General features: G+C 42.0%; 3 protein-coding genes across 10 annotated transcripts; 2 read left to right on the top strand and 1 right to left on the bottom strand.

The window, feature by feature from the left end:
* Positions 1-23,893: 23,893 nt before the first annotated feature.
* arel1 (apoptosis resistant E3 ubiquitin protein ligase 1) lies at positions 23,894-54,240 on the bottom strand. Of its 7 annotated transcripts, XM_070445190.1 has the most exons (24): positions 54,160-54,240; positions 50,261-50,320; positions 47,879-48,092; positions 47,178-47,346; positions 41,566-41,644; positions 40,462-40,682; positions 37,445-37,516; positions 33,697-33,923; positions 32,474-32,711; positions 31,645-31,814; positions 31,350-31,530; positions 30,846-31,099; positions 30,651-30,728; positions 30,394-30,535; positions 30,162-30,283; positions 29,977-30,052; positions 29,778-29,887; positions 29,486-29,665; positions 28,253-28,375; positions 27,926-28,055; positions 27,743-27,801; positions 27,515-27,604; positions 27,208-27,383; positions 23,894-27,003 (listed from the first exon to the last, which is right to left on the bottom strand). In XM_070445190.1, exons 6-24 carry the CDS (start codon positions 40,661-40,663, stop codon positions 26,901-26,903), a joined length of 2,733 nt encoding a protein of 910 aa, XP_070301291.1. In that variant the 5' UTR covers positions 40,664-40,682; positions 41,566-41,644; positions 47,178-47,346; positions 47,879-48,092; positions 50,261-50,320; positions 54,160-54,240; the 3' UTR covers positions 23,894-26,900. The 7 variants fall into 7 exon arrangements, with proteins under 7 accessions (XP_070301291.1, XP_023850351.1, XP_023850354.1 ...); XM_023994583.2 differs by lacking the exon at positions 41,566-41,644; XM_023994586.2 differs by lacking the exons at positions 41,566-41,644; positions 50,261-50,320 and having other exon boundaries at positions 54,160-54,221.
* fcf1 (FCF1 rRNA-processing protein) lies at positions 54,206-57,547 on the top strand. The gene is made up of 8 exons (XM_023994592.2): positions 54,206-54,314; positions 54,556-54,620; positions 54,876-54,947; positions 56,348-56,496; positions 56,593-56,665; positions 56,796-56,883; positions 57,004-57,098; positions 57,242-57,547. Exons 1-8 carry the CDS (start codon positions 54,312-54,314, stop codon positions 57,288-57,290), a joined length of 594 nt encoding a protein of 197 aa, XP_023850360.1. The 5' UTR covers positions 54,206-54,311; the 3' UTR covers positions 57,291-57,547.
* Positions 57,548-58,176: 629 nt separating this feature from the next.
* Positions 58,177-65,127, top strand: LOC111968742 (tubulinyl-Tyr carboxypeptidase 1). Of its 2 annotated transcripts, XM_023994582.2 has the most exons (8): positions 58,177-58,254; positions 58,874-59,123; positions 59,775-59,863; positions 61,563-61,619; positions 62,247-62,321; positions 62,820-63,201; positions 64,179-64,288; positions 64,546-65,127. In XM_023994582.2, exons 2-8 carry the CDS (start codon positions 58,905-58,907, stop codon positions 64,616-64,618), a joined length of 1,005 nt encoding a protein of 334 aa, XP_023850350.1. In that variant the 5' UTR covers positions 58,177-58,254; positions 58,874-58,904; the 3' UTR covers positions 64,619-65,127. The 2 variants fall into 2 exon arrangements, with proteins under 2 accessions (XP_023850350.1, XP_023850349.1); XM_023994581.2 differs by lacking the exon at positions 58,177-58,254 and having other exon boundaries at positions 58,702-59,123.
* Positions 65,128-72,089: the final 6,962 nt, after the last annotated feature.

The following is a 72,089-nucleotide window of genomic DNA, read 5'->3' as shown; positions in this document are numbered from 1 at the left end:
AGCATCAACCTCATCACCTTGCACTTTCACCACCCTGTGAAGTTCATCATAACTTATTTCATCTGTAGTCTAATAAATTACATGTTTTCCCAAATCGTAGTTGGAGGACCACACAATATCACCGCGTGACTCCAAGTCTACTATCAATATTTGTGAATAAAGATGTTTGCACCTCAATTTCTCACGTAATTCATTCTACCGACGAAAAAAGATCCCACCTAGTCTATCGTCTTTTGTTTAGTCAACATTTGGAAAGTTTACAGACAAATGTGCTGTTTCCATTAGGTCTGTCGTGGTATTTCTTATCCAACATTGTAACGGCTGTCGTCCTCCTCTTCTGACGAGGAGAAGCGAGAAGGATCGGAGGACCAATATGCAGCGTGGTAAGTGTCCATAATGTTTATTTTAAGACATAAACCGAACACTCCAAAATACAAAACAATAAACGTGAAACGAACGAAACCGAAACAGTACCGTGAGGCAACAAACACTCACACGGAAACAAACACCCACAAACCAAAAGTGAAACCCAGGCTACCTAAATATGATTCTCAATCAGGGACAACGATTGACAGCTGCCTCTGATTGAGAACCATACCAGGCCGAACTCAAAACCCCAACATAGAAAAACACACCCACCCCAACTCACGCCCTGACCATACTAAATAAAGACAAAACAAAGGAAATAAAGGTCAGAACGTGACAAACATGTACTTTACCTGGTTATTTAGAGAAATTACACCTGCTGTTAAAGGAGTGAATGTAGATGTCAAACGTGTAAACATTCCCCTAAAATCTCCACATATTTACAACATTGCAACTAGGTTTCCATCCAATTGGCGACAGATTTTCATGCAAATAATAAAAAATATACGCATTTTCTCACACGAGTTGCATTTCCTGGCATGGTTTAGGTCCACTTGTAGAATCTATGCCAAGACAATTTATGTTGGTGTTTCCTTAATTTTTTGATATCTGTATGTGTTTCTGATGAAGTATTGATCCTCTGTGGCTAAATTATGCACTCTGGTTTATTTTGAGCATTGAGAGCGGGCATCTGTGGTTGGATACAAAATTATAATAATATATAAAATAACATAATATATATATTTTTTGCCTGTTTGCCTTTGGACTTGGTCCCAGCCCCTGAATCACACAATTGACCAGTCACATGTATTTATTACGCAGTTTGGTTGTTGCATTAATCAGTTACCCAATCAAGTAAGCCCCTGAATTAATCAGGCCCTGTATATAAAATAGGCTATATCTCAATCAATAAAATAAATCTTTATTTCTGGTGCTCCTAATTTTTATGTTGTGCTACTAAACAGTTTTAAGTTGGGAGCACCAGTGCTAACAATCAAACATTTTAATTTAGAGCCCTGCACACAAACACAAATTACAGTTTACTGTTCCAGCGACCTGTCCTGACAGTAATTGTAATCTACTGAAGCTGAAACGTGTTTAGTAATCAATCATAGTCTGTTGGTTCTTCACTGTTCTTTTCTTTCCCAATCCCACCACACAACAGCCAAAAGCCTGATACTTTAAGTCAGAGAGAGACAGAGCTGGGTAGGACAGGGGGAATGCAGCAAATGCAGGAAAGGATTTGCGAAACAAGTCAAAATGTCAATTTTGATACTACTAGGCATTGCAGTCAGTTGACTAATGAACATAAATGTGTGTTTACCTTTACTTACCTTTACATGAGGCATACACAATGTTTGGTGGTTGACTCATTGATGACAAGTACCTATTTTACAAGCAGAGGCAGGAAATCAACTGAGTATTTTAGGATATGGTTACTGGAAGCAACACGTATACACTCATATGCTGTTGCTACTCAGTTCTTTATTTTACTCTTATTATTATTATCTTTCCTGATGCCTAGTCACACCCTGCCTTCATGTACATTTCTACCTCAAATACTTCATACCCCTGCACATTGATCTGGTACTGGTACTCCCTGTATATAGCTCCACATTGATCTAGTACTGGTACTCCCTGTATATAGCTCCACATTGATCTGGTACTCCCTGTATCATAGGTCCACATTGATCTGTACTGGTAATCCTGTATATAGTCCACTTGATTTGGTACTGGTAACTTCCTGGTAATTATAGCTCCACATTGATCTGGTACTGGTAATCCTGTATATAGCTCCACATTGATCTAGTACTGGGTACTCCCTGTATATAGCTCCACATTGATCTGGACTGGTACTCCCTGTATATAGCTCCACATTGATCTGGTACTGGTACTCCTTATATAGCTCACATTGATCTGGTATGTACTCCCTGTATATAGCTCCACATTGATCTGGTATTGGTACTCCCTGTATTTAGCTCCACATTGATCTGGTACTGGTACTCCCTGTATATAGCTCCACTTGATCTGGTACTGTACTCCCTGTATATAGCTCCACATTGATTGGTACTGGTACTCCCTGTATATAGCTCCACATTGAATCTGGTACTCCCTGTATATAGCTCCACATTGATCTGGTACTGGTAATCCCTGTATATAGTTCCACATGATTTGGTACTGGTACTCCCTGTATATAGCTCCACATTGATCTGGTACTGGTAATCCCTGTATATAGTTCCACATTGATCTATACTGGTACTCCCTGTATATATAGCTCCACATTGATCTGGTACTGGTACTCCCTGTATATAGCTCCACATTGATCTGGTACTGGTACTCCCTGTATATAGTCCACATTGATCTGGTACTGGTACTCCCTGTATATAGCTCCACATTGATCTGGTATTGGTATCCCTGTATTTAGCTCCACATTGATTGGTACTGGTACTCCCTGTATATAGCTCCACATTGATCTGGTATGGTACTCCCTGTATTAGCTCACATTGATCTGGTACTGGTACTCCTGTATATAGCCCAATTGATCTGTATGGTATCCCTGTATATAGCTCCACATTGATCTGGTACTGGTACTCCCTGTATATAGCTCCACATTGATCTGGTACTGGTACTCCCTGTATATAGCTCCACATTGATCTGGTACTCCCTGTATATAGCTCCACATTGATTTGGTACTGGTAATCCCTGTATATAGTTCCACATTGATTTGGTACTGTACTCCCTGTATATAGCTCCACATTGATCTGGTACTGGTAACCCTGTATATAGTCCACATTGATCTAGTACTGGTACTCCCTGTATATAGCTCCACATTGATCTTGGTACTGGTACTCCCTGTATATAGCTCCACATTGATCTGTATGGTACTCCCTGTATTTAGCTCCACATTGATCTGGACTCGTACTCCTGTATATAGCTCCACATTGATCTGGTACTGGTACTCCCTGTATATAGCTCCACATTGATCTGGTACTGGTACTCCCTGTATATAAAGCTCTACATTGATCTGGTACTCCCTGTATATAGCTCCACATTGATCTGGTACTGGTAATCCCTGTATATAGTTCCACATTGATTTGGTACTGGTACTTCCTGTATATAGCTCCACATTGATCTGGTACTGGTACTCCCTGTATATAGCTCCATTCTTGTGTATTTTTGTTCCTCGTGTTATTATTTTAGTCTACACCCGTTGCATTTGGCGCATGTGACAAATACAATTTTATTTTATTTGACATAATCCATTTAACATACTATGGTAGATGTTTATATTATGTAACATTCGACAACAACAAAAATATAATTTTGGTTCCATATGGATTTATCAACCATTCCCACAATGTTATTTTGTTCTGGAAAGAACCCATGCTTGATTAACTGTGAGCTGAGGTTCATCATGTGCTCTCTTCAGTGCCCATTGGAGGACATCTCAACAAAGTATAAGCCTCAATTGAACCCAATTAACAATGAGGTTTAAGTGTCAGAACGTTATGATGAGATTTAACCCACAACATGAGGCAAATTTGACCTTAATAGGTTCCCATTAAGCATCATAAATGAATTATTTTTCAAACCATTAAACCTTAACACATCCCACTTAGGCTTACTCAGCACAATCAGCTGACGAGGTATACTTGAGCTCTGTTCACAGGACGAACTCCTTAGTCTTCCATTGACATCAACGCATGACAAAGTGAATTGACTTAAGTGAAAGTTAGGATTTGCCCTCTGAGAACTTGCTTACATTAACAAGGGATGACACCACAAATAAGAGATCAACAGTGATTTCTGTCACTAAACATAACTAATCATTAGACTCCAGAAGAGCAGGAGGTAAGGTTCCCTTCAGGTCAGAGCTCAGAAGGCTAACACTGATAGCTAGCGACACCACTGAGAGTGAAGCGCTGTCTCCGCAGCAACACTAAGAGTGAAGCTCTCTGTCTCTGTGTATGAAAATCAATTAAACCTTGTTAGTGTCATGTGATCCTGGGTGACAGTCTGAGAGGAATGGGAGTGGAGAAGTGTCATGGGGAAGGCAGTGTTTCTGAGGCTGGGGAACAGGCCCCTCTCCCTGGCCTATCTGGTGTGCTGCAGAGGCCTCCAGGCAGGAAGACACTCTAGGCCCTTCCCTTCACAGTGCTTCAGACAGATGTTAGGAAAAAGGGCTCCATTCGTCATGCCACTTTAATGGCAGCTCTTTGAACTTCCTTTTATTCTGTGTCAACCTGTATCAGTCAGTGCAGAGGCAGCTTTATCAACTCAGGCTGTGGAGCTGTGGATCAGACCTTTATCTGCAAGATGCTACAGGCTATGTCCCACCGTCAAAACCAAAGTGTTCTGTAAAGCGGTAAATACAACTCACAGCCTTTTTCACAACTTCATTACCCAATCTGGGATTTCCACACACTGCATTAAAACCTCTTCAGGATCGGTGTTCCTCCACCTGGACGGTTGAGCTAATGTGGGCTAATGTGATTAGCATGACGTTGTAAGTAACAAGAACATTTCCCAGGACATAGACATGTCTCATATGGGCAGGAAGCTTAAATTCTTGTTTATCTAACTGCACTATCCAAATTACAGTAGCTATTACAGTGAAAAAATACCATGCTTTTATCACAGCAACTGGCTTGATACATTTACCTCTGAAGGTAAATAATCTACTTACATTTAGTAACCTTGCTCTGATTTGTCATCCTGAGGGTCCAGGAGATAAAATGTAGCATAGTTTTGTTTGATAAAATACATTTTTATATTCAAATGTAGGAACGCTTCTAAAGTTTGAACCACCCCTCCCCGTCAATCTAGATGTGTGAAGGTTAGTGTCTTTTCTGTTTGGAAGCTAATTTTCCATCATGTAGACCTACCTGGGAGTGTGTAAACTTAAATTTGTTATTACCATATCATTTTTGTATATTCTCTATAGTTATGTACTTGAAAATGTATCAATTGACCAATTCGGCACATTTGGGCAGACTTGATATAACATTTTCTGACGTATTGCAATGGTTCACGTTGCACTTACACTGCTGCCATCTAGTGGCCAAAATCTAAATCGCGCCTAAACTGCAATAGTATATTATGGCCTTTCTTTTGCATTTCAAAGATGATAAAAAATGTTTAAAAAAAACATGTAACAGATCTAATGTGTTGTATTCTCCTACATTAATTTCACATTTCCACAAACTTCAAAGTGCTTCCTTTCAAATGGTATCAAGAATATGCATATCCTTGCTTCAGGTCCTGAGCTACAGGCATTTAGATTTGGGTATGTCATTTTAGGCGAAAATTGAAAAAAGGGTCCGATCCTTATTTAAACACATTCTCCCTGGTGTGCCTCATCACTGCCAAGCAAGTAAATCACAGTCTGTAGGGAGTACGGGGGCAGCCATGTTATTATTGTGTAATGTTGTCCACACACACACACACACACACACACACACACACACACGACACAGCCTAGTGTGATGCACATGAAAGCTATGATCCCTTAAAGCTTTGACTGATGTCACTTGTTAAATACACTTCAATCGGCGTAGATGAAGGGGAGGAGACAGGTTAAAGAATTTTCAAGTCCTGTTATAATCTCCACCCGGCACAGCCAGAAGAGGACTGGCCACCCCTCATAGCCTGGTTCCTCTCTAGGTTTCTTCCTAGGTTTTGGCCTTTCTAGGGAGTTTTTCCTGCTTCTACACCTGCATTGCTTGCTGTTTGGGGTTTTAGGCTGGGTTTCTGTACAGCACTTTGAGATATCAGCTGTTGTACGAAGGGCTATATAAATACATTTGATTTGAAAGAAGGATTTTTAAGTCTTGGGGGGGGGTGCAACTCTATATTAGGAAGGTGTTCTTAATGTTTTGTACACTCAGTGTACACAAACACACATGCACGCACACACACACCAGGGGCACTGTCCGCAGGCTTAAGTCATGGCGTCAGCGGGAGTCAACTAGGGGCAAGCCTATGTGGCCCAATCCTTCCCATGTCACCCTTGCCCCCATCTAACACAAACTCACACCAGCTCTTGGCATTCTCTCAACCAGCTTCATGAGGTAGTCACCTGGAATGCATTTTAATTAACAAGTGTGCATTGTTAAAAGTTAATTTGTGCAATGTCTTTCCTTCTTAATGAGTTTGAGCCAATCAGTTGTGTTGTGACAAGGTAGGGTTGGTATACAGAAGATAGCCCTATTTGGTAAAAGACCAAGTCCATATTATGGCAATAACAGCTCAGATAAGCAAATAGAAATGACAGTCCATCATTACTTTTAGACATGAAGGTCAGCCAATCCAGAAAATTTCAAGAACTTTGAAAGTTTCTTCATGTGCAGTTGCAAAAACCATTGAGCGCTATAATGAAACTGTCTCTCATGAGGACCGCCACAGGGAACGAAGACCCAGAGTTACCTGCTGCAGAGGATAAGTTCATTAAAGTTTCCAGTCTCAGAAATTGCAGCCTAAATAAATGCTTCACGGAGTTCAAGTAACAGACACATCTCAACATCAACTGTTCAGAGGAGACTGCGTGAATCAGGCCTTCAAGGTCGAATTGCTGCATAGAAACTTCTAAAGGACACCAAAAAGAAGGGACTTGGTTGGACCAAGAAACACGAGCAATGGACATTAGACCGGTGGAAATCTGTCCTTTGGTCTGATGAGTCCAAATGTTTGATTTTTGGTTCTAACTGCCGTGTCTTTGTGAGACGCAGAGTAGATGAACGGATGATCTCCGCATGTGTGGTTCCCAGTATGGAGGAGGTGGTGTGATGGTGTGGGGGTGCTTTGCTGGTGACACTGTCAGTGATTTATTTAGAATTCAAGGAACACTTAACCAGCATGGCTACCACAGCATTCTGCCGCGATATGTCATCCCATCTGGTGTGCACTTAGTGGGACCATCATTTGTTTTTCAACAGGACAATAACCCAACACACCTCCAGGCTGTGTAAGGGCTATTTGACCAAGAAGGAGAGTGATGGAGTGCTTCATCAGATGACCTGGCCTTCTCAATCACCCGACCTCAACCTAATGGAGATGGTTTGGGATACACCAGTATTTCTACTTGCACATCATCATCTGCACATCTATCACTCCAGTGTTAATTTGCTAAATTGTAATTACTTCGCTACTATGGCCTATTGCCATTTGCACACACTGTATATAGACTTTCTTTTTTACATTTTGTGTTATTGACTGTACGTTTGTTTATTCCATGTGTAACTCTGTGTTGTTGTTTGTGTCGCACTGTTTTGCTTTATATTGGCCAGGTCGCAGTTGTAAATGAGAACTTGTTCTCAACTAGCCTACCTGGTTAAATAAAGGTGAAATAAAATCAAATAAAAATGAGTTGGACCGCAGAGTGAAGGAAAAGCAGCCAACAAGTGCTCACCATATGTGGGAACTCCTTCAAAACTGTTGGAAAAGCATTCCAGGTGAAGCTGGTTGAGAGAATGCCAAGATTGTGCATAGCTGTCATCAAGGCAAAAGGGTGGCTACTTTGAAGAATTTAAAATCTAAGATATATTTTTATTTGTTTAACACTTTTTTGGTTACTACAAGAGTCCATATGTGTTATTTCATAGTTGTGATGTCTTCACTATTATTGTACAATGTAGAATATAGTAAAAAATAAAGAAAAACCCTTGAATGAGTCAATGTGTCCAAACTTTTGACTGGTACTGTATCTGCATAACATGTTGACGAAACAACCACCGTGTGTTACCATACTGTACAGTTTTTGTATTTATGTTAGAAGAACTTGATATCAAGATCACTATCATAATTCCCCCATGCAGCCTATGGTGGCTACATAGAGTTGAGCAGTCAGGAGAGAGCAGGAAGAGAGGCCCTGTGCTCCATGGTTCCAGAGTGCTGCTGAGCACCCAGCAGGCTTCAAGGGTGAACGGTCATTAAGGAGCCAAGTTTTAATAAGCCTGCAGACAGACATGCTACTACACAGCCCAAGTGCCAGGAAAGGGTGCTTTTCTTTTGTGCACTCACTTCTTTCTCCCTCATGACACCAGATATCGTGAATGACCTGCAGCCAAACACCGCTCAGTCTCCAACATTCACCCGTAACACAGGATGATCAGTAGCTTTTCAGATACTTTGTCAATAGCCGTTGTCTTACATGGATGGGTTGACCCAGTAGTCATAAGATTGTTAGTGCCTTCCTGATAAATTGAGGAAGGCAGGGTTGGGGGGTGGTGGGAACATGGACACATCAGTAGGGTGTCAGGCTGCCTCCTTGCTCAAAGGCCTCTCCGATTCATCCCCACTCCCTCACAAATGTACACTAGATGTACTGTACACCATAACCTTCACCCCGCAGGAATACTTTGAATAGCTCTAAATTCAGATAAAACTTAAAATACACACACTATAAAACCTATGGTCCAGGGGCAAATGCCAGAACCAGGAGTGTAATATAACTGTACTAGAGAAGTAGTACTATAACAGTCATCTGTTACACTGTATGCACTGATGGTGGATGGACAGTAGGAGAGGATGACAGTGGGGAAAGATAGAGAGAGGTTGTGTCAACAGGTGGTAGGTTGGATCAAACGGGAGTAGGCAAGGAGGCTGTGGCATTACCACTAGACCATCCAGGATGGTCCAGGATGGTCTCACGTTGACAATCTCCTGTCAACGTGAGTCCCCCAGTTTCAGTCCTTTCACTGTCCTTTTCAAATTTGGCCCATGCTGGGAACTGTTCTATTGAGACTGTAGGGAAGAGGTTGATTAAAAAGGTACAGAATGACAGCTTTGGAGACAGGCACCTGATGACAGACAGACAAAAAATATCAGAACCTGTGAACGAACAAAATAATATTTCACAATTATCTTTCAGCATTTTGTACTTAACTGGGCTGACTCCTGGAATGTGGGCAGAAAGCAGCCACACAGGTAAACCCTGAGAAATGAAACAAGCATTTTACCTTGTTACATTGATTTACATAATTTTTTCTCAAATATTAATATTTTATATTGATCCTCAGATAGTGTAGCTATACTTCCTACTTCGAATGAGAAGAGTTACAGATACATGGTGACACACTTTACAAATATACTGTAGATTACAAGTTTTAATTTACTGTCTGGGAGGTGTTGGGTTAATGCTCTTCAGCTGCCCTATGGCTGTTGGGAATCATATCTTTCATTCAGAAAAGAGTGTTTAAATTAAGTGTGTGTCTGTGGAATTAGGACCATAAGGCTGTCAATGTTTCAGAAAATATAGTGTGTTTTGAGTGAGCTGATGAAAGCCAGTCAGTGTTCACAAATTAGGACTGGCCTGTGGTACTAATATACAGCTCTGTTTACCATGGATGTATTCAGAGCATTTTCCTGATCCATTTGAAAATAAACACAGACTCAGTCGTATTTGGCACCATGACTATGCACATTCTAACAAGACAGAATGTCCTCACTCATGAAATGGACAGCAGAGGAGAGTTCGCAGAAAAAAAAACAGTGATTTCCGTAAGGGTTGGATTACGCTAAGGGCTGTAGTAGTGGCCATGTTTGTGTTTGTCCTACTGTTTCCTTCAACCACATTTGTGGTTTCATCCCCCTTATGGATAGCCTGTGACTGTGATGAGAAGCTGAATAAATGCTGGCTGTGATCACTTGGTGAGGGGTCAGATCATCTGTCCAGCAGTCTGCTGAGGAGTGACATGTTTGCTGGTTGGAAACTGGTCTGCTTATCAGATCACTGCATCATGTTTAATGATGATGGATGGTGTCAGCTAAAACATATCTTTTAAATTGGAAATCATTTCAAAGTATTATTCATTATATTCAGAAAGGCATGCAGGACCAAATCTGGATTCAACCTGTGGTGTGGACTGATAAAGGCCTAACTTAACAGAGAATACTCAATAGCTTTGGCAAAGGCGCAAAAGTACTACATTAAGTCAACTTTTAAAGTATCTCTATTGTTATGACATCTTTGTTCTTGAGTGAAGGGGGAATGAAAAAAGTATGAAAATGTATTATGAAAATTAGAACTGCAATAAATGCTGTACAGGTTAACCAATTAATTTGGGAATGTATAGTATGTTGTACATATATCATAACATACATATGGGGTGGCAGGGTAGCCTAGTGGTTAGAGCATTGGGCTAGTTACCCAAAGGTTGCAAGTTCGAATTCCCAAGGTACAAATCTGTCGTTCTGCCCATGAACAAGGCAGTTAACCCACTGTTCCTAGGCCGCCATTGAAAATAAGAATATGTTCTGAAATGACTTGCCTAGTTAAATAAAGGTAAAAATAAATATAGCATCCTGCCATATCCAAATATGTAGACCAAATATACACTGAGTACAACAAACATTAGGAACACCTTCCTAATATTGAGTTGCACCATCTTTTGCCCCCAGAGCAGCCTCAATTCATCAGGGCATAGACTCTACAATGTGTCGAAAGCATGTTGGCCCATGATGACTCCAATGCTTCCCACGGTTGTGTCAAATTGGCTGGATGTCCTTTGGGTGGTGGACCATACTTGATACAGAAGGGAAATTGTTCAGCGTGCGCCTGGCACCTACTACCATACCCTGTCTTGCCCATTCACCCTCTGAATGGCACATATACAGTTGAAGTCATAATTCCTGACATTTAATCCTAGTAAAAATTCCCTGTCTTAGGTCAGTTAGGATCACCACTTTATTTTAAGAATGTGAAATGTCAGAATAATAGTAGAGATAATTATTTATTTCAGCTTTTATTTCTATCATCACATTCCCAGTGGATCAGAAGTTTACATACACTCAATTAGTATTTGGTAGCATTGCCTTTAAATTGTTTAACTTGAGTCAAATGTTTTGGGTAGCCTTCCACAAGCTTCCCACAATAAGTTGGGTGAATTTTGGCCCATTCCTTTTGACAGAGCTGGTGTAACTGAGTCAGGTTTTGGAGGCCTCGTTGCTCGCACACACGTTTTCAGTTCTACCCACGCATTTTCTATAGGATTGAGGTCAGGGCTTTGTGATGGCCACCTTTCATTTGTTGTCCTTAAGCCATTTTGCCACAACTTTGGAAATATGCTTGGGGTCATTGTCCATTTGGAAGACCCATTTGCGACCAAGCTTTAACTTCCTGACTGATGTCTTGAGATGTTTCTTCAATATATCCCCATAAATTTCCTCCCTCATGATGCCATCTATTTTGTGAAGTGCCACAGTCCCTCCTGCAGAAAAGCAGCCCCACAACATGATGCTGCCACCCCCGTGCTTCACGATTGGGATGGTGTTCTTCGGCTTGCCCGCCTCCCCATTTTTCCTCCAAACATAACGATGGTCATTATGGCCAAACAGTTCTATTTTTGTTTCATCAGATCAGAGGACATTTCTCCAAAAAGTACGCTCTTTGTCCCCATGTGCAGTTGTAAACCGTAGTCTGGCTTTTTTATGGTGGTTTTGGAGCAGTGGCTTCATCCTTGCTGAGCGGCCTTTCAGGTTATGTCGATATAGGACTAGTTTTACTGTGGATATAGATACTTTTGTACCTGTTTCCTCCAGCATCTTCACAAGGTCCTTTGCTGTTGTTCTGGGATTGATTTGCACTTTTCGCACCAAAGTACGTTCATCTCTAGGAGACAGAACGCGTCTCCTTCCTGAGCGGTATGGCGGCTGTGTGGTCCCATGGTGTTTATACTTGCGTACTATTGTTTGTACAGATGAAAGTGGTACCTTCAGGCGTTTGGAAATTGCTCCCAAGGATGAACCAGACTACCAGGTCTTGGCAGATTCCTTTTGATTTTCCCATGATTTCAAGCAAAAAGGCACTGTGTTTGAAGGTAAGCCTTGAAATACATCCACAGGTACACCTCCAATTGACTCAAATAGTCAATTAGCCTATCAGAAGCTTCTAAAGCCATGACATTTTCTGGAATTTTCTAAGCTGTTTCAATCAACTTAGTGTATGTAAACTTCTGACCCACTGGAATTGTGATACAGTGAACTATAAGTGAAATAATCTGCCTGTAAACAGTTGTTGGAAAAATGACTTGTGTCATGCACAGAGTAGATGTCCTAACCTACTTTCCAAAACTATAGTTTGTTAACAAGAAATTTGTGGAGTGGTTGAAAAACGAGTTTTATTGACTCTAACCTAAGTGTATGTAAACTTCCGACTTCAACTGTATAGTGTAGCTAACTGGTAATGCGTGTATCCTAACAATAGCTTATACAATACAACCACACACAGGACCATAACCTTGGACTAAATGAATGCCATTATGTAATAGTGTCACGTGTGCTCCCTCTCCTAGCTCTAGGTCACCAGGTTGCTTGTGATGGCGCACACCTGTCACCATCGTTACACTCACCTGGACTGTCACTTCCCTGATTACCTTCCCTATATATGTCACTCCATTTGGTTCCTTACCCAAGCGTCATTGTTTCTGTTTCCTGTCTGTGCGTTGTTCGTGTTTGTTGTTTTGTTCATTTTTTTATTAAATTATGCACTCCATGAACTTGCTTCCCGACTCCCAGCGCACACGTTACAAATAAACTCATTAATTCGAGTTAATGTCCATGCCAAACCTCAATGCAGAAGTCTTTATAGTCAAAGTCAGCGCTGACATGTTTTTTTCCCACAGAAATCTTAGTGTAGCCAGAGTTCTCTAAAGAAGCAACACACGGCTCAAAGATTGATTCGTCGGACGGAAAAGGATATGTTCAAACCATGGTGTGTTTGCACAGTGTGGCATATCTGACAAAATTAGAATCTTCGTCCAGGCTGGGCTGACCCATGCTGAGAGCCCGGCTAGGAGGTTGAGCCCCCTCTGTGACAGCAGCAGTGTGGAATGGGCTGCTTCAAAAGGTAACTTTAATGACTTATCGCTGCTAACTAGCTTTGTGGAGAATGACACTGGGGAAAAAGCAGAGAGAGAAGGGTCTTTGATGTCAGAATGGCTCCATCCTGCATGAGTGTGTGCACGTGTGTGAGAGAGAATGAGACAAAGAAAGATAGGGAAAGGTAGTATAAAGTAATAAAGGATAAAGTAATCCTTCTAACCCCCCTTAAAAGAGTTAGATGCACTATTGTAAAGTGGTTGTTCCACTGGATATCATAAGGTGAATGCACCAATTTGTAAGTCGCTCTGGATAAGAGCGTCTGCTAAATGACTTAAATGTAAATGTAAATGTAGTAAGAATTTGCATTATACTCCATCTATTCCTGCCACAAATCATAAATAAATCCTAACTTACCTACTGTCCTCTGTTAGGGCTTCCAGCAGCTGTTACTATTTCCTTTCCACCTGCCTCCACCCCACAATAACCTAACGTCCCTCTGACCAGGTTCTGCATCTCTGCAGCCTGGAGAAGAAACACCAGCGGGCCTCTCTGAACTACAGCCCTGTCCAAAGGAAGCAAACAAATCAGAAGCCTGTCAGACTCCTGTCAATCAACACAGAAGGGCAATATACTGTATGTATTTTCAATTGAATTTACGTGCATACTGACATGCCCAGGTGTAACAGTATAACTTTAGTACGTCCCCTCGCCCCGACACGGGCGCGAACCAGGGACCCTCTGCACACATCAACAACTGACACCCACGAAGCGTCGTTACCCATCGCTCCACAAAAGCCGCGGCCCTTGCAGAGCAAGGGGCAACACTACATCTAGGTTTCAGAGCAAGTGACGTGACTGATTGAAACACTACCCGCTAACTAGCTAGCCATTTCACATCCGTTACACTCATCCCCCTTTCAACCTCCTCCTTTTCCGCAGCAACCAGTGATCCGGGTCAACAGCATCAATGTAACAGTATAACTTTAAACCGTCCCCTCGCCCCAACACGGGCACGAACCAGGGACCCTCTGCACACATCAACAACTGACACCCACGAAGCGTCGTTACCCATCGCTCCACAAAAGCCGCGGCCCTTGCAGAGCAAGGGGCAACAATACATCTAGGTTTGAGCAGAGCAAGTAACGTAACTGATTGAAACGCTACTAGCGCGTACCCGCTAACTAGCTAGTCATTTCACATCCGTTACACAGGCAACATGTCTTCCTCTTTTAGACATCAAGATAATTCCATTGCATTCTATTCATCTGACTTTGATGTTGTCACTGGTAATTATTAGAGTAATACATTTTAAAGTTTAGTCATCTCCAGATGTTTCTCATCTTTGATGTCTGATTCAAGGACCATTCTACCACTCAAATCAGTCAAAATGCCTGAGAAATTACAACTGCTTTAATATATAAGCTAATAACAATGCCGTCTGTCAACTTTACTCAACCTTGTTACACATTTTAATTTAGCTTACTAAAAAGTCTGAAATGGGTCCAAGAAACTTTTCTTGGTAAAGAAAAAAGCTTTGAAATAGGCACGGATCATCTTACTGAAAGAGTAAAGGCAGTTATTATAAAGACAGATCTTTTTACACGTTTCTCCCTGATATTCCTGTTCGAACAGTGTGACGACTCTCTGAGGACCTCCGCTGCTGAGGCTTCTCTTCCAATCACCATAAAATAAATATACAGCCAGCTCCTTTCACGGCTCCCACTCCAAACAAAGTCAACAGTCTGCCATGGCTGTGGGCCTTCTCATGTATCTCACATGTATCTGGCCTTTAATATCCTCCCCAGAGGGCATTGGATGTTATCCTCATCACCACATTGGGTGGCTGACACTTTTAAACAGGAAGAGGCTCTTGCACTGACCCACAACACTAACACAGTTAGTAGAGGAGGGTGTGAGTATTATATCACATCCTGCTGGCACCTGGTAATAACTAAGGGACCAACAGTGTCATAATGTGTTGAGAGATGGAGAGAAGCATGGAAATTGTCCACCTTTGCCCTCCTACAATAATCAGGAATTAGCTCAGCACTGGGAGGACAGTGGAAATCAAGGACATTCATGAACCCGTTAATTTTCTAGTGAAATAAATACTTCCAAACAGTGAGATAATACACATGCTAATTTACCTTGCATGTCTGTCACGGTCGTGTGGAAAGACAGACCAACGCGCAGGGTGATTTGAGTTCCACATATTTATTTAACGTGAAACTTCTAAATAAACCACCAACCGTGAACAAACGTAGTGCTACATTCACTCACTCAAAACAATATCCCACAAAGCAGGTGGGAGAAAAGGCTTCCTAAATATGATCCCCAATTAGAGGCAACGATTACCAGTTGCCTCTAATTGAGAACCATACAAAATTACCAACTTAGAAAACCAATGACTAGAACACGCTCTGACCTAAACACCATAGAGAACCAAGGGCTCTCTATGGTCAGGGCGTGACAATGTCACAGCCTGATCTGTTTCACCTGTCTTGTGCTTGTCTCCACCCCCCACCAGGTGTCTCCCATTTTTCACATTATCTCCTGTGTATTTATACCTGCGTTTTCTGTTTGTCTGTTGCCAGTTCATCTTGTCTTGTCAGGGTTTACAAGCGTGTTTCCCGTTTTTCCTGTTCTCAAGTTTTTGTTTTTTAGTCTTCCTGGGTCTGACCTTTCTGCCTGTCCTGAGCGTGCCTGCCGTCCCGTACCTGCCTGACTGACCTGGTTTACGAACCTCTATCTGCCCTCGACCTGCCTTTTGCATGCCCTCCTTGTTATAATAAATATTCTGAGAATTGTACTATCCGCCTCCTGTGTCTGCATCTGGGTCATTTTGGGTCTTCACCCTCAAAATGCATTACATAATCTGTCAAGCAGAAACACTTCTGAACTAACCTATGGCAGACACAAATGGCTGAACTCAAATCAGCCTTACCACACATAATAGCTTTATATAGTTTGAGTGGTGGTGGGCATGGAGACAGTATAGTTACCTAATAGTATTCAGTCAATCTTCCAGTCGTGTTGAACAGAGCCTCGCCCTGTTCTCTGTTACCGCACCACCAGGGTGGTCCCATGGATCTGTAGGCTGTTGAGAAGGCTTGGCAGAGGATATCACCCACGCCAGGGCCAGACAGACAGGAACACACTTCACTGACTCAGCAGTTTCCAGCAGGTGTATTCCCCCTGGTCCCTCTGTCCAGCCCAACCCACCCTTTCCCTCCACCCCACCCATCCTCCAATCAGCCCTCCTCTGAAGAGGCACGTCCCTCAGTTTCCCCTGCGTAGCTCCAGCCCTGCTCAGTGCCAGTCCAGACACATGCACCACTGTCCTGGCCGAGCTAAACGCAAGGCTGAGCAGCTTCCTTATTTGGCAAATTTCTACATCCTGTCTTTGGTGCTCCTTTCAAATGCCTGTAAAAAATGTTTTGTCTGTTTTCCCCTCCTTCCTACACTGTGTGCGATTGCTCTAGCAACAAAACGTGATTGGGAGAGGGTATCATAGTACAGTACCATTACTGACTGACCCACACAAAGAGGTGCCACTGATAGTGGGCTTATGATACATGTGGTCACCAGATGTTGCTATTGTTGTGGTTGTTCAGTTGTTGACATATTTATCCATTTAAATCCTCCTCTTCTCTAGTTGGGGGAAAGCAGGGGCAAAGAATACATTCTCCACAGACTTTATGAATACATTCTCCACAGACTAGATCAACTGTGTGATTACAATTCTCAAAGAGACACTTGGTGCTGCACATACTCACTCCTCTCTCTGGCACGGAGGCTCCCACTATCATACCACAGCTCCTTGACTTGGAGAGACTCATCCACAGACCACAACACAACCACTGTGGTGTGTCTGTTTCTACAGTAGAGAACCAGGCTCAGCCTCTCAATGAGGAACAGGGGTTAAAAATAATCCAGACAGAGCAGGCTCGGTTACAAGAGACAGAGAATGTATATCTCGCTAATTTACATGTGCAAATTGCACTAAATCTAACTTAAACCAACACTACTTTGAATTTCCATAAAATAAGGTTCCTGGTCAGGACAATGTTCATTGTCATCAACTGTTACAGCAGAACCCCATTCCAAGGATTTACTGAGGGTAGTAAAACATATATACTGTAAATGAAGCCCTGTGTGTCACCAGGGGAACTGCAACAGAAGCAGGAAATGTACAACAGCTATACTATATAGCTATATAGCACCACTTTGTACTGTACTCTCCCTTCAGATCCAAGACCGGATACATCCACTCTCTCATACAGTATTTGTGTTAAGTCTGAACAACTCTTTGAAGAGTAGCAGTGCTCCGACCTGGCTGGGTTCAGGTCCTCCTGAGTGGCCGGGATCACTCTGTAAGCCTGCCGTCAGTCGCTGCGGTTGGAATAGGGGCTTGTACCAAACCCATTCCTGGGCACTGCCAGCCAGACCTTGGTGCATGTCGAGGCCCTCAGAGATGTAAACATCCACTCAAGCCCCAAAGGCTTGTGATACAAGCAGGCAGAAAGGCTCTCATTGTGCAGATTGAATTCATGACATTGACTTTGACTGTGACCTTGAACTTAAGCATAGCCGTCCCATGGCCAAGGTCCCCGCCATTCGCACACACACCAGGAGAAAATGTCTTAAACTGTACCATGTCCTTCTGCATGGGCGAAGATGAAGTGTTTTAATATGCGTTTGCTGTATAAGGGACAATTTGACATGGACATGTTTATGTGACCAGGAGAAAACACTGTGCTGCTCCATGGTGTTTGTTTTACTTACCTTGACACAGTTCCTGTTTCCAAAGACAAGGTGGACTCCACTTTATAACCCTTTCATACCTGATATGGTGGTGGTGGGGGACCCTGTATGCTGGGGGAGAGAGAGACAATTGAGGACGTCTAACAATCGAGGACTGAGCTTCAGAGAGCCAGGCAGTGCAGAGGAAATATGAGGACATTAAATGTTTCCTGACACAGAAAATAATACGGCTGCACATCCCAGCAGGACCACCAACCCCATGAATCAAGATGGCCTACTCCAACACAATATATAACACAGACAGTAACAGACTGGGGAGCATTCCATTTACTCTAACTACAAACATCTTTCCAAGTCCATTGCTAGTTTTTTTTATATTTTGGATGAAAGAGGATGAAAGAATCTGTACATGTCTGACCTCAGCCTGCACTATGCAGATAACCCGTGTCGGTTGTTTTTTAACGAGGACGTAGGCTACATTTTAGAGAGAACAGCTGTGTGTGGCCTCTTCACGGCCCCTCTCTTTCCCTCTTTGACATTAACATTTAAACACCATAAATATCTCACATTCTGTAGACACTGTAGTGACTTCACCTCCCGTGGATTAGTATGAGAAATCTCTGTATTTAAAGCCACTACATACATTACAGCCACTTGCATCACCTATAGTCTATTGTACTGTATGTAGGCAAGTAGCGGTGGTGTAGCTGAGGGTATGGAAATCTCTCACCCTGGTACATAGCTCCTGCTATGAGGTAAGCGAGAGCAGTCTCTGGTCTCTGCTCCAGGCCTTGTTCAGATTGGAGTCATTCCGAGCGTCCCAATAAGGGTGATGAGTTCCAGGTCTCAGTGCAAACAAGAGAAAGGAAGTAATGAGTAAGAGAGAGATAGAGAGAGCGTGAGGGAGAGCGAAAGAAAGAGAGAGAAGGAGAAAAAGAGAAAGAGAGGTCTTTAATCAGCCGCATCCCATCCACACATTCCTCCACCAGTGAACTGCCAGAGCGCCGTCATCACCTGGCAGCCCATCTCCCCCAGGATCACCGTCATTTCCCCCATAATCCCCCACAACGCCACTGTCACCGCCACACTGTCACCATATCATAAAGCCACACAATGCTGGCCCTGGCAGCAGTCCAGCAGGAATTTCTGGAGGGGACGGAACCGGTGGTGGTAAATATCCACCAAAGTAATTTAGTCAATCCATCACTTTGTCAGAGCTGTTGTGACTGCCCAGCCGCTGTGCTCTACTCCGTGCTGAGAGCATTTGGTCTCATTTTGAGGAGGACGCTCCATGTGGCTGACGTTCTCCACAGTTTGGACCTAGGCCTAAGGATCCGATCACACGTAACATGAAGTCAGTCCTCCATTGTGCCTGCGAGGAGAGGAGGATGGAGGCCCATGGAGAAGTCTTGCCAAGGCTGCTCCTGGAGAGCGCCTGGCTGCCTGCCTGTCCTATCCTTTAATACTGATTGAGACTGGCCCCTCAATCAGCACGGATGATAAATACCTACAGCCAATCAGGTTGCCAGTTAATCAGCGCCGTCCAGTCAGGTAATCAGGAGCCCATTTTGGATTTGGGAGCAGAGGGCCCTGAGGCTGTCCAGCAGGAGAAAACATCAGTCATGTTCTTCAAACATTAAGACTGCCGGGCCACACTTCTACTCTCTTTTCCACACGGTACAGTACTGTCTGTGCACAATTATCCTGTAATGGGCTAGCAGACAAACAGATAGACTTCCCCTCAGGAATAGAATGGTTAAGTCGGGAGAGGAAATGGAGCTCAACCCTTTCAAGGCAATCCAATGGTTTCAGCTAACCACCCACAACTGCACTTGTTTAGACCATTGCCTAAGAATTGGAACATTGTCAGAAATTGATGAGGTCCCAAAGGATTCCTATTGATGAAGATGATTCTGTGAATTCATTGTATACATCATAGATTATTTTCACACGATATTGCTCATGGTAGGGGATTAACAAATCAACAAACAAACAAACAAATATGGTACAATATCACAATGGAGGGCCAGAGGCAGCCATTTTGATTTGTGGTCCTTATGTATCGAGCATTTCTGCAGGGAATTTGAAAGGGGCAATTATGCAAATACCCAGGTGCATGCCAAGACTGAGGGACTGAACCCCTGTTTCCGAGTGCTTCAAGATGCCTTCGCCTAGCCCTGATAGGATTAACACAACACTGCTGGGAGGCAGGCAGTTTGTGAGCATGTGGATGTAGTGTGGAGGGCCAGGGGTTTTGCATGTTTGGAGAACTCCCCATTCCAACAACAAAACCATTAAATGCTAGGCTTGGCTCTACACTGGATATATGTAGTCCATGCACAGTGATGGTTGTCTTTAACCTGCCATTTACAGCCACAAATCCTTCTTTTGGCACCGGTTATCACTTCTGTATACTCAAGTATCACATTCCAGTGCACAGTAGAACACTCAATTGGTTGACTTAATTAAGTATTTAACTGGTCTTATTGAATGAGGTGTATTTATTTTTAAACAGCAATGAGGTGTGAGTAGGCTGGTTCGCTGAAGTGAATCAACTCACTAGATAAATAAATCAGACATCGGTAATCTGGACCATTAATCATTGGACTCTAACTCTTCCTGACTGTGCAGGACTGGAGATTTCAGGACAGGCGTGTTGGCCAGTTGAAGAGAGGAAAGCCCCTCATCAGTTACTCTTAGTGGGATCTGTCTCTAGAGTTAGCGGTAAACTGTGCTGACTGGAGGGAGTCTTGCCATGCTGTTGCTGCTTTACTTCTCATGTAGAAATACTGCCCCCTTGTGTTTGAGAGAACATCGTATTCTGTTGGAATCATGTGATTCATTATTTTATTTTTTTACCTTTATCAGGGAGTTGTACTGAGACCAATGTTTCTTTTACAGATGAGCCCTGAATTACAGAAAAAAACAGAAATACACACATCGATAAACAAATACAAATTGCAAGATAACACGGTCATACATTTGTATAAATTAGCAGACGCTCTTATCCAGAGTAATTAGGATGAAGTGCATCGCTTAAGGGCACATCAACCGATTTCTCACCTAGTCAGGTCTGGGATTCAAACCAGTGACCTTTCGGTTACTGGCCCAACGCTCTTAACCGCTAGGCTACCTGCCACCCTAAAAAACAAACACATTCATCATCAATAATAAGGTCCTCAATCAGCTTTCTTTAGAAGCACCAAAACATTAAATTGAAGAACATTTTGAAGTATGTTCCACCAATACAAAGCAAAAAACCTCTAATGACTAAAGTGATGAGATGGCATACTACTTTACAGGCCTACAGGCCAAGGCGATGATGAAAGAAAGTGTGTCGATTGTTATGAAGGTCATTTTTTATGCACTAGCTAAACATAACATGCCAATCACACAAATGACAGGCATAATAAATAAATCAATAGTAGGAGGGAAATGAAAGCAGTCTGGTAGCCAACTAGAAGCTCCAGTCCAGGTGAATAGCAGGGCTCCAGATATTCTCAGCATGTGGCAGTCAGGCAGCATCTGGTTATGCTCTACATGTAATCTTAATGAAATTCTAATGCAACATTAGGCCTTCCCATTTCTGCACCGGGAGACTGGCCTGTCACTAGATGGGATAATTGAGGCCAGGCTATGGTGAGGCTGCCGGATGGAATCTCCTCTCCGTTCCTTTGATTGTGTCCAAGGACAGACCGCTGGGATGTCACATAAAATAGAAATCATCCTTGAAGGAGCAAGACCTTGTCTGTCTTTGGGAATAATCTTTCATTTTGGAGTGTGGAGAGGATGGTTGGTGTGTCCGGGTTGCAGTGAAAGGGCACATGCTGTATCCACTAGCGAGCCAGGCTGCTGCATTCATTACTGTCATGTAGTTCCACCACACTCTGCTCAGTCAGCAGTCAGAGAGCTGGGGCCTAGTCCGGATTCTCATACTCACAGCCTTAGTCTCACTCTACATCAGAGAGGGTCAGACACAGGGCTCTCAAAGTTTGGAGTCACTAGTCAGGGGGCCATGGATTGGTCCAGGTCCCTGACCTCTTTTTGAACGGTAATAATGAATCAATTCAATGCTTTGATCACTAAATTACACCCAAACATTGTTCAAATCAATTTCTGGTTTTGCATAATTTCGTCCCTCATTTTTTATTAATGGTATTTGCAATGAAGGTGAACATTATTTGACCAATATAACTAAGCATACTTGATTGATTTTTTGCCGTACCATAATGGAGTAAATTAATTGCTTGCTTATGGTGGTGCAATGTGTCGGATGATGGAATGCCATAGCTCTCTGTTGTTCATGACAGCTGTTCTGAGACCAGTGTCTCTGAAGATGTTGTCCATGTAAACTCAGGTAAAAAAGAAACGTCCTTTCACTGTCAACTGCTTTTATTTTCAGCAAACTTAACATATGTAAATATTTGTATGAACATAACAAGATTCAACAACTGAGACATGAACTGAACAAGTTCCACAGATATGTGACGAACAGAAATGGAATAATGTGTCCCTGAACAAAGGGGGGGGGGGTCAAAATCAAAAGTAACAGTCAGTATCTGGTGTGGCCACCAGCTGCATTAAGTACTGCAGTGCATCTCCTCCTCATGGACTGCACCAGATTTGCCAGTTCTTGGTATGAGATGTTACCCCACTCTTCCACCAAGGCACCTGCAAGTTTCCGGACATTTCTGGGGGACAAAGGCCCTCACCCTCTGATCCAACAGGTCCCAGACGTGCTCAATTGGATTGAGATCCGAGCTCTTCGCTGGCCATGGCAGAACACTGACATTCCTGTCTTGCAGGAAATCACGCACAGAACAAGCAGTATGGCTGGTGGCATTGTCATGCATGTCAGGATGAGCCTGCAGGAAGGGTACCACACGAGGGAGGAGCAAGTCTTCCCTGTAACGCACAGCGTTGAGATTGCCTGCAACGACAACAAGCTCAGTCCGATGATGCTGTGACACACCGCCCCAGACCATGACGGACCCTCCACCTCCAAATCGATCCCGCTCCAGAGTACAGGCCTCGGTGTAATGCTCATTCCTTCGACGATAAATCCGACTATCACGAATCCGACTATCACCCCTGGTGAGACAAAACCGCGACTCGTCAGTGAAAAGCACTTTTTGCCAGTCCTGTCTGGTCCAGCGACAGTGGGTTTGTGCCCATAGGCGACGTTGTTGCGGTGATGTCTGGTGAGGACCCGCATTACAACAGGCCTACAAGCCCTCAGTCCAGCCTCTCTCAGCCTATTGCAGACAGTCTGAGCACTGATGGAGGGATTGTGCGCTCCTGGTGTAACTCGGGCAGCTGTTGTTGCCATCCTCTACCTGTCCCGCAGGTGTGATGTTCGGATGTATCGATCCTGTGCAGGTGTTGTTACAAGTGGTCTGCCACTGCGAGGATGATCAGCTGTCTGTCCTGTCTCCCTGTAGCGCTGTCTTAGGCGTCTCACAGTACGGCGATTGCAATTTATTGCCCTGGCCACATCTGCAGTCCTCATGCCTCCTTGCAACATGCCGAAGGCATGTTTACGCAGATGAGCAGGGACCCTGGGCATTTTTCTTTTGGTGTTTTTCAGAGTCAGTAGGAAGGCCTCTTTAGTGTCTTAAGTTTTCATAACTGTGACCTTAATTGCCTACCGTCTGTAAGCTGTTAGTGTCTAAACAACCGTTCCACAGGTGTATGTTCATTAATTGTTTATGATTCATTGAACAAGCATGGGAAACAGTGTTTAAACCCTTTACAATGAAGATCTGTGAAGTTATTTAGATTTTTACAAATTATCTTTTAAAGACAGGGTTCTGAAAAAGGGAAGTTTCTTTTTTTGCCAAGTTTAGGTTTCATGTGGTCTTCTGCTTGTGTCCAGCTCGGAATCCTTGAAACAGTCACCAGCAAATCTCAGCCTCCTTAAACAAAGACAAATTGACACAAAATGTAAAAATCTCCATCACGTTTTAATTCCATTAACAATAAAGGGACTGCAGAGCAGGAACCCTGACATTCATCAGTGATGGCCCACAGTTTTGTCATTTATTTTACACATAAAAATTCTCACCTCCAAGCAACTATTTCACAATATTTACAACGATCCAAAACCAAACCCCACTAACCACTGAGCTTTCCCCATCACTTGAACTGGAATCTTAAACACAGAGAGCAGGACCTGCTTATGAGTGAAACACTATCTAAATAATAACTTTAAAATCACAGCTGCTGTTTCTTTTTACATCTTCATCTTTATCTAAACTGCATTTCAACTTTTTACACTTTTGTAAATGCACATGGTTTGTATAAGAATATTTAACATCTTGATTCCTATAGTACAATGCAATGCTACTTCTGTCAAGTCTTGTGTCTGACTTGTGCCTCCTTAAGGATAGCAGCTACTATTTTAGTTGACTAGGTCATCTGCTTAGTCTAACATTTCAATACCCATAGACTTTCAGTCATTGCACTAACGCTAGTTAGCATTGGCTCGGGAAACTACCTATAACTGGACACAGAGACATAAAAATGGTATCCACGAGTTCATCTGACTCTGGGAAAGTAGACAGAGCCTCATTGCCAAAATCCAGAAGTATCCCTTTAAGACTTTGCCCTAGGCAAATCCTAGTGGAGGATGAAAGCTCACTGTGTCTCAAGAGAAATTCTGAGTGACTGGGAGGTATGTGCAGTAAACCCCAGCAGCAATAACAAAATCCCAGCACCCTTAAGAGGTTCCCAATAAGGTAAAGTTATTCTGTTAGTATGAGGAGCGTGGGAAGTGATATGTGTATCCTGTTCAACAAGAGTGAGGTGATGTTTAATTAAGGGGAAATCTCTTAGTGGCTGCACATGCTAGGAGAGTTGAATAACAGTAGCGTAACCCGCCATGGGTTTGCATTGTGGTAAGTTGAGGCTAAAGATTCAGGTGAACACAAAGAATACAATAATATTGCATAAGAATGTGTCTGCTTTAGGCTACTGTGCTATGTTCTAGATGTTGGCTTTCCTAAATAGCCTGTACATGTGGTTAGCTGCACACTGCAATATGGGGTATCTGTACTTTACTTTACTATTTATATTTTTGACTACTTTTACTTCACTACATTGTTTAAGAAAATATTGTACTTTTTACTCCATACATTTACCTTGACACCCAAAAGTACTTGTTACGTTTTGAATGCTTAGCAGGACAGGAAAATGGTCCAATTCACGCACTTATCCAGAGAACATCCCTGGTCATCCCTACTGCCTCTGATCTGGAGGACTCACTAAACACACATGCTTCGTTTGTAAATTATGTCTGAATGTTGGAGTGGGCCCCTGGCCATGCTTAAATAAATAAAAAAACTAGAAAATGGTGCCATCTGATTAGCTTAATATAAGGAATTTGAAATTATTTACACTTTTACTTTTGATACTTAAGTATATTTTAGCAATTACATTTACTTTTGATACTTAGCATATTTTAAACCAAATATTTTTAGATTTTACTCAAGTGGAATTTTACTGGGTGACTTTTACTTGAGTAATTTTCTAATAAGGCATCTTTACTTTTACTCAAGTATGAAAATTGGGTACTTTTTCCACCACTGAAGAAATATTCATCTTGTGTTTCCTGTCTCAGTATCCCTTTCTCAGGTGGCTTATCTACCGAGTTGTAGGAGTCAGAGACAGCACACTATGGGTAGTAGTTAGAGAGGAGGCAGCTGAGATCACACAACCATGGGCAGGGACACAGGGACACACACACAGGGGATGCATAGATGAGATTCAGAGGTAAACCCAGACAAGGCGGTGAATAAAAACCAACAGTCAAGACCACAAGACATGACAGCTATCAAGATAACCTTGAGTTCCGATCTCTTCACATGTTAACATCCAATTGATATTCCCATGTCAAACTTCCACTGCAAAAACCACCAACAGTAATATTATAGTAATATCACTGTTGTTATACTTCTGCTAGTCTAGGCTTCTTTTAACTACACACTTCTCCAGATTAAGTCAGAGGCAAAGGGCTTGAATAAGGCAGGTTTTAAAACAAAAACTGTTACGGCTCAAGACAAATAACATTGCCATCAACGGTATGGGTGAAATGTATTTGTACACTGAAGCCAATTGTCGATGTGAAACGATGATAACTAAAAAAATAAATGAATCAGCTGTAATATATTAAACTCCCACCAATAAAAAAGTATGACCTCAAAGATCTATCAAATACCTTTAGTCCCTTCTGTTTGAAAATATATCTCAACTGTTGCTATAACATGACAACCTTTTAACATGCATGTACACATATTGAAATGAAAGAGTGATATAATATATACTGTATATACATTTTACATTTGAATAATTTAGCAGAGCGACTTAAAGTATGAGTACATACATTTTCAAACTTTTCGCACTATATACACACACATCCTTCCCTGATCAGGTAAGGCCAAAGTGCTATGGGGTGTGCAGCTTCTCCACACTTTGTGTAGGCTGCTTTTGCATTTAAATGTTCCTCAGCTTTTTTCCAAAATAAAATTCAAAAAACCAAAACAACACCAAGCTCACTAGGCTCTTTAACTAGCTCTATATTCTGTCTCAAAAACATCAAATTAAACAACTCTAACATCTAGAATAAAACTACCCAGCCTTTTCTAACACTAGGTCATGTTCTTCATTAGAAAAGCAAACATTGTACAGTATATACACATAGTGCAGACACCTGAAGACGTCCCAGAGCCTACTGGGACGTCCTGTGGACTTCCTTTAATGCACTCTACCACTGAAAGAGGATTATGGGTAGTCCGTGTGAGTCGAGGAGGGATGTTCATTGTCCAAAGCGGATGGAGCGGGTAACGGGCGTACCAGGGGCCTGGTTGGAGCTGGTGTCATTGGCACCCCACTGCTGTATGAGCAGGACCACAGTGTGACCAGAGTCTGGGGGTGAGCTCCAGGGATAGGGCCACTCAGAGCATGCCGAAGCCCTCACTGCCCTCACTGATGGCCAGCTTCAGCATCTTGTGCAGCTCCTCATAGGAGTCATAGGTGGGGAGGCAAAGCTGGTTAAAACTAGAGAGAGAAGAATTCACAGATAGTCAGTCACTTTACAGTTTTGTACGAGACGAGTAGTGTGTCTGTGCATTACTCAAGTAAAGAACTGAAACCGACTGTATAGCACATGTATATGAATGTGTAAGAGTGCATGTGTATGTGTATACGGTGTCTGAGTGTGTGTGTGTGTTTGTGAGGGTGCGTGCATGCCCGTCCACTCACCAGGTGTGTGCGGTGGGCAGGGTGCTGTGTGTGGGAGCAGCGATGATCTGGAAGGAGGGGCAGAGGGTGTTGAAGCCCCCAGGGGGAAGCTGGGAGGAGCCGGTGGTGAACTGCAGCAGGCGAGCCAACTCCTCCTGGGTGAAGCTGGACACCACGGCCCAGAACCACTTCATCACCTAGCACAACACAACACAGTCAGCATGGTACACAACACTAACACGTTTGACACATCTCAATCAATATAACGCTGTAGCAAAGCAGTGTCGTTCACCATCTACTATGGCTCAGACCAGGTGGTGTCACACACCTTCTCTCTGAAGTGCCACGACCCTCCTACAACCACAGCATGGGCCTTGAAGTCCTGGACATTGATGTCCCCCGTACCGCACATCAACAGCTGGGGACAAACAGACATTTAGACCTTACAGTGCCATAGGACTGAGATTTTGAAAGTAGGACAAGGCATGTAAGCTTGGAAAGTTTGATAGGGGATGTAATGAGAGACAAAATCAGTTGTGAGTTTTATTCAACATACCTCCAGCTCATTCTCATCAAATATGGCCAGGAGGTTCTCTGGGACAAGTTCATTCAAACCTGCAATTCACAAAACAGTTCATTGCCAAAAGCTTGGTTGCCTATCCCCTTATAGACATTCCAGATTAGATACAGGGGTGAATGTGAAATGACTCCATAATATATCGGTGTTTGTATCCCTTACCTTTGAGAAAGTGCTCCACCTCGTCTCGCACCTGACTGGCGAGCCTGTACTGGGCCAGCAGGTTCAGATAATGCATCTTGTTCTCATTGTTAACAGCAATCTGAGCTCCTCCAGATATCAGCTCCACCACCTGAAGAGTGACAGAGTAACAGAGCTCAGGACATGACTGACAACACACCCACACACAGACCCTGCACTGCCTTTTCTAGGAGTACTAAGCAGTCTGCCAAGGAAATAATTATTCTGTTTTGTTAGTGCTTTCTTTTTTCTGTGAGATGACATGGTGGATAAGGGAAGTCATGTCAAACAGAAAGGTTCCCTCGTCACCTTCTCCAGCTGTCCTGACTTGTACTTCTCCTCAGCAAACACCAGGTCCATTTCACTGACATCATTGTTTAGGATGAAGCAGACTTTCGTTTTGTAGAACTCCTGATCATCCGTCTCAAAGTACTGCCGTGGAAAATTAAATACAAATACAGGAAAATAGATTTAAAATAAACATGTCATTCTAACTCGGTGAAACAACAAGGATGACTTATCCACTTAGAGCGGCAGGGTGAGATCTTAATATGTTCTAGAAACACCACAATATACAACTCATACGCTATGAAATAAACAGATCGCTTTTCTAACCAGCCGAAGCATTGGGAGAGAGGTAAAATTGGGAGAGAGGTAAAATTGGGAGAGAGGTAAACATTGGGAGAGAGGTAAACATTGGGAGAGAGGTAAACATTGGCAGAGAGGTAAACATTGGCAGAGAGGTAAACATTGGGAGAGAGGTAAACATTGGGAGAGAGGTGAACATTGGGAGAGAGGTGAACATTGGGAGAGAGGTGAACATTGGGACGAGAGGTGAACATTGGAGAGAGGTGAACATTGGAGAGAGGTGAACATTGGAGAGGTTTGGAGAGAGGTAAGCATTGGAGAGAGGTAAACATTGGCAGAGAGGTAAACATTGGCAGAGAGGTAAACATTGGGAGAGAGGTGAACATTGGGAGAAGGTGAACATTGGAGAGAGAGGGAACATTGGGAGAGAGGTGAACATTGGGAGAGAGGTAGCATTGGAGAGAGGTAAACATTGGGAGAGAGGTGAACATTGGGGAGAGGTGAACATTGGAGAGAGGTAAGCATTGGGAGAGAGGTGAACATTGGAGAGAGGTGAACATTGGGAGAGAGGTGAACATTGGAGAGAGGTAAACATTGAGAGGAGGTGAACATTGGGAGAAGGTAAGCATTGAGGAGAGAGTGAACATTGGAGAGAGGTGAACATTGGAGAGAGGTGAACATTGGGAGAGAGGTGAACAGTGGGAGAGGTAAACATTGGGAGAGAGGTAAGCATTGGGAGAGAGGTAAGCATTGGGAGAGAGGTAAACATTGGCAGAGAGGTAAGCATTGGGAGAGAGGTAAGCATTGGGAGAGAGGTAAGCATTGGGAGAGAGGTAAACATTGGGAGAAAGGTAAACATTGGGAGAAAGGTAAACATTGGGAGAAAGGTAAACATTGGGAGAGAGGTCCATCTCTAGGTTCTCAGAGGATGTGGGACTGAGGCGGAGGACATACCTTGTAGTTCATCCTGAGTCCGATGAGCTGGGCCAGGAAGGAGCGGGTGAAGCGAGCGCGGACCAGCTGCTTGTAGGCCCCGCCCAGGGCTGACTCGTACAGGCACTTCCCCACCACGCGCCCCGCAAACTCATACATCTTCAGACGCAGGTGGACCGGCCGCTCAGCGTTGGGGTGGACCTGAGAAGATAGAGGGACAGACACAGTACCTCACTATCCTATTGGCTAAGGTCACTGAATACTGGCCTTAGCCGTATTGTTTAAGTTGTGCTGGTGAGAAGGGAGGTCTTACCAGGCCCTGGTTGTCGTCACTGAAGCGAGTAAACAGCTGATTGGTGGTGTCAAACAGGGTCTTACAGACGAGCTCAAACCACTCCCTTCGCGGCCCTCCCCAGTCCAGAGCTAGGGGCCAACACAACACACATACTGCGTCATTCAACAGCCCTCCCCACACAACACCAGCTGACTGGCCTGTCATCTGCTGATTTTACCTTCCTCATCCTGGAACACCACCTCAAAGTTCTTACTCCAATCTGACACAGAGAAGTTCCGGGTGGATTTCAGAGACTGGGGAGAGATAGACATTTAAAACACTGTCATTTTCACACTCAATATCACCTTATGAGTCTTAATCTCACTGCGGCTCGGAGAATAGTTACACGGTGGGTTCACTCACAGAGTCCAGGATGCAGTGGCGTGTGATCTTCAGGCAGGTCTTGGTGCGAGGCCTCTTGGAGTGGATGTGTCTGAGCTCCCTCTGGAAGAAGCTCACCTTGTCCTGGAATGTCTCCGAGCCACCTGTCAACAGCACAAAGACCATCCAATCTCAATGCTTCTACAGAGGCCAAAAACCATCTATACCAGGTAAACCTCCAGGGTTACTGAACTGGAAAAGGAGGGATACCAACCGATATTCTTGTGCAGGAAACGGATGAAGGTGGCAGCCATGATGTTTCTGTCTTTACAGCTCAGCTCCACTGGCGGCTGGATCCCATCATCCACTACAAGAGTCAAGTACTTGTGAACGGGGTCAGGGCCATAGTATGTGAACTGAAGGGGCAGAAAGACGAGGGTGAACACACAAGCTCATTAAACCTACTGCTAAAGGTCAGACAATATTATGTGGAAGTCACACGGTGTTTCACAGCATGGCTGCTTGTCCTACCTTTGTCCCTGGGCAAACTCGAAAGGTGAAAAGGCGCCATGGAATGATTTTCAGGTAAAACTCCTTCACTGACAGTTGCTGTGTAGCAGAAAAGTAAATGGTCCAGTCAATGACAGAAGTCTGCAACCAACCCGGCTGTGGAGCATGTGGTATGTCTAGTCAAAACAAAATCCTTTCTATCCTCTCTTCACCCACCTTTGGCGATATGTAGCAGTAGACCTTTTTTGGTTTCTTGACCTTCTCCGGCTGTCCCTCTACAGGGGAGTCATGCTCGTCCTCCTCGTCCCCCATGGAGGGCCGTCTCTGAGGGGCCATCAGAGCCGAGGCTGGGAGCTGCCACGAGGAGTTACTGTAGTTACTGTAGTTCCCTGAGCCATACAGGTACGCCTCAAAGTAGATGCTGATCCCTGTGGTGGACACGTTCTTCTCCACACAGTTCTTCTCATTCTCTGTTTGGTGGAAGGGTAGCAATTGAAACAGAAGAGTGATATGAGAACCCTACAACCACAGCTTTTCCTCGACCAAGACGAAAGTCTAGACTCTACATATATTTCACTGTGGAGTATCTCATTTTGAGTATGATAGGCTGAAAATACATGTAGCAACTTGGTGAAATACCATTTGATCCACTATCCTATCACCCTCTCTTCCTTCACATGGGCCTGTCCAATCATACCCTAAAATAGGACCCTTACTCACCACTGAGAACAATGATGTCGAACTCTCCATTGCTGAGGGGCAGGTCGTTATAGGAGATGCGTGCCCGGAAACAGCCCTTCTTCCTCAGGGTGATTTTCAGCAGTACCTGGCACAGCTGCTTGTTGGATGACACTGACTTACAGTAGTACTCCTCCAGGCTGTCGTCATCCACCGTGCCCAGCTGAGAGGAGGAAGACACAAAATGGATTCCCATTGTCCAATTTCAGTCTAAAATCAGGAAACAAATTAATTTATTCTGTTGTATGAGTGTTGTGTCGTGATATTGGGTTCTTACCGAGTGGACGTGGACGCTGTAGTTGACTTCGTCTATCAGTGAGGTGGAGTTACTGGTGGGGTTGCAATACTCGTCCCGAGGCTCGATCTGCAGGGTATGCTGCTGGCCATATACTAAGACCAGTGTGGAGAAGTGGTAGGCTATCTTCGTTTTGGACGGGTCCACTGTCCCTGAAATGGACACAGAACATGTGGGGAAGAGATGAACATTCAGGGGATGTCTCAAATTAAAGTATGTAGTGTTTACCAGTACAATACATACATGGGGCCTGAGACAACAGAGAAAAACAGCTTTCATTTACACAAAGTTTCAAGTTGCTTCCATGTGAAGGGACCGTTTTCAACACTTATCAAACCTAATTGAGCAAAGCTGTAGAGCATAATACAAATATTTCCAAACATTGTAATAAACAATCAGATTAAAATAATGTTCAGGAAAATATTCATATTGCCTTAAATAAATGTTATGATCATCATCACCTCGTGCCATACTTCGTAAACAAAGCCGAACTACAAAACATATTGTGATGATGAATACTATTAACATACTTATTATCATGTTATGAGTACAAGCAATGGGAAGAACATTGGAAGAAACGTTAGCATTATAATTCAGTGGTATCAATATTTCTGGTCTGGGTGGTCATTAATAATTCTTACTACGCAACGTCAAAGTTCTGTTCTTTATCATAAGCAAAAACACAATTATCAATATCAATGACTTAAACGTCCTCATGTCATCCATGCTTCACATTTATATTACAAATATAACACAGTCCAGTCCTGAGATGGGTTAGTCACACAGTCCAAAAGGTCATGACTTTCTTTACCTGGCTTGAATATCTTGTAGTAAGGGCTGTAGGCCACGTTGAGTCCTCCCAGTTTGACAGCTACCTCATAGCGTCCGGCCTTGCGGACAGTGAAGGCCACTTTGACCACATTGGACTCTGGCTCCTGCAGAACCTCCTGGGTGATGGGGATGTCTAGGGCCAGCTCTATGTGAGTGATGTTGACCCTTAACCCCACGGGTCGGTGGGCAGGGAAGGGCTGGCCGTTCTTGTAGAAGAGCTGGGGTAGAGAGTCAGAGCAAACCATGAGAAACCATGGCAGGATGTCTAGCACCACAACTTGTGCCAACAGTCTATTCTCACCTTGATATTGAATTGTATATTGTATTGTTGTGAAAAAGCTAGCAAGTAAACATTTCACTGTACTGTTTTACACCTCCTGTGTTCCGTGCACGTGACAAATAAACTTGAAACTTCATTGTGTGCTTTATGGCCCCAATAGAAACCCAACCGACAAGACAAATAACAGAATCACTGACTAACATCGGCAGAAACAAAAAAGTGTATCCCTCCTCTACATTCTCTTTAAAGGCCACTTGCAGTAAAACATGATTTCCCCGTTTTTTTCCTCTACACTATGAGGTTGGAATAATACTGTGAAATTGTGAAAATTATGATAATGCCCTTTTAGTGTAAGACCTGCTTAAAAAGAACACCTGAATTTTGGTGGGATGGAGTTTTTGCCAATTAGTTAATAGAGAGTTCCAAACCCCCCTTGGGGTTTCACAAAGAAGAAAACATATCGCATGACTGAAACTTAAAGGAAAACTCCACCCCAAAACGATATTTTGTTATTTGTTTCATTAGTCCATTGTTGACATAGTCCCAAAATGTGAGGGAGAACTTTAACCCTTCTCCAAACCTTTCTGCCAATAACAGCTTGTTATCAGTTTTCCCCTCCCCACTCAAACCACTCACAGACAGTCCTAGCAACATTATTCCTTGAGAAATTGCTCTTGGCTAAGAAGCATTTTTTGTTTATTTTTGACCATTTTAATTGAAAACAATCACAGTAAGGTACTTAATTATTACCCAGAAATGATTTGATATTGAGATAAAAATGTCTACATTGGACCTTTAATATTTGAGGTGGGTGGTTGTGCTCTAATCGTAGTTTCATACAGAAACTGAACTTTTAAAATCCAGAAATGACTGAAGTAGCCTAGATATGTGATTTCAAGCAGATAGGTAGGAAAGGATCTTACCTGAACACGGAAGCTCATAGTCTGGCCCACTTCCTGTGGGTCCTTCCAATCCCAGGACACCTTGCAGGAGCGCGGGTCCAGGTAGTTCCCTCGTACATAGTCGTAGATGCTGCGGTCGCCCCTTCTCCCGGGGTCCTCATTCTGCAGGAAGCTAACCACCCGTGCAGCAAGCTCACATAGGAACTTGATGGTAAAGACAAACGCTATGATGGAAACAGTAATTCCACCTGCCAGGGGGAGACATTCAGTCAGAGACCTTGTTTGAACACACTGAATGTGATTAAATGCACAGCATACTGAGGATGGCTCATAGAGGTCTTCACGGGTCCAACATACCACAAAATTTGGAGATCTGACCCGGGACCCGAGCGGGTCCAGGTCCTAAATTCGGACTTTTGTCTCGGATCTGTGACGAGTCTGATATAATTGGCACGGGTCTCGGGTATGTGCAATTCAAATTGATTTATCGACTGGACCTGATTGGACCTGTCCTCTGTTAATTTACTGTTTGTGTGATGAGAAATGCGCGAGCTTGTTATCTCTGTTAGCCAATTGCAACTCAATAAAATGTATAGTTATGTTCGATTGAAAATGGTTCCAGCTGCTAACCTTACCTGCTGGAGAGAGACAGTAAAATGAGCCTTGGCCGAGGCTACTGTTGATTGTGAAGATGAAGTTATTTTTCATTGAAGTAAAACGAAAGTTAGAGGAGAGAAAGTAAAAACCCCATAATGACAAAGCAAAAACTAGCACATTTTTGCAAATTTGTTAAAAATAGAACACTGAAATATCACATTTACATAAGTATTCAGACCCTTTACTCAGTACTTTGTTGAAGCACCTTTGGCAGCAATTACAGCCTTGAGTCTTCTTGGGTATGACGCTACAAGCTTGGCACACCTGTATTTGGGGAGTTTCTCCCATTCCTCTCTGCAGATCATCTCAAGCTCTGTCAGATTGGATGGGGAGCGTTGCTGCAAAGCTATTTTCAGGTCTCTCCAGAGATGTTTGATCGTGTTCAAGTCCGGGCTCTGGCTGGGCCACTCAAGGACATTCAGAGACTTGTCCCAAAGCCACTCCTGCGTTGTCTTGGCTGTGTCCTTAGGGTAATTTTCCTGTTGGAACCTTCGAACGGTCTGAGGTCCTGAACACTCTGGAGCAGGTTTTCATCAAGGATCTCTCCGTATTTTGCTGCGTTCATCTTTCCCTCGATCCTGACTAGTCTCCCAGTCCATGCCGCAGAAAAAAATCCCCACAGCATGGTGCTGCCACCACCATGCTTCACTGTGGGGCATGGTGCCAGATTTCCTCCAGATGTGACGCTTGGCATTCAGGCTAAAGAGTTCAATCTTGGTTTCATCAGACCAGAGAATCTTGTTTCTCATTGTCTGAGAGTCTTTTAGTGCCTTTTGGCAAACTCCAAGAGGGCTGTTATGTGCTTTTTACTGAGGAGTGGCTTCCGTCTGGCCAATCTACCATGAAGGCCTGATTGGTGGAGTGCTGCAGAGATGGTTGTCCTTCTGGAAGGTTCTCCCATCTCGTCAGAGGAACTCTAGAGCTCTGTCAGAGTGACCATTGGGTTCTTGGTCACCTCTCTGACCAAGGCCCTTCTCCCCCAATTGCTCAGTTTGGCCGGGTGGCCAGCTCTAGGAAGTGTCTTGGTGGTTCCAAACTTCTTACATTTAAGAATGATAGAGGCCACTGTGTTCTTGGGGACCTTCAATGCTGCAGAAATGTTTTGGTACCCTTCCCCAGATCTGTGCCTCAACACAATCCTGTCTTGGAGCTCTTTGGACAATTCCTTCGACCTCATGGCTTGGTTTGTGGGACCTTATATAGACAGGTGTGTGCCTTACAAAATCATGTCCAATCAATTGAATTTACCACAAGTGGACTCCAATCAAGTTGTAGAAACATCTCAAGGATGATCAATGGAAACAGGATGCACCTAAACTCAATTTCGAGTCTCATAGCAAAGGGTCTGAATACTTATGTAAATAATATATTTCTGTTTTTATTTTTAATACATTTGCAAAAATGTCTAAAAGCCTGTTTTCGCTTTGTCACTATTGGGTATTGTGTGTAGATTGCTGAGGATTTTTTTGTATTGATTCCATTTTAGAATAAGTCTGTAACGTAACAAAATGTGGGGTCTGGATACTTTCCGAAGGCACTGTAAGCCTGTTCAAAACCTTTTGGAATGTTTCATTCTGTTGAGCCATTTTCGGTGGCCAAATTAATTTCCAGCTGTAATGTTGTGTTTGCCGCAATATAACAGAATTACCGGTATTCCCGGCAGGCCTACTATGCTACTCGCACACAAACCATGAAAAGGAAAAACCAAAGAGGGCAAAATGCAAAACTTTATTTAATGCAGCAATATAATAACCTGTTCGTATTTTCACTATAAACAATGACTTGACTTACTTTTGATATTAGCCTAATAATGTTCAGAAACTTTTGTGACGGTTTGGTGTGGTATGACTATTATTAGGCTGAGCTACTGCAGGCCTTTGACGGCAGTGAGCACCGGCACTCCAAGTGACTCCGACAGTTGAACTTGAGGTGAGGAAGAATGTTTTAGGCCTACCAGAGTCACTCCTTTAATCTAACAATCACAGGAGGTTGGTGGCACCTTAATTGAGTAGGACTGGCTCGTGGTAATTACTGGAGACTATAAAGTTTTGAACTTTGAAACAACAAATGTAGTTTTTTTGTAATTGGTTATTGGGCGTTTGGACAAACGGTGGATCATTTGGCCAATATCACTTGTTTACTAATGGCGCTGGCAGCGCCGAGTTGGAGGTTTCTTTCTCTCTCTTTCCACTATCGGATCTGAACGGGTCTCTCGGCTTCGAACCAGCACGGGTCTTTTTTCCATGGTCTTTTCGGGAAAGGGTCTGACTGTCTTCGGGTCCCTTCGGAACGGGTCTCCGTTTTTGGAAAATAAATGTATGCATATCGGGTTGGGTGGGAAAGCCATGGATCCATCCAACTTTTTGGACCCGTGAAGATCTAATGGCTCATGCTGATCTTATTAGTGGAGAGACCATTTGCAATGCAATTGTGGAAAAATTACTTCAAAGAATGCTTTAAAGGGATTGTTCACTTTCATCCAAAAGTATCTACATTGATTGTGAAGCTCAAACAGTCACTTATATATGCTTTGAACAAAGCGAATATCGAACCCATGACTTGATTGGGATTTGTGCCACCAATGCCAAAAGTTTAGCATGTGGAAACAGTGCCAGGGAAACTAACCCAAAGCATGGATTGGCACCATACCTTCTCCATAGACTACTTACAGGGTAAGGAAACCCATTTTGTATTTTTGAGTGAACTATCCCTTTAAGGTCTATTTCCTTGAATGTGCTGTGGAGAAGCAGTAATTGTATGGGTAAAGCCTGGAAATCTTGGGACACACAAACAGTATCTGTAGTTCAAATATATCAAATATATATATATAATATATTTGAACTACAGATACTGTTTGTGTGTCCCAAGATTTCCAGGCTTTACCTATACAATTACTGCTATATATATGTGAATGTTTTTTTTGATTATATATATATATTTTTAAATTAAATGTAAAAAACAATTACCTTAATTTTACTAGGCAAGTTTCAACTGTACTAGTATTTTCAACAAGTACCTCCTGATAATTCTAATGACAGGTTAGTTTAGTCCCCAAGCCTTGCTGACAGGCGCCCATCCCCTACTTCAAACAGCTACTGTCAGTAGAACTCACCAATCACGTAAAACATGAGGTCCCTTATCAGAAAGCACAGTGCCACAGTACAGCCAAATATAAAAGCTCCCGCTGAAAGAGAAACAAAGACAGACATCATACTTTACTTGACTTTCACAGCACAGAAAAAGCTTTTGACAGACATTTCATAATAAGCTGATGTGCCCTATGTCAATTTTGGTTGCATAAGCTCCTACATATTTTGCTGTGTGACCTGACATTTTATTTTGGGAGCACCAGTGTGACCAGGACAAAAATTACCTTGATAATGACTGTTGTAATGATAGGTTTCACTGTGCAGTTGTTTCTGAGTGCCTTAGAGACAAAAGTGAGCACAGATTTGTTCAATCCAAAGCCTACTTGTAAAGAATATTAAAAAATATTAAAGAATGTATCAGTCACTTGTATTTCTTGCAACTTTCTGAAGACGTAACGGCATGGGAATGCCTGTGTCTACCACTTTGTGTAGCCAGTTAGCGATGCCGAAACAGTCATTTATAAAGGCTTTAACATAAAACGTTCGATATTAAATGGAAGCAGCCTTACCTGGCAGAATGATATAATGATGATTTGTATCAATCGGATGCTATTTTTTTCCCTTCAAACTCTGCTATTGAGCATGCAGTACAGAAACACCGCCAACCAAACACCAGTCTCTTGAGTTCAATTGAAATTAAAGGGAAACTATGTTTTTCTTTTCTTCCCTAGACCTCAAAAGTGGTCTCCTGATATGGTTAAAATGGTTGTGCAATTCAAATGACATATTCTCTACAGATCACTTAATTGGAGTGCCAGAATGAACTCTTTAACAATTCAAAGTATGAGGCTACAAGTCTATACAGATGCTTGTGGCATAATAAAACCCAATCAAAAAGTTTTACTTCAGACTTAGAACATCCAATTGTACGTTTTTTAAATTTAATTTTAAGTGTGATTTTGAGAGTGAAAATCTGAAAAAATAACTTCTTCAACAAAACCGAGAAAATGTTTTTGTTGTGGCTTTTGGTGTTATTAGGGTGACTACATGTATTGGCTGGTAGATTTTATTTATCTACCTGCCACAGTGGCTGGTGGACCAAAAAGTTAGTTTTTAGGCCCTGTTCATAAACCATGTCGCTGGTCATTTCAAAACCAGCATTTGTTTACACCTTGTTCAGTCATGTTACCTCATTAGCTAGCTAGCTAACAACCTGGTTACTTTATCAGTATATCTAAACATTTGGAGGCAAAGAAAGAAGCGAAAAGGGATAGCTTCTTTATAAGATCAATGATCATAGCAATGAATGAATGACTGATCACTTGCATGTCATCACTCACAAACTTGACGACCTTAAAGAGACAGTTTAGAATTCGATGTAATGCGCTTCAATAGATTGTGCAAAAGCACTATGTAGAAACCTAATATTACACAAATGACTGTAATTATCAACATTTTAGCTTTTTATAATAAACAAATGTCTTTACCGGGTTAAACATTGGTTTCTAGAGCACAACATGTAGCAAGTAGCAAGAATTCATATACCCCCAATATGCTACATCTCAATCAATTCAAAAATATATATATCTTCTGGTGCTCCTAGATTTAAAATTTTAAGTGATGTTTTTATTTATTTAGAGCACTGCCTACGCCCTTCATTCTCACAGGCATACTCACAGACCAACTTGGAGGATTGACCTTTTTATTTCACTTTTGCTTTCTGATATACCTGTAGATAATAAACCTTTAAAACTAGAACACATACCCATGTTGGACTCTGCATCCAGGACATTAATCCGAAAGTCTAATTGGTCCATGTTGTCCTGCACTAGCCAAGCACAGTAGTGTGTGGACAATCTGTGTATTCACCGATGCGTCACACCACAAAGGCAAATCAAGCTTTTCCAGAAATAGGACTTAGGCTATTCTTGGCATCAGAGAAGATACCTATCATAGGTAACATAGCTATTTGCTCATTGGGAGTGTATAAGCCAATGAGAATCGGTGTGTACTACAGTATGTAAATTAGGATAGGGTAAGAAATTGTACATGAGAATTGTAATGTAACAACAATGGCCTAGGCTACTTTCTTTCACATTATGTGGTTGCATTAACTGTCTTAATATGGCCCTGTAGTAACAGTCAACTTCTCCTTTATAACACCTAGTTTCGTTCATCTGTGTGGCTATTGCTTAATAAAAAAAGTTCAATGCTAGGTCCTTGCAATTAGGGCTGGCATAATTACCATATAACCTTGTAACCGATGGTTAGGATGAAGACCGCCATGAAAATAAAAGAACTGTCATAACGAACAGCTGGCTAAAGTATTATCCCCATACTTAGGTGCCGATACGATATTTATTGTGATTCTCACGATTCTATATGTGTTGCGATTCAATACAGTGAATTTAATTGCGAATCGATGTTGCAGACATATTGCTCACCACATGTCTGTTGCAGAGGAACAAGAGGGCCATGAGAAAACTAGTTTTGATCAGTCATGGAAATAAAAGTGCTGAAAACAAATTTACTGCATATTTAAAAAGATAAGAGAACAAGCTATGAAGGAAACATACTGGAGTGTTGGTGCAGGTACATTCAACTGGCACAAACATTATATTGCGATATTGTGTCTTGACGACGATACGATATAACGTCAAAAATAATATCCCCATCACTATTAACAACATTCATGAAACGTAGTTGCTCCTTGCTGAAAGAAGCAACAAACAAGTTTTCAACGCAGCAGCAACACACATAGAAATATAATGAATATAACAGGCTTGGAACTAACTTTGGCAATTTCACTGGAGAGGATATGGGTACCTGATGCAATAATGTCCATGGTAATGTAGACTGTTCATTCAAATTATGTTAACTGATGTGTGGCACATATTGAAGGGTAAAATTCCTGCTTTTACTTCCTGCTTTGCTCCTATGGATACACTCGCAAAGGCCGCCAGTCACAGCCCTACATCAGTATCTTCTACAGCCAGTGTCTGAAATCACTCTTAATCCATGGCAGACGCATTGCACTCACCGATAGACCACTTCTCATTTAGGCGCCTTTCAGCAAGGCTGTGCACGAGTTGGATCTCGTAGTCCTGGTCGCGGCTCCCCCTAGAGGCCTGGAGAACCTTGACGCCTGTGGACAGCTTGATGTAGTCTTCGTAGTAGTATCCCCATGCAGCAAGAGAGAGCTGCAACTGGCTGTCAAACTGGGCTAGATCATCCAGAGTCATACAACCCAAGGTCTTCAGTCTTCAGTTGGACCACAGTGCAATATGATCAAACACAGAGAAAAAACAGTCATTTGTATTCATTCACCTCTAGCATGGCCACAGTCTCAAACAGGATAATACACAGACTGAACAAGAAGAACCTGACTTTAAAGCTGGGTTGTAGTCTGTTATTGCTTTAAATATTGTGTACTTTATCATGCATGCAAGGCAAATATTGGTCTATCACCCTGTTCTGCACTGTACCACAGTAACCTTAACATGATCTACTAGGTTACATTTACATTAAACATTTAAGGGGCAATCTGCAGTTCTAACAATAACAAAGTGACATTCACCCACTGATTTGGTAAATAATAATAATAATTACATTTGTAAAGCGCTTTCATTATCCAGGAATAATCTCAAAGTGCATAAAATAACTATTTAAATAGAAAAACAGTTAAAAAAACTAAATAAATATAAACTCAACATGCAACAATTTCAATGATTTTACTGAGTTACAGTTCATATAAGGAAATCAGTCAATTGAAATACATTTATTAGCCCCATATCTAAGGGTTTCACATGACTGCTGGGCAGGGGCGCAGCCATGGGTGGGCCTGGGAGGACATAGCAGGAAGAGAATGGGTCCTAGCACCGACCCTTGTGGGACACCACAGGTTATGGTGGACTCCACTGATCTTGCCTCACCAAGGGTGACGTACTGCTTGTGGTTAGAGATGTAGGAGGTAAACCATAGAGAATGGCACCAAAGGGGATGGCTGCAGTTTTACAGGCTCCTGACCAATTGTGCTATTATTTTTTATTTTTTTGCAGTTTTCTTCTTTTTTGTACATAATTATTCTGCCATCGTTTATTATGACCGAAAAGAACTTCTGGACATCAGAACTGTGATTACTCACCTCAAACTGGACTAGGATTTTTTCATTAATGAGTCGGACACAAAGGATATACTGCTCCTCCTGGACCAGGCCCAAATCCCTGTCATTCGTATGAAGAAGAGACGCTGTTACAAAGGTTGAAGAGCCAGATGCCTGGCAAGACAGCGCTGGCGAGTGGATAATCCGCATTTACCCTCCGTTTTACTGCTAAACGTGTAATCACTGGAGAATAAATTGGATGAGCTCCGTAAGATCAGGAGGGGTGTTGTGTTTTTCTCTTTGATAACAACAGCTGCTACGCAATCTCGTAATATTAAGGAAGTCTCATGGTTTTGCTCGCCTGAATTAGAGTGTCTCATAATAAGCTGTAGACCCCACTATTTACCAAGAGAGTTTTCATCTATATTCTTCATAGTTGGCACTAAGACAGCACTCAGCGAGCTGTATAAGGCCATAAGCAAACAAGAAAATGCTTATCCATAGGCTGCTTATCCAAAAACTCAAACAGGAAGTAGCAGTGACGTGGTCAATACGGAAGTGGTCTGATGAAGCGGATGCTAAGCTACTGTTTCTGGAATACGTTCCGGGATTCATCCAATGGCATTGAAGAGTATACCACATCAGTCACTGGCTTCATTAATAAGTGTATCGACCACGTTGTCCACACAGTGACAGTACCGGTATCCCTTGTATATAGCCTCATTATTGCTATTTATTGTGTTACAATTTTTCCTTTAGTTCAGCAAACTTTAAAAAAAAACTCTGCACTGTTGGTTAACCTCTACGCGATTGGTATCCCCCCATAGGACGGTTGAGCTAACGTGCACTAATATGATTAACATGACGTTGTAAGTAACAAGAACATTTCCCAGGACATAGACATGTTTTATATGGGGAGAAAGCTTAAATTATTGTTAATCTAACTGCACTGTCCAATTTACAGTAGCTATTACAGTGAAAAAATACCATGCTATTGTTTGAGGAGAGTGCACAACAACAACAAAAAATTTATCACGGCAACTGGTTTGATACATTCACCTCTGAAGATAAATAACGTACTTACATTCAGCAATCTTGCTCTGATTTGTCATCCTGAGGGTCCCAGAGTTCAAATGTAGCATAGTTTTATAAAATAAAATCTATTTTTATATTAAAATGTAGGAACTGGGTTCTACAGTTTGAACCCCTGCTATGTCTGCCCCCTTGCTTCAGGTCCTGAGCTACAGGCAGTTAGATTTGGGTATATAATTTTTGGCGAAAATTTAAAAAAAGGGTCCGATCCTTAATTAAGGGCTTGTAAATAAGCTTTTCCCTGTTGTATTCGGCGAATTGATTAGAGTTTAGGGCAGTCCCACAGATGGCAGTGTGCTCTCTGAGGCGCTGCAGTAGAATGTGTGATCTACTGTGTCGAAAGCAGTACTAAGGTCTAAAAGAAGGAGGGTGGTGTTGATTTTAGCCTTAAAGAACTCAGAAAATCTGTTGCATTGTTCAGTAGTTGCTGTGGGAGGGCCAGAGTCTGTAGGATGGAGAAGACGACTGATGGTGGAAAACAAAGTCTTACGATTTCCTCGGTCGTTGTCAGAGTAGAAGGTGGAGTGGGCTGCTTTTAATGCTTTTAAATAACAAGCCTGGTAGTCTTTATAGACCAGTAGATGGACAATTAGGCCAGCACATCTCCACAGAGGCTCTCGCTTGTGGCCATGGGTCTTCATGCTAAGCAGCTCCTCTGTGAACCGTTGGAAGGATATTTGGAAGGATACTTTTTCAAGGGAAAGGCTGTTTAAGGTGTTCCTTAGAGTGCTGTTATACAGGTCAACCATCTATCTCATCAGGGATATCAGACTCATGACAGTCAGCTTGTAGGGCAGGGCAAACAGACTCCTGGAAGACGGACGTGTCAAGGGACTTGTTTTTTAATTTAATAGTGTGCTTATGGCAGAGCTGAAGTGCAGGAGTACTCACAGACATTGTAATGGCCCTATGGCCAGATACACCGATCTCATGCACATCCAGGTCTGAGGTAGGGACTTCTCCAGTGATGAAGTCTAAATAGTGTTAATTGCTGAAGGATGGGGCTGGAGAAATGTAGCTACTCTCAAATTCATAGACAGAGCTATGGATGCAAGGACTGACCATCCATGAGATTATAGTTTTAACCATGTTTTGAGGCTATACAGTGTTTGTTTACAATTACTTTGTTTGAAAACAAAGGAGTAAAACAAGTTTATATTTTGGGTTCTGATGGGGTAAGAAAATTGCCCATTAGGGATTTATTTATAAGTTACAGTGGCAAGAAAAAGTATGTGAACCCTTTGGAATTACCTGTATTTCTGTATAAATTGGTCATCAAATTTGATCCGATCTTCATCTAAGTCACAACAATAGACAAACATAGTGTGCTTAAACTAATAACACACAAATTACTGTATTTTTATTGTCTATATTCAAATCAAAGTGTATTTGTCACGTGCGCCGAATACAACAGGTGTAGACCTTACAGTGAAATGCTTACTTAATACATCACTTAAACATTCACAGTGTAAGTTGGGAAAAGTATGTGAACCCCTAGGCTAATGACTTCTCTAAAAGCTAATTGGAGTCAGGAGTCAGCTAACCTGGAGTCCAATCAATGAGATGAGATTGGAGATGTTGGTTAGAGCTGCCTTGACCTATAAAAAACACTCACAAAATGTGAGTTTGCTATTCACAAGAAGCATTACCTGATGTGAACCATGCCTCGAACAAAATAGATCTCAGAAGACCTAAGATGAAGAATTGTTGTCTTGCATGAAGCTGGAAAGCTTTACAAAAGTATCTCTAAAAGCCTTGATGTTCAGCAGTCCACGATAAGACAAATTGTCTATAAATGGAGAAAGTCCAGCACTGTTGCTACTAGTGTCTGTCCTGCAAAGATGACTGCAAGAGCACAGCGCAATGCTCAATGAGGTTAAGAAGTGTCAGCTAAAGAAATCTCTGGAACATGCTAACATCTCTGTTGACGAGTATACGTCATCTAAAACACTAAACAAGAATGGTGTTCATGGGAGGACACCATGGAAAAAGCCACTGCTGTCCAAAAAAACATTTATTTATTTTACCTTTATTTAACTAGGCAAGTCAGTTAAGAACAAATTCTTATTTTCAATGACGGCCTAGGAACAGTGGGTTAACTGCCTTGTTCAGGGGCAGAACGACAGATTTTTACCTTGTCAACTCAGGGATTCGATCTTGCAACCTTTCGGTTACTAGTCCAACGCTCTAACCACTATGCTACCTGCCGCCCCATTGCTGCACGTCTGAAGTTTGCAAAAGTGCACCTGGATGTTCCACAGCACTACTGGCAAAATATTCTGTAGACAGATGAAACTACAGTTGAGTTGTTTGGAAGGAACACACAACACTATGTGTGGAGATAAAATGGCACAGCACACCAACATCAAAACCTCATCCCAACTGTAAAGTATGGTGGAGGGAGCATCATGGTTTGGGGCTGCTTTGCTGCCTCAGGGCCTGGACAGCTTGCTATCAGACGGAAAAATGAATTCCCAAGTTTATCAAGACATTTTGCAGGAGAATGTTAGGCTATCTGTCCACCAATTGAAGCTCAACAGAAGTTAGGTGATGCAACAGGACAACGACCCAAAAAGCAGAAGTAAATCAACAACAGAATGACTTCAACAGAAGAAAATACGCCTTCTGGAGTGGCCCAGTCAGAGTCCTGGCCTCAACCTGATTTAAAATCCAGTGGCAGGACCTCTAGCGGTTCACACCAGACATCCTAAGAATATTGCTGAACTGAAACAGTTTTGTAAAAAGGAATGGTCCAAAATTCCTCCTGACCATTGTGCAGGTCTGATCCGCAACTACAGAAAACGTTTGGTTGAGGTTGTTGCTGCCAAAGGAGGGTTGACCAGTTATTAAATCACATACTTTCCCCACCCTGCACTGTGACTGTTTACACGGTGTGTTCAATGAAGTCATGAAAACGTAGAATTGTTTGTGTGTTAGTAGTTTCAGCAGACTGTGTTTGTCTATTGTTGTGACCTAGATGAAGATCAGATAACATTTTATGACCAATTTATGCAGAAATCCAGTTATTTCCAAAGGGTTCACATACTTTTTCTTGCCACTGTATATTCTTCAATAATCAAATGAGTATGTATGTATGTAGCTCTCGCAGATTGCCCCTTTAAGGTTTATATAAACATTAAAGTAAAATAGTGTGGTATGTATTGAGTCATGATGAAATGGCTTCCTCCACTGACAGATGTATAAAATGGTATATGGGTAATGTACTCAAGGAACCAAAGCTTCCAATAGTTGACAGCTGCTGTAGCCACAAGAAACAAAGTATAGTAACCACTATAACCCAGCTGCTCATGTTCACAATTACTTTAGGTAGGGAGTGAGTGTCACTGCTCAGACAGAGGTGAACTCATACTGTACTACAGTAATATGCAGAGGAGGTCAAGTTAACAATCCCATTTGTATGACTACCCCATGGATCACAATGAAATATCTGAATGTGATGCAACTGAAAACCGATATTTATTCAAACATTAGACAGAAAAAAGGGTCTGCTACTCCGTCCACTGAGAGCTACCCCCATATCCGCAGCATTGCATAACATCTACCATATTGTGTGTGTAACAGCACCTTAAAGCGGCATTCAGCAGTTGATACAATAACAAAGCGGACTACCCGCACCGTTTCGGTAAAAAGCTGAAGGATGGGGCTGGAGAAATGTAACCAGTTTCAAATTCATAGACAGCTATGGACGCAATGACTGACCATCCATGAGATTACAATTTTTAAACATATTGAGGCTTTATAGTGTTTGTTTACACTTACTAATTTACAAACATTGGAGTAAAACAAGCTTATATTATGGGTTCTGATGGGGTACCACAGTTGAATCTAGCTCATGAGGCAATTATAAGATATATTTTCAAGAATAAATGGGTACATATAATACATTTATAAGTCAAAAAAATGGCTTTAGCAACTGTGGATTGCCTCTTTAAGTGACCCTCTGAAACATGGTTTACCAAACTTGGTCCTAGGGCCCAACCCTTAGGTGCACGTTTTGGTTTTTGCCCTACCACTACACAGCTGATTCAAATAACCAACTCATCATCAAGCTTTGATTATTTAAATCAGCTGTGTAGTGATAGGGCAAAAACTAAAACGTGCAACCAGGGGGGGCCCCGGGACCGAGTTTGGGAAACGCTGCTCGGAAACACTGCAGCCACTGAGCTTAATGTCACCAAGTGCAGCCAGCCATGAATGGGGATGCTGCCCCCAAGTGGACAAAAAAGCACATATCTTCTAAGGCTGTTATTCTATCTCTCAGAGAAAGAGAGAAAGTGAAAGAGGGACCTCACAGTGTTTCACAAAATGACTGAATTCAGTAAGATGTTAGTGCACTAACTGTAAGTCGCTCTGGATAAGAGCATCTGCTAAATGACTCAAATGGAAAAAAAGTAGTGCAGAATCGTTTAGTAATGTTAATTGTGTTTATGTGATGCGTTTGAATCTGCCCATGACAGGTGAGAGGTAGGTAGTACTATGCTGGTAATAATTAGTTGTATGCTTGTGTAGTGGCACTGACAACATGGTGGTGGTATGCTTACGTATGATAGTAGTGCTCAAGGCTCTGAGAGCAGAGCCACTCCTGGAAGGCAAAGTCTCGCAGCAGCTGGATGTGAGCCTCTGCGATGTCCCTCCAGCGCCGCTTCTCTCTCACCACGTACTCCAGACGAGTCAGAATACTCAGGCTCAGCTCCTCCAGAGTCTGCACATCTACACACACAGGCACAGACAGACACAGACAAATCAGCCAGAGCAGAGAAGGATCTAGTCTATAGCCTGCCTTATCATTAATAAATTCACCTCAACATCACCAGATTGAGGCCAAGATAAGAATATACTCCTACCTGCAAACAGACAGGCCCTAAATCACTGAAACCACAACATCATGAACTTTGGGAAATTACACTAACCTAAAACCTCTTCAACGGCAGAGGATGAGCTAAATCATTTCACCCATTGGCTGAACATTCAAAAAAATATCCTTTGAACTGTGTAGGCTTTTGTACAAACTCCAATGGATGAGTAAATTCAAAGATATTCAATTTCCCTTGTTGTAAAATAACTGGGATGCTGTGAATCAACTACAGAGTAAATCAATGAAGATGTTACTGTGTTCGGTTGCAATCACATTAGCCTCTGGCTCCTTTACATCAGCAATAGTTCAGAGATGCTAAACTGCCACTGTTCCATGTCATTCATAAACACTGGATCAAATCAAGTTGCTGATATTTTGTCAACTGACCTTCAAATAAGTGTTTGTAATCGGAGAGACTGTGGCCTTGAATCCATTCTTCAATCTGACTTTCTTTGCCTTTCTTCCAGCGCACTTCCCAGAAGAAGATCCACGAGACTGAGCAGAAGAGGAAAGTCAGCAAAAAGCGGAGGTCCATCAGACCATCTTCAGCTCTGACTCAGACTCTTCTGCTCCCCACAAAGGCTGGGCCAGGTCCAAAATACTGCACGATAAAATAAAGTCGCAAATTATGTCCATTCTCCAGCTTCTTCACTGGTAAAGAGCTATAGCGACAACAACATCACAGGTTTAAGTCAGGCAGCTCATGAAAGGTAAGTCTAAACAATGACTAAGACAATTAAAAAGTTGTGCCCATGCTCATCTAGCAACTCAGGTGCTTTCATTATGCAGTAGCAGCATAGCCGAGAAGGCATGCATGAATGTTAATGTCTCACACTGGAGGAGTGTTGAATGATGGGATAGGACATGTAATCCAGATGACATATGCATGAACTGGCAAGGTTCGTAAAATGTCTCATTACTTTTATCTCATAATCTAAACTAAAGACCACCAAAGTCCACAGCGACAAAAACATAAAATAAATGCATTGGCAACACCCATAGACATAGATTGTTTACAAAAACAACATCCCCACAAGATGCATATTTGTTACAGCACCCCTAATGATTGGTGTACAAAATTCCCCACCCATTTCCAGACTCCCCACCAACCACCAGTCACCCCCACTTCCTGCAGGGGCGTTATTTCCTTCCCCCACACATTTTAAGTAGGCACCTAATCAGTGTTGAGGTCAGGATAAAGATGAGTCTGTGACAGTAGGAGCGAAGTATTTGGAAAAAGTGCACCCTTGCTTTTTGGCTGATCCATTTGTGGTTTCAAGGTGGATGCTGTGGAGTCAGTGAGAGATACCAGAAGTGGTCTTGTGATAATTGTTTGTGTTTCTGCTGGTCAGAGGGAGCAGGCGCTCCGCATTAAATGAATGTGGGTAAGAGATTTGTTTTGCTCTCAAGAAAAAGAGTGATTACTGGGATAGCAGTAAATGTAAAAGTTGACTAACTGAAGGGGAAGATTCCGGTGTTTGTGATGCTCGTTGTTTGGTGTGACGCAGACAGGGTGGCGTGAATGGTGAAACAGAAGAGTCGTTGTCTGTTCTTTTGAGTTTTGTTGTTGAGTCTTTGCCCGACAAAGTGATGTTAGGATATGTAAGTTAAACTGTACGAGCTTTTGTGCCGAATACATTACGTTGTTGCAGGTGTCAAGCTTATGGGCATGTGGCAGCAGTGTGTAGGAGGAAGGTTCCTAGGTGTGCAGAAGGGCATGAGACAAAGGACTGTGTAGTATTGGGGAAAGTAGTGGTATTTGTTAATTAAAGGGGTGCCCATGGGGCTGGGGATCAGAAATGTCCCGTGCGAGAGGCAGGTTGAGGTTTCCAGGGTTAGAGTAGTGCAGAAGTTGTCATATGCTGCTGCAGTGAAGAAAGTAGAGGAAGATGGGTCAAGGGGCAGGGATCCTGAGTGGAGTGGTGTCAGTAGTAGATCTGAGGTTGTGGTGGCAGCTGCAGAGAGGTATTTGGGTGTGCGAGACTTGACATCAGAAGAGTTACATGGTGTGTTAAGTGATGGTGTCCCATCCTTTCAAGTTGTTGGCCTGAAGTAGGACTAAATATATTTAAATAGTGGAGTAGGGTGGTGTTGTTTTAAAAAAATGAGTGTAGTGAATTATATATATTTTTTCAAGCAAAGTATATGGGAGTTGTACTCCAGTCTAGTAGGTGACAGTAACGCAGTAATTTATTATATGCCAACCACCCTTAAACCTCATTGAAGAAGTAATCAATGTTGATACCTCATGGACTGGTAGTGTGATGTGTTCGGAAGATGTGTTATGTGCTAATATATTCCTTTCACCTGGATGAGTTACTAAGTTTGTCCTCTTTCCTTTTGGTGTTGACTTCCTTGGTCAGTGTGATTTGTTAGATTTTGTTTGACCACAGCCTTTGTTAGCTTGCCATTGACATTATACTAACGTTATATTTTCACACAGTTCTTTGTATACATCTGTGGTGTTAAGTTATTACTCCTATGTGTTGTACTGATGTAGCAAATTGCTTATTTGATTCCCAGAAACCATCCAACTGTCATCGTAATTTAATAAAAGCTCAAAAGGTTACCCTCTCTTTGTGTTCTTGCAGACACACCCATTTGCATTGCCTCCCACACATCCCTTAGTTTCTTTTACCTATTTTTCATGGTGCCGAAACCTGAGTTGGTAACGCAATGGGGGAGGGGGCTACCAGCTACCAACCAGCTAAGCTTTACCAGGCCCCGGGCCAGCTACCAGTCCAGCCTTGCCAGGCCCCCTACACCTACCTTGAGCCGGCGGCCAGCTATCCCCAGCCAAGATGGGAGAGATACCAGTTGCAGGTGGTTCTACAAAAAACATAAATTCAGAACAATATTAAATCAAGTTTTTTTGTACAGAGTAAGATCTTCCTATTGCATGCGTGTAGATCTTTGTTTTGGTCGCACGGTCTAAGGCACTGCATCTCAGTGCTAGAGGTGTCACCACAGACCCTGGTTCGATTCCAGGCTGTATCACAACAGGGCATGATTGGGAGTCCCATAGAGCAGCACACAATTGGCCCAGCGTTGTCCGGGGTAGGCCATCATTGTAAATAAGAATTTGTTATTAACTGACTTAAATAAATAAAAAATATGACATTGTCTGGGGTACAATCTGTAGCTTGATGTTGACCACCACCTCAAGCTCAAGCTCGACAAGATGGAGCTCCTCTTCCTCCCGGGGAAGGCCTGCCCGCTCAAAACTTCTCCATCACAATTGACAACTCCACTGTGTCCCTGTAGCAGAGTGCAAAGAACCTTGGCGTGACCCTGGACAACACCATCGTTCTCTGCACACATCAAAGCAGGAACTCGCTCCTGCAGCTTCATGCTCTATAACATCCGTAGAGTACAACCCTACCTCACACAGGAAGCGGCTTGAAGAAGCGGCGCAGGTACTAATCCAGGCACTTATCTTCCGTCTGGACTTGTGCAACTCACTGTTGGCTGGGCTACCCGCTTGTGCCATCAAACCCCTGCCATTTATCTAGAACGCTGCAGCCCGCCAGGTGTTCAACTGTCTCAAGTTCTTCCATGTCACCCCGCTCCTCCGCATACTACACTGGCTTCCAGTCGACGCTCGCATCCACAAGACCATAGCACTTGCTTATGGAGCAGCAAGAGGAATTGCCCTTCTCGAAATTCAGGTTATGCTCAAACCCTACATCCCAACATGAGTACTCTGTTCTGCCACCTCTGGTCTCTTGGCCCTCCCACCCCAACAGGAGGGCAGCTCAACTCAGACCAGCCCAAGCTCTTCTCCGTCCTGGCACCCCAATGATGGAACAAGCTTCCCCCTGAAGCTAGGACAGCAGAGTCCCTGCCCATCTTCTGAAACCCTATCTCTTCAGAGCATCTTAAATAATGCCACAGCACCCCCTCCTTTTTGCCTTTTGTGAACTATACTGAACAAAAATATAAAAGCAAAAATGTCTACGATTTTACCGAGTTAGTTCTTATAAGGAAATAAGGAAATTTAAATAAATACATTAGGCCGTAATCTCCTGAACTGGAACAGGCTGTCAATACAGAGCATTCCAAACATGCTGAATTGGTGACATGTCTGGTGAGTATGCAGGCCATGGAAGAACTGGGAAATGTTCAGCTTCCAGGAATTGTGTACAGATCCTTGAGGCATGGGGCTGTGTATTATGCTGAAACATGAGGTGAGGGCGGCGGACGAATGGCATGACAATGGGCCTCAGGATCTCGTCCCGGTATCTGTGTATTCAAATTGCCATAGATTAAAATCAAATCAAATGTATTTAAAAAATGCCTGCCCACACCATAACCCCAAAGCCACCATTGAGCACTCTGTTCACAATGTTGACATCGGCAAACCGCTCGCCCAAACAACGCCATACACGTGGTCTGCAGTTTTGAGGCCGGTTGGGCGTACTGCCAAATGCTCTAAAATTACATTGGAGGCAGCTTATGGTAGAGAAATAAACATGAAATTCTATGGCAACAGATCTGGTGGAAATTCCTGCAGTCAGCATGCCAATTGCACACTCCCTCAACTTTACATCTGTGGCATTGTGTTGTGACAAAACTGCATATTTTAGTGGCCTTTTCTGTCCACAGCACAAGGTGCACCTGTGTAATGATAATGCTGTTTAATCAGCTTTTTGATATGCCACACCAGTCAGGTGGATGGATTATGCTGGCAAAGAAGAAATGCTCACTAACAGGGATGTAAACTAATTTTTGTACAACATTTGCGATATGCCTTTTGTGCATATGGAACATTTCTGGGATCTTTTATTTCAGCTCATGAAACTTGGGACCAACACTTTGTTGCGTTTTATATTTTTGTTCAGTGTAACACTTGCTCTTGATCCCCCCCTTACTAGCTCTGACTTTGCTGATAGCTAGTTTATTGAGGAAAATGTACTGTGACATGTGGTTGTCCCACCTATCTACCTTACCATGAATACATTAAATCACTCTGGATAAGAGCATCTGCTAAATCTAATCAAATTTGATTTGTCACGTGCCGAATAGAACAGGTGTAGACTTTACAGTGAAATGCTTACTTACAAGCCCTTAACCAACAATGCCGTTTTAAGAAAAATCCCTAAAAAAATAAGAAATAAAAGCAACAAATAATTAAAGAGCATCAGTAAAATATAAATAGCGAGGCTATATACATGGGGTACCGTTACAGATTCAATGTGCGGGGGCACTGGTTAGTCGAGGAAATTGAGGTTACATGTAGGTAGAGTTATTAAAGTGACTATGCACAGATAACAGAGTAGCAGCAGCGTAAAAGGGGGGGGGGGGCAATGCAAATGGTCTGGGTAGCATTTTGATTAGATGTTCTGGAGTCTTATGACTTGGGGGTAGAAGCTGTTTAGATGCCCCTTGGACCTAGACTTGGCGCGCCGGTACCGCTTGCCGTGCGGTAGTAGAGAGAACAGTCTATGACTAGGGTGGCTGAAGTCTTTTTAGGGCCTTCCTCTGACACCGCCTGGTATAGAGGTCCTGGATGGCAGCACTGATTGGGGGTGGCTTAGCCCTTTCCACACAGCCTCTCACCCACTAGGCTGAATTTGTTTTGCGTTAAAGTATGTTTTATATTTGGGGCGGCTATAGAAAATTCCGCACCCACTTCCAGTCAACCCTGCAGGGATGGTACTTCCTTCCCCTACACTATTAAGTAAGCACACCTGCACTTAATCAATGCTGATACCGCTTGGGAGATGTTATGTGCTAATATAGACTTTCCTATTATTTTCACCTGGATGATTAATTTACTAAGTTTGTCCTCTTTCCATTTGGTGTTGACGTCATTGGTCAGTGTGATTTCTTTGCATGGTGTTTGACAACTGCCTTTGTAAGCTTGTTTTCGTCAATGTTGAGCTACCTTTGTATATATATGACGTGTTTAGCTATTATTCATTCTGTTGTACTGATGCAGTCTATTCCAACTGTCATCCTGATTTAATAAATGGCTATCCTCTCATTGTGTTTTTGCAGACATGCCCATTGCGTTGCCTCCCACACACCCCCTTAGTTTCTTTGAGCTATTTTTTCCGATGGGGAAACCTTCAAGGTGAAATTATACTTGCTTTGCATATGACCCCTAATGAATGACAACTAGGTCACGAAAGCTCTCTATCAATAAGGAGGTTGTTGGGCAGCATATCACAGACCAGATAACTCCAGGAACGCTGTAAAATGAAGAAAGTTTAAGTAATCAATATGCTTTGCTAAATACTGGCTCCTTGGGTTTACGTGATACGTTACCTGGCTGGTTGGAAAAGTCGATCAATTAATGAGACAGCAGCAGCTAACTGTCGTTAGCTCAATACTCCATGTGTGTTTAGATAATACATCAACAACCAACGTGATGCATGTGTTTTAGGCGATGCACACTGGCAGGGATTATAGTCAGCTAGCTACAACATAAATTCCTTCAGGACAAGTACAGACTAACAGACTAGCTTGTTGCTGATACTGTAGCCTACGTTAGCTACCTACGACGTACGTTAAGCTGTCAATGTCAACGCAAAATCGAAATGTGGTATTCCAAAGCCAAATTCAGTGTTTCAAAACATGTAATAATTCACCCCTCACGCACAGCTACATCAAACGTTAAAATACATCAGATAAATCCATTTTAATCTTAAGAATAACAGTCCTACCTTGAATGTATTTATTATATTTAACTAGCTAGCGGCAACCGGAAGCCGAGATGCGCAGGGAAACAAACGTCGATTGTTGATGACGTTTAAACAGTCACACGAGGCCTGTAGCCAGTTAAACAAGTCAGCTGTTGTATTTTTTAAAACAAAACATGGTAAGTCGTACGCTAACTTATCAAAATACAAGTCCATCATTTAAATATAGACCGTGGTTCTTGATTCAGCAGTTGGAATAATTTAAAATGTATTTCAATTGATGGGAGTTCGTATTCCTTTTTTTGCTCTGCTAGCTTACAGTAGTCACTTGACTTGAGCTAACTGAGGTGTGCATTTTTGCATAAACTTAGCAAACGCTATTCTTTATTTCTGACTTTTATTTCCATATGTTTACTTTAGGGGAAACGGAAGACAAAGAAGTTCGCTTCAATGAAGAGAATGATAAGCTTGAAAGATCCGAGAATGTGAGTTTCTGCCAATGATGTTAGCTAGCACGAATATGAATCATTCACACCGTCTAGTTTGACTGATAAACCATGCCAACTTTGTGGATTAGCTAATCGTCAAGCTAACAAATTGGCATGGATTGTCAGAAATATTGTAGATGGCTAGATAGCTACCTTCCTAAGACTCACTAATTTCTTTAGTTTGACTAAGACATACTTTATCATGATCTATTCCAGTTGAGTCCTCATGGTATTGACTCTGAGTTTCTTTAGAAAAGAGAAAGATCGTGCCAAAGTACAAGAGACAAAGAAAAAGGATCCATCAGAAATAAAGGAAAAAGAAGTGTAAGTAGCTTCACAAGTAGGCTGGTTGCCATCACTGTTCAGCTATTAGAATCTACTCCTTGCCACTCCTTTCATTTGCCAAAGAGACTGGCCTTTCAGCAATCGTCAAATAGGAACATTCTATCGTTAATGAGCCCGAGGAGATCAGAGGATTTTATCCTGATTTGATAACTCACAGCTATCATCCAATCACGTTTATACAAATTAAACTTGGGAAAACGTTCTATCTTAATTCATACATTTGATTGTAAACATTAGGACATTGGGCATTATGATGTAATACATTTCCTTGTAAACATACACATTGGGTGCATGGAGAATAGAGGATTCCCGTTTATTTAATTTTTGCCACCAGCCAATGTGATTTCATCACACCAGAGAAGTTCTCGCCATTCAAACTTCCCGGCCTGTTCATTGTGAACGCTGTAGCCAATTTTATATTCAGCAAGCAAGGTGCTCTCTTTCCTCATGTATGTATATATGTGTGTATATTTATTTATTTGAATTGCTCAAAATAAGCAACCAAACTATATTGCTACTTCTGGGACATGCATTGGGCTAGGCGTCTAGTTCAATAGCTATAAGAGCAATAGAGAGCGGATGGAAGAAGCCAGTGGAGATGCATCAATTGCGCAAGAAGGGAACAGTGAAGACATGTGTAAGTTAAAGTTACTTCATTGGCTGGGCTATTAATCCACCATTTGTATCCTAGCTTACTACAGTTTAGCATTATGTATAATGTAGCATATGCCTACTTTTTGATGGACTACAGCCAAGATTTGAAGGTGGGCCTAGGTTCTGAATACGTTTTTAGGAAGAAATATGATTTGTGAGTGTCAGATGCTCTGGTGGCTTTGATTGATGGTCATTTTACGTTGTCTGTGAGTTTGAATTCTCTCAATATCCATTCAGAAAGTTTTCTAAAGTAGCCTGTCTGTACTCCATCTCTCAATAAGAGCGGAGGGACAAATAATATAACTGAAATGAACATAACAAAATTGTAAAAATGTAAGCAAGTCATGATGATCAGCATATGTGCGAGGAATGACGGCAGGTGCCAGTTTTGCGTTTCTTTTCTCATTAGTGGGATGTAGCTGAAGAAAACACAGCTCGATAGAATCTTGTAGGCTAATATTTTCCTTATTATTTCTCTCTCATTACGGAGTTCTCTCTAGCTACTTTGAGCACTGGATGCCGAAAGGCCAGTCTCTTTGGCAAATGCAAGGAGTGGAATGTTAGCTAAAAAGACTGGTACCCAGACTACTTCACAAGTATCAGAACAAACAAATGCAAATGTACCCATAACTCTTAACTAATATTCTGTATATTGTGGACACATGATTGATTATAGGTCGATACCTTCTTACTGTGTGTTTACACATTTATTTTCCTACCTGCAGTCCAAAATATCCATCATGCCTGTTCTTCCAGTACAACACTCAGCTTGGTCCCCCTTATCACATCCTGGTCGACACCAATTTCATCAACTTCTCCATCAAGGCTAAACTGGACATAGTTCAGTCAATGATGGACTGCCTGTATGCCAAGTGTGAGTATCTGGCAAAGTTTATTCAGCGTGAACTCAGTTAATGTAACTAAGGAATAACTGTTGTATTTTTTAATTATACTCTTGCTTGTTATCAAGGTATCCCATGCATCACAGACTGTGTAATGGCTGAGATAGAGAAACTGGGGATGAAGTATAGAGTAGCTCTGAGGTAACTAGCTGTTGTGAAGACCAACATCCAGATACACCACAGACATTCAGACACATACACACACGTTCTGCGGGTATTATCAACGTTCCATAGGGAAGGTATATGACGGATGCATTTTCTGCCTCTGTAGGATAGCCAAGGATCTTCGGTTCGAACGACTGCCATGCACCCACAAAGGAACATACGCCGATGACTGCTTAGTTCAAAGGGTAACCCAGGTAATGTAGTTTAATCTACTAAATTGACAATGTATTACATTAGGGAAACTCTTTTGTCATTAGAGCACTGTGGTTTTATACCAGAGAAGAACACCAATTCAATCATGTATCCTTTCACAGCACAAGTGCTACATCCTGGCAACTGTGGACAGGGACCTGAAGAGAAGGATCAGAAAGATCCCAGGAGTACCCATCATGTACATCTCCAACCATAGGTCAGAATTAACATCAGATTATCAGTGTTCAATGGGTCATTTGTGGTTATTCCTGTGTTTATAGCTAGTTTATCTCTTTCTCTCATATAAAATGTCTTATACCATGATCTTTAAACCATGTTTAACTGTAATATTTTTCACAGGTTCAACATTGAAAGAATGCCTGATGACTATGGTGCTCCAAGATTCTAATATTCAGTTGATGGAATTGAAATTCTAGTTGGACTGTGGCTTTTGTCGGGGAGGTTTTGATTTGTTTACCTGCTTATTGTATATTGTTGAAGGACTTGAGTTTATGCTCTACAGTTTAAGCAGAAATGGATGACATTTTGCAAATTTAATGACTGGTGTATTTCTTACTATTCCGAAACTGTTTTTCACTTTGTTCCATAAAAGTACAAATACATTCTGTCAACGTGTGAAAGTTGTAATAAATTAATGAAAGAATAGTCAAATGTATCCAGTATTTTTTCTATCATAGTGTGAAGAGGTAGGCTATACGTCATTAGTCCCGGAGAGTGCATTTATTATACACCCTTAAATTTCGCTGCTTGTAAAGTATCCAAGAATGATGCCAATAAAATCAGTTTGCTGTTAAATTGTCTAGCTGCCCACTTTTGTGCTGGCATTACATCAAGTTTTTGCAAACCCTTGCATTTCATAGTCTACCTGCGTTGGACTAGTAACCGAAAGGTTGCAAGATCGAATCCACGAGTTGACAAGGTAAAGATCTGTCGTTCTGTCCCAGAACAAGGCAGTTAATCCACTGTTCCCACGCCGTCATTGAAAATAAGAATTTGTTCTTAACTGACTTGTCTAGTTTAAATAAAGGAAAAATACAATTTGTCTGTTACAGCGGAGGAAATGTGTAGTTTGTTGAAAATTTAATCCGTCAGCGCATGCGCAGCTGCTATAGATCTGGGAGTGTCTGAGCGGCGCTATATTGTAGCAGGCATGAGATTAGCTCTCGCTACTCTGTAGCCATGGGCGTTCAAACTGGACTGATTTGGACTGACACGAACAATATTGTGTCGTAAAATGGACTAGACTGGAATGCGGGCACCAACTAAGTGGAGTGTCGAAGAAATGTGATCGTATTCAATCTATCCCGGCGTTTTGGATATAGACCGAATGACCTCTGGGATAACGGTGCCGGGTATTAGTGGTTTTTAATACAGTAGTTTGTTGTCTATACCCTTTTGGAAGATGCTATTTCCCCCCCTAATGTTGTAGGCATGTGTTTTCACCATTTTCCAATGTGCTTAGTTCAACCTCATTGTTGAAGTCTTAATTTCATGATGCCTAAAAACTCATGCCTTTTCTAGTTTTAATAATATATTGTCTAGTTTCAGTATTTCAATGATTTACTTGACTTAACCTGCATCGTAGAGATCATTGTGATGTTTCTAAAGTGCCAATAACATTATCGATCAGACATGACTTGATGTAGGCTAGCTATAATTCCCTTTAATCTCTGCTTTTGCACAATTTTTTTTTTGAACTCATCTGACATAAGTGGACAATTGTAACAACTAGTGTAGCTTTAACTCAGCATTTGTGTGGAACATATGATTGTGTGCCATTTTGTTCATAAGAGGTACAGTATTTGAATTTGGAGACTGATACAGCCTGCAGTTTTGCAAAGTTCTACATATCCAGCGTGTCATGAATTGCTCATGTTTCTCACCTGCTGTGGGAGTGTTACTTGCTGAGAAACTGCAATCAGATTGACAGTTAAAGGGCAGGGCACATAGGCTGTAAACCATCTGTGCCAGGTTCCAGGACTGGGGTCCCTTGTGTGGGGGGATGCTAAGGACCACAGTAGGGTGTGTGGGGGTGGAGGAGAGAGATGAGGATGAAGGTGAAGAGGATTTGCGGGACGGAGGGGTGCCCTTCTTCGTAAACAGGGGAGGCCTACCGGTGGATGAGGAGACTTGGGAGCAGATGTGGAGGCATGTGGCCCGGATTCACCCTAATGGGGAGGCCATAGGGACACGCATCCGGGGAGCCAGTGATCTGCCCAAGGTAAGAGCAGGTGAAGTCCTCACCTAGACACCCTACTCTGTTGTTTTCAGTTTGACAGCTCTACAGACTACACTCAGTCTATTTCAACAATGTGAAAGTAAAAAAGAATCAGCTTTTCCTCCCACTAGTATGTAGCGTTCAATATGTATCCTAGTCACATTTATTTACAGTAAACTATCATTCAAGATAAATGTGCAGTAAACTGTTCAGGAGGATATATTGTCCCATAGCATAGGCCTAGTATATGATGCTACATGCTTAATTCGATTCGCACTAGAGATGGAGTGAAGATAACCCACTATGCAGAATGTTTGTAACTGACTCAGTTACGACTCTTCAGATAACAAGTGGATGAAGCTGTCAAAATAGGCAGCATTTCAAACCACACAGATACACATGCAGTCATAACATGCCACTAGATGTACAAGTGCTGTCCTGTCCAGATGAGGTTAAATACTGCCTCTGTGCTCCTAAGGAATTCCATTATATATTAAATTAATGTAGCATTGTGAGACTTGCTATATGGAACAATTAAGATAATGACCATGCCCATAAAGGATGGTTGTTAAGTTAAACAAGAGGACATTCTCCAGCTCTGTGAATATAGGGATTGTGCGATACTAATGCTTCTGGTTGTGCTCTGCCCCATAGATTCCTATACCGAGTGTGCCTACATACCAGCCAACCACCAGTATCCCACAGCGCCTGGAAGCCATACAGAAATACATCAGGGACTTGCAGTATCCTTTGCCTGGAATGGTAGAACTGCTTGGTCACTATTGCCAAGCTCTGGACCAATGATGAATAGCCCAGGTATCCTAGATAAAGCTGTGACTGTTCATTGGAGCTGTTGTTGGTCATTGTCAGTCTCTGTATGATTGTTTATCCCAACCTGTCAGTCTAGATAACAGTTTAGGTACGTCAACAAAATGTACAGTAGGTTGATTATACATTAATTAATGTGTAAAGATGTTAAATTCCATGCCTGACGCTAACACACTGTGCTCTGGGTTGGAATTCAAGATATGTCTCCTGAAATATGTGTTAGCCATGCACTCTATGTATTTATAGATAATTCATAGATATAGGCACAAGCTGATTTCATGCAAATGGAAACTGGGCCACACAGTAGATGTACTGAAGAAGATTATGGTGATTGGTAACTCACTGAGGTCCTTTGTAGCTCAGTTGGTAGAGCATGGCGCTTGTAACACCAGGGTAGTGAGTATGATTCCCGGGACCACCCATATGTAAAATGTATGCAAGCATGACTAAGTCGCTTTGGATAAAAGTGTCTGCTAAAGGGCATATATATATATAACCAGTAAAATAGTTTACTATTATTTACTCTTACTTACATTGATATTGTCATAAAAGAATAAGTATGTCACATCTCAGAATGTAGGCCATGTTTAGACTATAATCTATTTTGAGCATAAACATTAGTATCGCTCAGCTCAAGAAGCTCATCCATAATTCACAAACGAGGAACTATGAATATCAGAAAGCACTTAACGTGGTTCATTCCCCATGAGAATACGTTCAGTGCACAACCCAGAGGGTCTGTTGTGTTTGGACATTTCCCATATTGTTTCACTCCCTCTGCATTTGTATGTACACTGAACAAAAATATAAAAGCAACATGTAAAGTGCTGGTCCCATGTTTCATGAGCTGAAATAAAAGATCCCAGAAATGTTCCATACTCATAAAAGCTAATTTCTCACAAATTTGTTTACATCCCACTTAGTGAGCATTTCTCCTTTGCCAAAATAATCCATCCATCTGACAGCTGTGGCATATAAAGAAGCTATTTAAACAGCATTATCATTACACAGGTGCCCCTTGTGCTGGGGACAATAAAAGCCCACTGTAAAATGTGGAGTTTTGTCACACAACACAATGCCACAGATGTCTCAAGTTTTGAGGGAGCGTGCAGTTGGCATGCTGACTGCAGGAATGTTCACCAGAGCTGTTGCCTGAGAATTTAATGTTTATTTCTCTACCATAAGCCGCCTCCAACGTCGTTTTAGAGAATTTGGCAGTACGTCCAACCGGCCTTACAACCTCAGACCACATGTATGGTGTCATTTGGGGGAGCGGTTGCTGATGTCAATGTTGTGAAGGAGTGCCCCATGGTGGCGGTAGGGTTATGGTATGGGCAGGCATAAGTTACAGACACAATTGCATTTTATCGATGGCAATTTGAATGCACAGAAATACCGTGATGAGATCTGAGGCCCATTGTGAGGCCCATCTTTTTTTTAAAGGTATCTGTGACCAACAGACACATATCTGTATTCCTAGTCATGTACAATTCGTATATTATGGCCTAATGCATTTATTTCAATTGACTGATTTCCTCAGAACTGTAACTCAGTAAAATCTTTGAAATTGTTGCATTTATATTTTGGTACAGTTTACTTAACAATATCCTACAGGTACAATCACACGGGAACACAGTTTTTTGAAATCAAGAAGAGCAGGCCTCTTACTGCGTAAGTTTCACAGTTTCTTCTATCCCATTCCTGTTTCCTAATATTTTATTTTAGCTTAGCTCTTAGATTATCCTGAGTGGATCAAGGCCTTGTAGGGATATTGTAAATGTCAGACAGTAAGCAACATGATAGCTACCTGCCAGAGAGAATCTCAGGGTTTGGTGAAATAGCTTTTCCTGGGGCCGCAGACAGAGGAAGTAGCTATGCATGTTTACCAATTGCTTTCATATTATGCTGATCATGACAGAAGCTGAAGGAATTGGATATCTGAATCGCTGTATGTCTGTTGCACCCAAGGGCTTTGCGACCAGGAACTGTTTTCATAGCCTAATAGGATCTGTTTCCCCGGCAGAAGCTTCTAATGCATTTTGCTTACTCGGTTCTTGACATTTAGCACCAGATGGTTTTATTTCAATGTCTCATGCAAAATGCCAGTCTTAATAATCAAATGTATTTATTTTTCCTAAAGGAGTTAGTCATTTTCCCTTTGCATACACAAAGATAACCTGTAATATGTAAAGTGTTTTTCAAGCCTTTTAGAATCCATGTTTATAATTTCTACCTTTTAGAGTAGACTATTTTGTTGCCTTTCCTTCAGGTGTATTCTAACCCTCATATTCTGTGTAGGTTGATGGACATCGCCAAGGAGATGACCCGGGAGTCACTGCCAATCAAGTGTCTGGAGGCTGTGATCCTTGGGATGTATCCTTTCCTTTAAATAGCTTAGGTGTTCCATGTGAAAACTGTAATGACTTTCTTATGCAGCTATCATTTTTCTCTCATCTACTACACTCAGCAGCACAAGATTTGTCAATGGGGTGATAAATGATGACCTAGAAATGTTGTTTTCCAACTGAGTGCTTGTGGGAAGCTAAAAAAATAACCTGGAGTGATGCCTCAGTGTGGTATCTTTTATTTTAGCTCAGTGTGGTATCTTTTATTTTAAATCCCTGTGGTAACAGGGATTTAGAGACAAAGCTTTATGGGCACAATCAGGGCATTCAAGTATTATGTGATTAGAACTGACTAGTGTGCTCACAGTCTGAGACTACTGTATGCAGACTAATGTATTCTTGTCTTAAAAACAGATTAGTGGAGCTTTTGTTGTTTATGTTACCCTGTAAAGGGGCACTCCAGTTGGAGCATGCAACCAGGGTCAGTGATAAGGTTTTTCAATGTCCTTGACCTTGCCTGTCCCAGTTACCTTAGCAACAGCATGCCGGGTGTGGAGCGCTTCCCCCTCAGCTTTAAGACGCAGTTCTCAGGGAACCACTTCTGCCACATTGTGCTGGGGGTGCACAGCGGGGGCCGCTTTGGGGCACTGGGCATCAGTCGGCGGATGGACCTCATGTTCAAACCCCTGGAGTTCCGAACACTGGCTGACCTGGTGCAGGAGTTTGAGGGGGCCTACAGGGGTTACTGGCACACCCTGAGGAAGGTGAAGATTGGCCAGTATGTGTCCCATGACCCCCACAGTGTGGAGCAGATAGACTGGAAACACTCCATACTAGACGTGGATAAGCTGACCAAGGAGGAAATGAGGAGAGAGTTGGAGAGACACACCCGGGACATGAGGATGAAGGTAAAGGACCCAGGGACACAGAGACCATGTGTTAGAGTACAGGAATGTGATGGGATGTACAGAACTAAGGCAGGACATGTGCACACATCTGGGGACTGAGATGGAAAAATGCCTATGAGCCAAACCATGTTAGGGATCCATGAAACAAACCTGTCAGCTTCCTAGGATTCTAGTGATTGCATTAGGTCCAACTGGCACTGAACTCCTAGTTTGTAGACTTCCACAGTACCAGTATGGAATTTAGATTTGTGTCAAATTAAATTGGGATACATCTGAGCTCCATGTGTTTGATTCATGTGATGGGGAAGCACCAGGGAAATTTTAATGTGAATCCTTTCTGAGCAGATGGAAAGCCCCTGTTAATCACTGAGATTCTGACTCCTTTTGACCCTCCGTCTCATCATACATGATGACATGGAGTTGACCTGCCATTTCAGTAGCTATACTCCTCAAATGATGACCTCATGCGCTATCATCCCAAACCGTAATGAAAGGATCCTTAACGCAGGGCCCTGTGTATAATAAAACTAATGTGATGGTTTTGTTCTGCTCGGTTGTGCGCCATGTATGGCTGCCTCTATCAATCAATGGCTGATATTCTTAGAGTGGGTTCTCGCCCATTCACTGGACTCACAATCACATTAAAGATGTGGAGGATTATCCCATCATCACCGTCAACACTGTGCCTCCAGCATGTTAGGGCCTCTCATCGAGCAGCTCACCTTAGTACTACTCTAAGTAATTGAAAGCTGATGATCGGAGTGTTTGTTTGCTACTGACTTTCCTTCCACCTCGCTACTCTGCATTTATTGATGTGCTGTATTTTGAAAGACAAACGTTTAGTAATTGGAGTCTTACTTGAACTACACTTCTCCTTAGTCTGTACAGAGGATATGACCAGAACTGTTTGTGTACCTCGTTTGTATTTCCCCTTGTTGTTAATGTGAGGTAAACAGAACTGTGTGATTGTCTTTCAGATTGGGAAGGCTGCGACCACTTCACCCACCAAAGACAGGAAGAGTAACATGGGCTCGCCCCACCGTAACCCGGGCAGCCCCATGCGCAGGAACAGCCGCATCGAGAGACGGTAATACTGATTGTGCACTATAGTCAGATATCAGGAGATGCTTAGTCTCACTATAGTCTCTCTGACAATACAGTAAATACTCATTAGGTCAATAAACAAGGTGCTAGCTGTAGTGGAGAGGGCTCTGCACTGATCTGAACAGGCACTAGAGGCTAGATGTCCTATGACGTAGTCCAAGAGGATTCTCTGAACAGTAATCTTTGTTGTAATCTGTCATGAGAAGTCATATCTTTTTTTCTTTTTTGGGGGGTGTACAGTCCATCAGGAGAGAAGAAAGTTCTTGATCCGAAGTCACCTCCAGACATGAATGGATATCAGATTCGAGTGTGAGGAAGATTTCACTTCATAAAATCATCCTGCAAAACAAGACCGTAGAATGGTAGGGTTCTGTCCAACTAAAGGTTAGTTCTGGGGAATGGGCTTTTGTGTTCAGATTCGAAATAGGTTTGTACTGTGTAAGCAATTTATTTAGGGTATTTTGCATTCAACAAACGTGAGGTATACTGTACAGAGCATGGCCATGTCAAAGACTGATTTTTGACTAAATGTAAATTCAAAGCCTATAATTCTAAGTTCTCACAATGCTCAACTTTGGGGATATCAGTCGTTTTACACAGCCAAATCCATTTCAATTAACTTGCCTAACTGGTTGGCCTATTCACAAGATCTCTTTGAAAAATAGACAACTTCTCTCCAAAAATGTGGCATGGGCCATTCATCAGCCCTGTGGTTCTTTGTTGTTACCAGGCTTTTTGTAAAGCCAGAAGCTTGGTAGTGTAGTCCATTCAACAATAGGATTGGTTCAGACAGCATTTAAGGGTCAAACAGGCATTGATCATGTTTTTAAAGATGTACTGTAGGGTTTTGTTAATATGCAATATTACATTTGGCTTATTTCTTAATGTGTAAAGTGGTGCAATTGGAAATATCATAGAAGATATCCATGTTGTCAATCAGTTAAGAATAACAATTATTGTGAGGATTATGTGCAATCTGTGTCTCCATGTCGTACTGTAAGTGTGTAAATACATTGAACCTTTAACCTGTTAGCCCTGCTGGACAGTAACTGCTTTTCTAGTGACTAGTTTGCAATCCACTTACCTTGTGCCTTTTAGGAACATTTTAATAGACAGTGATAAAGAAAACAAGTATTACTGGGTTATTAATAGTTTTTTCAATTTCACTAGGAAAATACACTGTACAATCCATCTACTCTATCCCAAATAGATGGTAAATTGAGCTATCAACACCTTACCCTGTGTTTGTGTGTTCTGCTATGGAGATGATGCGCGTGATTGAATATTGGGTAATTCAGTGTACAGTAGTCTATTTAAACCTTTCAAAGCATGAAAAGTGTGATATGTTTTAGGATAGTAAGAGAAAGTGGTCACTGTGGTCAACAGAAGTTTTGAATTCTGGGGTCACTCACAAGACAAAATTTCATTCTCACAAAATGACTGTGCAACTAAGTGCGATTGATGAAGTTGCAGCTGATATGGTTTGACATTATTTTGGGGGAAAGAGAGATATTTTGAAGGCAGCAGTTACTTTTTTTATATTGACATGGTCTGATATATTTTTGCTTTCGTACAGTATAAATAACATTATTCTTATTATCTTAACACATAGCCTTATTGTGGTTGTCTAGCTCTATTTAATATTTACCATTTTTATTAAAGGTGCAATGAGATTTGTTTACAATATTCTCATCTTCATTTTTAAATGACATTTAGGCCAGAGCACTTGAGAAATTGGAGTCTGCACCATTTGTTAAAATAGTGCCTCAGAGCACATTGATTGGTTGGGATTCCTTGATCCTCTTTCATTTTAACATAGAGGTTGTTGTCTTGTACCAAAATATTATATGACCTTTTATCACTACGTAGGACTTCCTATTTATTTAGAAATAAACTCTCCTCGCCTCTCTCCCCATTAATCTGTTGTTGTGTTGATTTAGCTGACTTATGTCATGGGTCAGATGCCTGTGAGGTTATTAGAGCTTCAGCTACATTAAGAGATCTACAAAATGCAACAATGGATCAAATGTAGAGCTAAAATCAATTAATACAGTTATCAAACAGTGTGCCGAGACATGGAGGGCACACTGCCAGTCTACATACCAACCAAGAGTCCAAATTGGGCAGTGTGCACTCATCTGAAATACCTCTGCCACACACAGACGGACAATACAAAGAATAAACGACGAGCAATAAACATTTCCTCCTTTGATTGTCTACAAAGAAACCTTAATACAAATCCCATACTGAGGATCTGTGCACTAGGGGACTATACATTTATAAGACAATGAACAAAGACATCTGCTTGCAGCCACACTAATTAGAATAACATTTTCTGTATCTTATCTGTTGCATGCTGGTACACTGTGAAAACTCCTAGCCCATTTTGGGCATAACTATATATCACAGCAGGTTTTTTAATATCCTTTTTTTCTCTGCAATTTTGTTTTTGTTCCTTAGTGCAAAGATGTGATGATGTCACTGAGATTTTATCTAAGGTGGAATAACAAGAAATATTGTAACCAGAAATCACCTGTACGGCTTTGTGACACTTGAAACTGAAATAAACAAGCAACTGGTATTTGACTAGATTTGTTGAAAATAAATGGTGTAACATTGAGTGATTATCGTACCTCTTTTCCCATTCAGCAAATGCTTTATTTTTTTTGGTACTGTGCTGGCTGTCTGCAGTGCACTGTACTGACGCCCAGGGATCCTGCTGCACATAATCAATTAAGTCTAATGGAAGCCTCACTGGATGGATAGTCTACCTGACAGCACTGCAATCGGCTAACAAGGCTTAACTAATGAATCGCTGCCAACCTGACACATTTCATCATATCATGGGAGCACAGAGGACTGACATGGTTGCTGCTCTCCTGAACACCCAGCCTCTCTTTAACAGGGGAAATCCATACATTATGTAATGTTTTGTGTTCAGACCAGGGAGAGATGGCAAGACTTTGATAGCTCTCATACAGCACAAGAGTACTGGTGACTGTTCTCTTATGAAATTGCTCCTGTTAGTGTAAGTTATTGCCGAATGTACTGAATGTATAGCTAGCCGAATATACCGAATGTACTGAATGTATAGCTAGCCGAATATACCGAATGTGATGAATGGCATAGGTTAGCCGATATTACGTAATGTACTGAATGTATAGCTAGCCGAATAACCGAATGTGATGAATGCATAGCTAGCCGAATATACCAATGTATGAATGTATAGCTAGCCGAATATACCGAATGTGATGAATGCATAGCTAGCCGAATGTACTGAATGTATAGCTAGCCGAATATACCGAATGTACTGAATGTATAGCTAGCCGAATATACTGAATGTATAGCTAGCCGAATGTACTGAATGTATAGCTAGCCGAATATACCGAATGTGATGAATGTATAGCTAGCCGAATATACCGAATGTGATGAATGCATAGCTAGCCGAATATACCGAATTTACTGAATGTATAGCTAGCCGAATATACCGAATGTGATGAATGCATAGCTAGCCGAATATACCGAATGTACTGAATGTATAGCTAGCCGAATACCGAATGTGATGAATGTATAGCTAGCCGAATATACCGAATGTACTGAATGTATAGCTAGCCGAATGTACTGAATGTATAGCAGCCGATGTACCGAATGTGATGAATGCATAGCTAGCCGAATATACCGAATGTACTGAATGTATAGCTAGCCCGAATTGTACTGAATGTATAGCTAGCCGAATGTACTGAATGTATAGCTAGCCGAATGTACTGAATGTATAGCTAGCCGAATATACCGAATGTACTGAATGTATAGCTAGCCGAATGTACTGAATGTATAGCTAGCCGAATGTATACTGAATATTATAGCTAGGCCGAATATACCGAATATACTGAATGTATAGCTTGCCGAATGTACTGAATGTATAGCTAGCCGAATATACCGAATATACTGTACTGAATGTATAGCTTGCCGAATGTACTGAATGTATAGCTAGCCGAAATACCGAATATACGAATGTAACTGAATGTATAGCTAGCCGAATATACCGAATATACTGAATGTATAGCTTGCCGAATGTACTGAATGTATAGCTAGCCGAATATACCGAATGTACTGAATGTATAGCTTGCCGAATATACTGAATGTATAGCTAGCCGAATATACCGAATGTGATGAATGTATAGCTAGCCGAATATACTGAATGTATAGCTAGCCGAATGTGATGAATGTATAGCTAGCCGAATATACCGAATGTGATGAATGTATAGCTAGCCGAATATACTGAATGTATAGCTAGCCAAATATACTGAATGCATAGCTTGCCAAATGTACTGAATGCATAGCTTGCCAAATGTACTGAATGCAAAGCTAGCAGAATGTACTGAATGCATAGCTTGCCAAATGTACTGGATGCATAGCTAGCCAAATGTACTGAATGCATAGCTAGCCGAATGTACTGAATGCATAGCTAGCCGAATGTACTGAATGCATAGCTAGCCGAATGTACTGAATGTAGGTATGGCATGTGAAATGTGTTTTAAGAAGTATGGTGCAAGTGCTTTAAGGAATCACAGCTGCAATTGAAGTTACAGTTTGTTAAGTGGGGGTGATGTTGGTAATGTTCAGTGGAAAGAATGATGGAGAACGATTTCAAATGGTATGAAGGCACTGGGGAAGCCAAAACATAACTCCGGTCTTATCTGAAAGTAGATCCCAGTAGTACCTCCCCCACCTTATCTGCACAGAACTCTTTATGAATTTAAAATACAGAAGGAATAGTGGCCTACTTTTAAAAAACCTACTCACCCATTTCTCCTCAGCGGGTGTGTTTGGTGCCACAGGGGGAATCTTTGTTCGAGCGGCACATTCCCAACTCCTGTACAGGTTTCAAGGTAGATCCAGGAACTGAAGCACTAGGTATTTATTATACTCATATTAACTTATGTTTATAACTCTTTCAGTGATTGATTGTAATGAGATGCAGAAATTACTTCCCTGGAAGAACCTGCTAGAGAAAACATCTGATTTATTGTAGTTAGGCTAAAGTGTCAGACCTTGACATTGTGTCATTCCAGTGAGATATAACTGGAGGTCTTAGTGGTGACAGGAGTCCGTTAGCTGGTCTTTTAGACCAGGGGTTTCCAAACTTTTTCAATCGGGACCCCCCCTTCCAGCATTAAGGAACATCCTGCGCACTACCTGCACACGCGCTACGTCCATTTCTATGGGTACAATCACTGTTCATGACACAAACTGTTCACATCCCTCTTGTTGGTGGAGAGAATTTTGCAGGTTTAAAGCTTATTTCCTGAAATTCTTCACATTGTCACGGGGTGCAAAGAAAATGTTGCAGTTTGAGCTAATTTTCTTGCAATTCTATAAATGTTACCATGTCTACTGTGTATTCATGTGATATTTCAAGTGATAATTGAACATCTATGGGCCAAAAAAACAAACATTTATTTTTGCTGACATGGTCTATTTCTAACAAGTTCTAAATAGCTCTCTAAGGTATGCAATGACTAACATGACAAGAGGAACTGATTATGCACTACCCAATTTTGAAATGGAACCTTGTGCATTCTATTAAAACATATTTTTTTGGGGGGGGGACCCCCGCACCCCCCACAGTTTGAGAACCACTGCTCTAGACTGCATTGTGCACACACAGAACCCCTGACTGTGCCCTATCATGCATGAACACTCCCTCCCTGCAATCTGAATGAATAATTCATTCATGCCTCAGCCAGCCACACACATCTTCTCCCTGACAGACAGTGCCTCGCTGGAGCGAGAGATCTCCCATATTAGTGGGTCACTGCCAACATTCAGGTCACAATCTTAAAGGTCCAATGCAGGTAACAATGAAGTACCTTACTGGGATTGTTTTCAATGGTCAAAAATAAACAAAAATAGGTTCTTAGCGAAGAGCAATTTCTCAAGCAAGAATTTTGCTAGGACTGCCAGTTATTCGCTGTGAGGTTTAGACCATAAGAAAGAGTTCTATCTATTATCTAATTTACAGCCTGGTGATGTCACCAGGCAGGCCAAAACTCAATCCCATCTAAACAGGCTGACATTTCAGCTCTTACACTAAAAGGGCATTATCATTTTCACAGTATTATTCCAACCTCATAGTGTGGAAATATACACTGTGGCCAGTTTATTAGGTACACCACTCCGTTCACAAAAATAGTTCGCGCCTACAGACAATGAGTCACGTGGCCTGCTATAAAAAAGCAGACAGGCATTGAGGCATTCCGTTACTGTTCGATTGAACGTTAGAATGGGAAAAACGAGTGACCTCAGCGACTTTGAGCGTGGTATGCTCGCCGGTGCCAGGCGCACCTATTCCAGTATCTCAGAAACGGCTAGCCTCCTGGGCTTTTCACGCACGACATTGTCTAGGGTTTACCGAGAATGGTGCGACCAACAAAAAAATTGGAGAATGGCAAGAATTGTGCAAGCTAACAGGTGGGCCACAAACAGGCAAATAATGGCGCAGTACATAAGTGGTGCGCAGAACAGCATCTCGGAACGCACAACTCGTCGGTCCTTGTCACGGATTAACATCATCTCAGCCAGGCAAGACAGGATGTAGATTTTCCCAAAATACTGCCAAACTGATATTGTTATATGGAAAATATGAATTCAATATTTCTATCATTTGAAAAATAATACTATGACTGGCCCACAGCCAGATGATAAGGGACAAAACACACCACATCATCAAACACAGTTTGTAAAGATTTAAATGTTCTAATTTACTAGTGTAGCAGATTGTTTACTCAGTTTGTTCACAAAATCCCCAAGCAAAATATGAACTTTTAAAATCTAAAAGCGTCATGCATTCAAATCTCAACAGTAAGAGAATTTGTCAAATAAATTCCAACTTTCAACTAAATTGAACCTTTTTGGTTTGTTTTTTCTCTCTATTCATGTAAACAAAAACAATTCTTCAGAGGACATCCCATCCCCTCTGGACCTTGGGATGAGTAGTTTCTCTTCAGGTAGGAAACAACCCTGTGAGCCCAAGGAACCAATTAAGTACAATTATTAACTTATAAAACATGGAATCACACCATGGGAAAATCATGTACAGTTTGAACAAACATTTTTAAATGCTTGACCTCGGTCCTCCTGATTATTAATGGATCACAAACAGGCCAAATTACACAGGGTTTCGGTCCAGCTGGAACCTGGCCAGGAGACTGAGATGGTCCGAAGAGAACAATTCATTGGGTAAACCTTTCATTGACCAGAGATCATCCTCTAATTGGGGGGAGAGATGACCAAGCAGCTTAAAACCTCCGCTCTGCCGTTGACCTCCACCTGAAATAACTTTTTTGTTAAGCCATAGCTCAATTCTTCTTTCTCTATATACTAACTAGACTCAAGGTCAATATCAAAGGCTATTTATGTAATTATTTTGGATATATGCCCCTTACCTTTCTGATCAGCACCAGAATTGCCCTGCCTTGTAGTAGAAGATGTAGTCAACCGTAGCTCCATCCTCAGAGTGCATGGTGGTCACCTCAGCTCAGTCTGTTGCAGGGATGAATTAGCCGTAGGCTGACCGCAGGTTAGGTAGTGGGAGATAGTCTGTCTGAACATGAGAAAGGACCCGGACAATGTTATTACATTTAGCATTTAGCAAGGTGAGTTAAAATCTAATAAGGGAACATTAGATAAACCCTCTCAGTTAGTTGGCCGTCATAATTGCACTGAATAGTAGCCTGCTATTCCTTTTGCAGTTTACCTGACAATGCATGTTTTGTCCAAACCCA

The sequence above is a fragment of the Salvelinus sp. IW2-2015 genome, linkage group LG9 (assembly GCF_002910315.2).
Source record: "Salvelinus sp. IW2-2015 linkage group LG9, ASM291031v2, whole genome shotgun sequence".
Classification (NCBI taxonomy): Eukaryota; Metazoa; Chordata; class Actinopteri; order Salmoniformes; family Salmonidae; genus Salvelinus; species Salvelinus sp. IW2-2015.
The sequence above is the reverse complement of the archived record's forward strand: the minus strand, read 5'-3'. Positions and strand labels throughout refer to the sequence as shown.

Excerpts from the sequence above, each read along its gene's own strand:
- LOC111968742 (XM_023994582.2), top strand. The coding sequence starts at position 58,905 with ATGCTAAGGACCACAGTAGGGTGTGTGGGGGTGGAGGAGAGAGATGAG. Across the intron at positions 61,620-62,246 it reads AAGAGCAGGCCTCTTACTGC|GTTGATGGACATCGCCAAGG; the intron begins GTAAGTTTCACA and ends TATTCTGTGTAG. Across the intron at positions 62,322-62,819 it reads GAGGCTGTGATCCTTGGGAT|TTACCTTAGCAACAGCATGC; the intron begins GTATCCTTTCCT and ends TGCCTGTCCCAG.
- fcf1 (XM_023994592.2), top strand. Across the intron at positions 54,621-54,875 it reads AGCTTGAAAGATCCGAGAAT|AAAAGAGAAAGATCGTGCCA; the intron begins GTGAGTTTCTGC and ends GAGTTTCTTTAG. Across the intron at positions 56,884-57,003 it reads TAGTTCAAAGGGTAACCCAG|CACAAGTGCTACATCCTGGC; the intron begins GTAATGTAGTTT and ends ATCCTTTCACAG.
- arel1 (XM_023994583.2), bottom strand. The coding sequence starts at position 48,026 with ATGGACCTCCGCTTTTTGCTGACTTTCCTCTTCTGCTCAGTCTCGTGG. Across the intron at positions 33,924-37,444 it reads CCTCATGTTTTACGTGATTG|GTGGAATTACTGTTTCCATC; the intron begins GTGAGTTCTACT and ends TCCCCCTGGCAG. Across the intron at positions 30,053-30,161 it reads GCCACTGCATCCTGGACTCT|TCTCTGAAATCCACCCGGAA; the intron begins GTGAGTGAACCC and ends ATCTCTCCCCAG.